At 34.6% G+C, this 72,089-nt stretch overlaps 5 protein-coding genes and 1 long non-coding RNA gene across 6 annotated transcripts in view; all 6 read right to left on the bottom strand.

Moving 5' to 3' along the window:
- The window catches only part of LOC144425765 (uncharacterized), a 5,867-nt gene extending 2,823 nt beyond the window's left edge, over nucleotides 1-3,044 (bottom strand). The window contains exon 1 of the mRNA XM_078115397.1: nucleotides 2,964-3,044. Coding sequence (XP_077971523.1) covers nucleotides 2,964-2,973 — 10 coding nt within the window. The 5' untranslated portion in view covers nucleotides 2,974-3,044. The remainder of the gene's footprint in view (nucleotides 1-2,963) is intronic.
- An 11,063-nt stretch (nucleotides 3,045-14,107) lies between these two features.
- LOC144425584 (uncharacterized) lies at nucleotides 14,108-18,618 on the bottom strand. The gene is made up of 6 exons (XM_078114893.1): nucleotides 17,880-18,618; nucleotides 17,501-17,686; nucleotides 17,011-17,073; nucleotides 16,779-16,841; nucleotides 15,579-15,808; nucleotides 14,108-14,547 (listed from the first exon to the last, which is right to left on the bottom strand). Exons 1-6 carry the CDS (start codon nucleotides 17,947-17,949, stop codon nucleotides 14,512-14,514), a joined length of 648 nt encoding a protein of 215 aa, XP_077971019.1. The 5' UTR covers nucleotides 17,950-18,618; the 3' UTR covers nucleotides 14,108-14,511.
- Nucleotides 18,619-24,745: 6,127 nt separating this feature from the next.
- LOC144425892 (uncharacterized) lies at nucleotides 24,746-27,156 on the bottom strand. Its single transcript, XM_078115662.1, has 3 exons — nucleotides 26,698-27,156; nucleotides 26,149-26,375; nucleotides 24,746-24,934 (listed from the first exon to the last, which is right to left on the bottom strand). The coding sequence occupies exons 1-3, from the start codon at nucleotides 26,717-26,719 to the stop codon at nucleotides 24,746-24,748; spliced, it is 438 nt and encodes a 145-aa protein (XP_077971788.1). The 5' UTR covers nucleotides 26,720-27,156.
- Nucleotides 27,157-27,399: 243 nt separating this feature from the next.
- On the bottom strand, nucleotides 27,400-28,915 carry LOC144425893 (uncharacterized). The gene is made up of 3 exons (XR_013477711.1): nucleotides 28,143-28,915; nucleotides 27,641-27,701; nucleotides 27,400-27,430 (listed from the first exon to the last, which is right to left on the bottom strand). It is a non-coding gene; the product is annotated as an uncharacterized LOC144425893 (long non-coding RNA).
- A 24,317-nt stretch (nucleotides 28,916-53,232) lies between these two features.
- Nucleotides 53,233-57,096, bottom strand: LOC144425607 (uncharacterized). The gene is made up of 3 exons (XM_078114931.1): nucleotides 56,684-57,096; nucleotides 56,183-56,400; nucleotides 53,233-53,679 (listed from the first exon to the last, which is right to left on the bottom strand). Exons 1-3 carry the CDS (start codon nucleotides 56,751-56,753, stop codon nucleotides 53,488-53,490), a joined length of 480 nt encoding a protein of 159 aa, XP_077971057.1. The 5' UTR covers nucleotides 56,754-57,096; the 3' UTR covers nucleotides 53,233-53,487.
- Nucleotides 57,097-57,868: 772 nt separating this feature from the next.
- On the bottom strand, nucleotides 57,869-59,375 carry LOC144425894 (uncharacterized). The gene is made up of 5 exons (XM_078115663.1): nucleotides 59,123-59,375; nucleotides 58,907-58,990; nucleotides 58,311-58,364; nucleotides 58,048-58,110; nucleotides 57,869-57,903 (listed from the first exon to the last, which is right to left on the bottom strand). The coding sequence occupies exons 1-5, from the start codon at nucleotides 59,364-59,366 to the stop codon at nucleotides 57,869-57,871; spliced, it is 480 nt and encodes a 159-aa protein (XP_077971789.1). The 5' UTR covers nucleotides 59,367-59,375.
- Between the last annotated feature and the right edge of the window lie 12,714 nt (nucleotides 59,376-72,089).

The raw sequence follows: 72,089 nt of genomic DNA on the forward strand, positions 1-72,089 counted from the left end.
GCCATATTCTCCCGACATGGTTCATTTTTCGCTCGCAAAGCCTTCGCCGAACGTCGACGGGGCGACGCCGATTTTGCCCCGGTTGCTCATTGTATATCGTATTCTCTCTTTTATCTTCCACTCGCCGCGTTTGTCTCGTTTGTTTTCTGTTTCTTTTACTAAATCATCGGGGCTAGCCCCGAATTTATGACGACACAATGCCGACGTTTCTTACAACAACGTGTTGACATATTCACGCATTCCTTCTCGTTCGTTGGTTGCTTGAAGAGTTGATAGTTTCCTCGCTTTCGTTTTTGTCGCTTGTTTCGCTATTTGAATCAGTTAGAGACCTTTAGTCCATTTGCTTTCGATTTTCACTTCTTTCCGGCTTCGCATTTCTTAGCCTTAGACCTCATAATGAATAAGGTTGATGCACTACTTCGCACTCTGTTTTCGCAGCTGCCGCTGGAACAAAAATTAGAGGTACAACGTCTTGGGCCTTATCAACCAAAAAATTGTTCACTGGAACAATCCCATGACGGAGGAAAGCGTCGGCGTACATTCTGCGCAGAAACTTGGTATAAAAAACACGAATGGTTGTGATACAGCGAGGACAAAAATGCACTTTTTTGTGTGAATTTGGTTTTAGAGATCTTAAACATCTTTCCGAGCGTGCCAGGGATCATCAATCTTCTATGGAGCATCTGGACAATGCAGTAAATACCAAACATTCGGAAATGTTAATATTGCAGCACAGTTGGATAAAGGACGCGCGGTTTCTATTCGTCGGCACAACCAAAACGTCGAGAAAAACCGCCATGTTCTCGGTCGATTGATAGATGTTTTGAAGTTCATTGGTTGTCACGAGCTGTCCCTCCGTGGGCACGATGAACGGGCTGGCTCTCCTAATAGAGAGGTATTTTTGGATATGGTGGAATACACCGCATCCCTAGATACAGTATTGAGAGATCATCTTGATGCCGCAACTGTTTCGAAAGGGACATCTAAGGATATCCAAAATGATTTGCTCGACTCAATGTATAAAATTTATTTACAACATTTGGCTCTGGAAATTGAGAATTGCCAGTTCCTTTCGATTCAGTCTGACGATACAACTGACATCACGTGCGTTTCCCAACTGGCTGTGATTTTTCGGTTTGTGAAAAATGGTAAACCTACCGAAAGATTTCACAGCTTTGTACCAATCGTTGATCGCACGGCTTGCGGGATATCGGCTGTACTGAAAGAAGTGTTACAGCCTTACAACGCGAAGTCAAAATTGATAGCTCAAACTTATGACGGCGCGGCAGTCATGAGTGGGTCGAAACATGGTGTTCAAGTTTATATAAAAGAAGATTTTCCTCATGCGCATTTTTTACATTGTTATGCACACCAATTTAACCTCGTTATTAAAAATATGTGTCTTGATACCCCTCTCGTCCGTATATTTTTTGCAAATGTTTCGGGGTTTTCTTCCTTTTTTTCCGTTTTGCCGAAGCGCTCTGACATCCTTCGCCAGATATGTAGCCGCCGTCTCCCAGCTTGTGCACGAACACGTTGGAACTTCCAATCACGCGTGGTGCAGGGCGTGTCCAAAATTAGGTCTGAGCTCATTGAGTGTTTCAATGGCATTCAGAGCTCTCCGGTTTGGGACGAACGCTCTGTGAGGGAGGCGGCAGGTCTAAAGCGTCTGCTAGAAGATGGTGAGTTTTCATTTTTTCTCGCTTTTTTCTCCGCAATATTCTATCACGTGGATGTATTATACGGCGCATTGCAGTCAAGGCTAATGGATGGAGCGTCTGTGCAATCGTGTACTTCAGACTTTTGCGATGCTGTATCTCGTATCCGGGAAACAATAAAATACGACGACACATGGAGTGCTTCTTTACGCCGCGGGCAAACAACGCAGCGTTTGATTTTGTCTGCAAAGGAATGCTGTGACATTCTGTTGAATCAAATAGGCGATCGTCTGCGCACTGAACACCTTGCCGCGTTCTCTTTGATGAACCCCAAAAATTTTTCAAAATTTGCATATCAATTTCCCATCCATTTGTTGGCTACTGTCTCCAAATTTCACCCCATGATAAACGTGTGTAAATTGGAAAATGAATTGCAATGTATATACACCAATCAAACTTTTTTGAACATCACATCAACTTGCGTGCTGTATGGGTTCCTCATAGGTAACACTCTAGTAACTACCTTTGCGGCGTCTGCAAAATTTCTGGACATCATTTTGACGACGCCTATTTCTTCCTCCGACGCAGAGCGAACATTCAGCACGCTGAAGCGTATTAAAACGTATCTCAGAAACACAATGAAGCAAGATAGATTAAATTCCTTGGCTGTTTTATCCATTCACAGAGACGTTATTTCTGGGATGCATGACTTTAATCAGCGCGTTATTGAGCATTTTGCTTCCAAGAAACCGCGGCGTGTTGCATATATGTTCAAGCAGTAGAAGTCTAGCAGCATATATATCTATGGGTGAGCGACGCATGTCCTTTTCTTTGCATTAACTTTCCTTTCTTCATAGTAACGTTTTAAACCTTATTTTAGGTTTTGTCTGCTTTCCCGAAGTTTCTGTTAATATGTCATTGTATTTATCTGGGTAAATATTGCCTTTCCTTTTGAAAGAGGTTTCAAAATAAACTATGTCTATATATATTAATCCCTTGACTTGGACCGGTTTTAAAGACACTTTCTTATCGTTAAAAATTGTCGCTTTTGCCGATTGGTTGTTACCGATAGAATGGTTTTTATACTCATAAAATGATGGGAGAACTTACAGCGCTCATCTTGTCCCCGTAGATACGGGTGACTTGGTCCCGCAGTAGCTTGCCCCGGTTGTCAAAATGACCACCCGCCACCACTGCAAAACAGTATATTAAAAACGCCATTGTTATTGTATTTACTCGAATGCATAGAATGCATAATAATTTTTTTGGCTATAAAGACTTAGATCAGAATTTAATTTACTTTACCTTTCTTCATCTCATCGTTTATTTTCTTTTGTTCATTCAATTCGTCAACCAAATTGATATTTATTTCTTCAATTTGAACCAAATCTTAAAACAGAAAATATGATATTGGGGGTTATATGGGTCAATATATAATAGTATAAATAAATACAGAGATATTCAAAGAGTCGGAGAAAGTTCCAAACAAGCAGAGTCGAGACAAAACAAAATTTTGACAACTGTAGCGCCCGACTCTGAGTATATTTATCATCCCATTTCCAAATAGTTTAAATTCTGACATTAATGAGTTACTAATTTTGAAGCTGTAAAACCTAAAGCTTCGCTGGGTTAACTTATTAAAAGTGAGAATAAAAACATCCTTACTGGGTATGATACCAGAAAAAATATTAACAACAACTTTATCATTCCAAAAAATGCACTTACCTTCCTTCAACTCTCTTATCTCAGTAGACTGCTGTGCAATTTTCGAGTGCTCCACTACCAACTTGCTATAAATTATGCTATTAAATTCTAATAAAAGCAAAAATGTTGCGTTTGGTACCGCACTCTCTGATTTTAGCAGCAATTAAAATTTTACAATTGCGTTTGCTGAGTTACTCAATGTTAGATGAATCGCAATTCAAATCTAGATTGGTTTTCAGCAAGTAGTACAAAAAGCGTGAGTTTTATATTATTTATACATATTTGTTGAATATTTTCAACATATACGTTTCGGAGAATTTTATTTTTATTTTTTAAGTGTTAATGTAAACTTATCATTCTACTTTTCTCTTTAATTCTGTTTTCAATGGTTCCCAAAGTACACTTTTAGTGAAGTATGAACACGAATATATAACCAACCTTCCTTCAGGTTCTTCAGTTCCTCAAATTGCTGTTTATCTCTTTTTTTAAGATTGTTGATTTCTTTTGATTGTTCTTCAATTTTACTGTCACTTTCTTTTGTAAAATAGGCAAAATTTCAGGTCAAATTTTAGGTTAGAAAATACGAATTTGTTACAAAACATTTTTCATTCCATATATGTCAGCATATTGCTATATATTTATCATTGAGAGAATAATTGAATAGAGCAGAATTACTCAAACGTTTGGTGTTATGGATTGATGAGGTTTACAATTATTTACGAGTCTTGCAATAATTTTATTTAAAGCATTTATTAGAGTTTATGTAATATTTCAATTAACGCCGCGTTTCTACACTACTGTTGTCAAATTTCAATGACGTATTGCTCCTTTGGACAGTCACAAAATTAGCCAAGTCAGTATTTTAAATAGATACGGAATAGGTTTCTGTCAGGGGGCGCTGGGATAGAGAATTAATTTCAGATTCTAACCGTCATTTCCAGACGTGTCCATATTTTTCAATTGATCTTCGAAGTTTTCTTGCAGTTCTCTAACATCTGATTTGATATGTCCGATATCTGAATGAATAGATGTAAAAAAAACGTAATTCAGTGATTAATGTTCTTATGAAATCAAAATAATATAAACGGCATCTTTGGGTAATCGTTAACGTGTGGCTAAATACATCTTGAAGTTCTACGTGTTGGATATACTTAGTCTAGTCACCAGACTCTAAGAAAAGAAGATCATTCTTTTAGAATCAAAATAAGTTTCAAACGGCATCGTTTTCAGAGATTTTATGAGGCTTCTCTCCTCCACATTAAACAACTAGAAGTTGATATGAATCATATCTATTATGACTGTGTGCAACGAAGACCAAATTGGGTTACTTTGTTACCTAATTATTGAATAGAGAAGATACTTGCCTAAAATATTCCTGGATACCAAAGGAAATAAGTTGCCAGTATTCTGAGGTTTTGCTTCATTCTTAAATTTGCATGTTATCGGAAACTCTTTGTCATGCAGGTGTTCATCAATGTTGAAACCTGGTCTGTTCCATCCTACAGTAACCGGATCACATTGTGCGATCTGACAACCCGGCTTTGGTGAGCAGTGAAACACTGTTTCATCTTGGCACCAGGATGAAGTAATGACAAAGAATAAGATAAAAATGATTGAGATTTTCATCTCGGGGTTTTAGTCTGGTTAACTAGTGACAGAATGAAGAAAAGTTTTTAATTTGTTTATAGGGTCATTCTAACGTGAAACAGATTCTCATCATTGTGCATTGAAAATTCTACAAGCTATAAAGTTTATATAGCAGACAGCAGTGTATAATTTTAAAATACGCACGGCCTCAGCCATAAGCTTAGTTGACAATTTTAGCCAGATCCGCTACTACTGCGCTGGCTTGTTAATGCGCTTTAAAATACTGCAGTCGGTTTTTTTGTTTTTGTTTTCGATGACTTCAAAGTTTTATTATATTGTAATATGAATATATATTTCAGTCTGTTGAACTTCTCAGATTGACAAATACCTTTCTCTGAGTCCTTACAAACCCATCGAACCGGTATTTAATCTCAGCGCATAATAAACCATTTTATTCAATAGTAAATTCGTAAACGAGTTATTCTTCAGAAAGCTGTAACTTATCTATCAACCAGTTGCCCCAGAATATCAAACTTTACAAATAGGTCTTCATCGCGTTGCATTTATTGAAATATATACACATTCGAATGTATATATAAGCATTCACGTTGTGGTTTGTCGTGTCGATACCTCGCGACCTTTACTACGTCATAGATAATGGCATCGCAGAATTAATATTAGTTTGTCGCGATATTCTATTTTAAAGAAATTGCAAAGAATTATAAAACATGTATGTATGTATGTATGTTTATTTGCCTCAAAAATGTAACAATATCTGCATAATAGATAAACAGTAAAACATAACTTTGCAAACACAAAATACTTTTAAAGCAACCTAAATACGCTTACCATGTTCTTAAAAAGCAATCTTATTTTGTTTAAGATTACAATATTACTTTGCTATTAAAAGTTGGCCGTAAAATTGCCTAAAATATCCGATAATTTACTAATAACTCAGATGCATTTTGCATAATCAAGGCTTAGATACATCGGTGCTATAGTTTTTGGCGCCATATTGACAAATTAGAATGAACGTAGAAGTTTTAGCCCATTTAAAGAAGCGGTGTATAATTTTGAAATGCGCACGGCCTCAGTCATAAGCTCAGAGAACTATTTAGGAAGGATCCGCTACCACTGCTTTGACGTGGTAATGCGTAGAAATACAGAATATTTGGCCACTGTCAAATTTTTCGATGATGTCAAAGTTCAATGTCGTACTATATTGTAATATAAAAATATATTTCATTGTGTTTCGCTTTTCAGGTTGATAAAATAACTCTACTTTCTCCGAGTCCTTCTTACAAAACTATTTAATTGGTATTTAATCTCGGTGCATAATATATCACTTTATCTAATAGTAAATTCGTAAAAAAGTTATTCTTCATCACGCTGTAACTAATCTATCAACCAGTTGCCCCATACAATCGATATCAAAATTTCCTAACAAGGCTTCATCGCGTTCTTTCGAAAAATATATACATTCGACGGTACTAACGTGTATATACACATTCGAATATATATATAAGCATTCACGTTGTGGTTTGTCTTGACGTTGTTTCAGATCAATCAGATAATCGATATTGCGCGACCTTTACTATGTCATGACTTAGACAATGACATCGCAGACTTATTATTAGGTTGTCGCGATATTCTATTTTGATAAATTCGCAATGAATTGCAAAAGATATCTTTGCAAATACTACATAGTTTAAAAGAAGTAGAAAATTTACGCTTAATCACATGTAATTAAATTATTACAATATTACATTGCTATTGAAAGTCAGCTGTAAAAGTGCCTAAACTATCTGATACTTTATCAACAACTCAATTTCAGTTATTTGAAAATTAGTTGCGTTTTGCATAATCCAGGCTTATGTACATCCGTGCTAATGTTTTTGTCGCGATATTGACAAATTAGAATTAACGTAGAATTTTAGGCTCGTTTAAAAGAGACGTTGCATTTTTAGAAGAGATATAGGCATTTTCTAAAAATCGTTTATTTTAGAAAAGAGCGCGGCCGATTTAGGAAAGACATACTTAATTAAAAAAACGTAGCAATTTTTGAAACTCCCTTCTCAGAAATGGCTTAGCGTTTTTAGGGAAGTGGCATATCCTATTCAGACACTAAGTAGCCTTATCAGAAGTGACATTGCGTTTTCATTACGGCATATCCTTAAGTATTAGTCTATTGCGAACCTATATTTTAGTCTTCTGGTACCCTCAGGTGACGTTGCGTTTGAAAAGTTTTGAAACTGATTATATAGAATTGAACGATATCGAAAGCGCATAATAACTAAGTCAAAATAATGCCAGTATCAATGTACAATACAGTTTTCTTGGTCAGATTCTTGTGAACTGCTCTGAAAACCATTCAGTTGTCTTCATATAGTCGATGTTAAACTTTACTGAGAATATAGTGTCTATGGCGTTGCTTTTATGCTCAAAAGTTTACCGCATTCGGATATATATAGAAGCATACGCTCGTTATGTCGTGACAGTTTCATATCTTGATCGGATTAGCGATGTCGCGCGATGGAATAAACAATGACATCGCAGAACTAATTCAAGTTTATCGCAATATTCTATTTTTAAAAAAATCGCAGTAAATTTTAAAATATAAGTTGACATATGCTATTAAAATCTACAGTAAAGTTAGGTGAATCAAATAGTAATTAAAAAGTGAACAAAATTAGTTTATATCTTTCCAAATTCATTAAAAAGATAAGCGTAAAATTACCCGAAGTCTGCGGTAGTTTTCCCGCATTTTTTTTCAACATTTTTCTAGAGTTCAAAACCGACCAAACGTTCGCGAATTGTTGGGACGACACATATGGACAAAGATAGCTCAGGCACGTTCCTTTCTGATTATTACTGCCCCTATATATAACTTGCTCAATATAAAATGAATGAATTTTTCAAACTTTACGTAAATTATAAAAACAAAATCTTCGATTTGACAATCTAAAAGCATTTGTACAAATTATTAATTTCTAACTGAAACAGTGGCTATAATGTGCAAGGAATTAATTTGTGAATAAATATGCATAGAATAGTGCTGTAGAAATTTAAAACCATTGGATTTATCTTTGTAGGTTATGCTTTGGAATCTGCTTAAAGGTTTCAAACCCTCGACTGAAGAAGACAGAGAAATAATAGAAAAGTTGCAAGTTTGATTAAAGCAAGATCCATAGCCATCAACTAAATTTTAAGATAGCACTGGAAGAATGGATGCACATTTGCTCAAAGCAAGGTCCCGATCCCCCAACTAAAAATGGAAAGAGTACGCTCAAAGCAAACAGGGAAATTTCCTAGTCTATTTTATGATGAGTAATAACCAACGGACGGCTGAAACACAATCCATTGATATTGAATTTAGGCTCATTTAAATAAATTATTTACGTAATATTTTTGAAAATAAAAATAAATGGAAGATAAAATTTTATTTATGTGGAATCATTGCCTAGACTTTAAGGAGTACCCATTTTTGCTTTTGTCAAAGGTGAACCGTTTTCTGAGTCGACTGAATTGTTTGCAGGCTGAAATAAAACATACAGGGTTAAATTCGACTGTATTGGGTCAACGGTTGACGCATTTGGCTTGATGTCGCAGGTTCGAGTACTTTGGGTAAGTAGCATATATGATATTGCAGTGTTCACCAAACTGCGGGCCTGTCCGCGAAGAGTTTTTTCAGTTTTGATACATTTGCGAATTAAATTAGGGTTTATTATCTAATTCACTGTTCCCATATTTAACTTGAATTGGTTATCAGCCAATCAAGGAGTTGAAGTGTTGGACTGGATCAACTATGTTTGAATTGCGAAATACAATTATGGATTCAAATATCAAGCACATCCCTCATTCAGGCAGTAATAAATTGGGTATGGAAAGCAGGACCGGAAAGATTCCTTTTCTTTCAAAGCTTGTAATCCCTTACATATCCTTAGATACCAGATTACAATGTTCTGGGTGAGGTCGTGGGCAATGAAATATAACTTTGGTTTGTAAAGCTCTTTAGTAAAGAGGACATATTATTTGCCATTTCTTTGTCTTACTTAAGTTATGACGCAATTCTGCTACACCGTTTAGGTTTGCGTATTGGTTTAGGAAAGGAAGAAATACCAAGCTTTAATATCTAATGTACAATAAAAACAACTCAAAGGAAGTAAATCTGTAAGGCGTAGTGGTTCTCAAACTTCAAGTGCCTACAGACCCTATATGCTTCTCAGAAGTAACTGCGGACCCCAAAATAGAAGAAGAAAGAGCGTAGCACAGATAAATTTATTTGTTCATTTTTTTAACAGCGGTTTCACCTTATACTAATTTTCACCATAGTCACAGCACATGGGTTCACCAAAGTTTCCCCGCTTGACATATGATTGGTTTGCTTAGCGATTGCAACTGCAGCTTCATATGCATTAACAAATGCTTTGCTCTGCGACCAAATATATTCTTTTGTGTGTGCATCTTCTGCCGTTCTCAATTCTTTGCATTTAACAAAGCTTAAATAATTAGCTTTATGTATCAGATGTTTGCCAGTCAGATGAAGTTTTAGTTTGCTCGCTTTCATTACTTCGACATCTAAAAACAGCATTGCTTGACACACATTGGGCCCTAATCATGCAAATTTCTCCAGTCGAAGTAAAGCCTGACTCAAGATAGGCAGTGTCGTATTTACGCAGTTTAGCCATTTTGTTGCTAATAGAATGAATGTGAAATTTTATAATATTTTCATGAATATGAATAATTTTAGCCTAAATCTAATATACTGTACCTTCTCAGATATATTCCGTGCCGGTTAATTTTGATGACGTCATAACACAGAAGTGAAAAACGAATCCCATAGAGCTCATAGAAACATTTTAAATGAATTAAAGAAATTAACTCATAGCGATGACAACAATATTTAACAACTGAATTTAAAAGCAATTAATCCTGTAGTTAAAGAGAAAGGCGATTTTTCACAACAAGAAGAAAAAATACAAAAACGATCTTTATGTCAACTTCGTGTCCAATAAGTAAAGTTAAATTTTAAGAACAAACTGACGCGATAGCGTCAATAGCAACGTTAGCTAACACAGCATAAACTGGAGGCCGTTGTCGTTCTCCTGATATTTCCACGCGAACCACGCAGCGTAAAAAAAAAATTTAAAAATAAAATAAAAACTGAAAATAAAAGTAAAATAAAAAAATAGTGGTGAAAAAACATAAAAAAAATAGAAACAAAAATGAAAAAAAAATAAAAATGTAAAAACAAAAATTAAAAAAATAATGAAAAAAAAATGAGAGCGAAATAAAAAAAAAAAAAAAAAATTGAAAAAAAAAAATAAATTTGAATAAAAAGAAAAAAAAAAGGTTGACAACGATGGTCCGCCTCGTGGCCCATCGTTGTCACGCGTTTTTATTTTGAGAAAATTTGCTGCTGCTTGGGACCAACGTTGTCAGGAAAAATCTTACGCGCACAAACGGTGTTCCCTGGGGCTCTAACTCACTTCGAATTTCCTTGAGCAATATTCAATATGGAAATGTTATATAAATTCTCCATGCTACAAGTTCAACTACAAGTAATATAATAATGATAAGAGAATATAGAATTGGATACGAAAATTCGGAAAATTTGTTTTTACGTGTAGAAGGTAATTGAATTGGAGAATGCTGCTTAACTGCTAGGTTGGCTGGACACACGTGCGATGCCGGTAACGTCTGACCAAAGGTGTTATAGTCGCTTTGCGCCTGACCGTATCGGTGAAACGAATGGGAGATACGGATAGTCTAGTAGAATATAGACTACTGAAACACTCTCTGCGCCTGCCCCATACCGTACAGCCATAACATACCGATCCAGACCAATGATCCCTCGATTCACTATATTCTAAAAGACTATCCGTATCTCCCATTCGTTTCATGAGTGATTGCATGGGTACCGTTACGGTCAGACGCAAAGCGACTATAACCCCTTTGGTCAGACGGTACCGGCATCGCACGAGTGTCCGGACAACTGAGCAGTTAAGCAGCATTCTCTAATTCAATCACCTTCTACACGTAAAAACAAATTTTCGTATTCAATTCTATATTCTTTTAACATTATTATAAATATATTACTTCTGGTTGAACTTGTAGCATGGAAAATTTATAAAACATTTTCATACTTAATTTATTGGATATTGCTCAAGAAAATCAGTAGTGAGTTAGAAACCCAGGGAACACATTAGTGCGCGTAGGATTATTCCTGACAACGTTGGTCCCAAGCAGCAACAAATTTTCTCAAATTCAAAACGCGTGACAACGATGGGCCACGAGGCGGACCATCGTTGTCAACCTTTTTATTTTCTTTTTATTCGAGTTTTTTTTTTTTCAATATTTTTTTGCATTTTTTTATTTCGTTTTTATTTTATTTTCGTTTTTATTTTTAATTTTTTATTTTTGCATTTTTATTTTTTTTTTCATTTTTGTTTTTCATTTTTTTTTTTCATATTTTTTCACCCCCCCATTTTTCTTATTTTGCTTTTATGTTCAGTTTTTTTTATTTTTTTTTTCATTTTTTTTTTCAATTTTACGCGTGACAACGATGGGCCACCATACACCAGTGTGCTGTGCAGCAAGAGATCCTCAGATGTGTCGCGGAGCTTTTTGAAATATTAGAAAATAAGCTAATCGTATTACACATAGGCATACATACGACAGGCAAGTTAGTGAGACTTGAGTATCCAGTATAAGACTGGTGATATTATTGCATTAACCTCATCGTTGTAGTAAAGCAAGTTTGGACGAGCCTATCTGCTTACAAATTTTATTTAATTATCGTTGCAAAAGCCATCAAAATAATTCATTTGCATCTTCATGGCTGTGTAACAACAGATTATTTGCTATTGCTGAGATTAAAGGTGCCATAACTAATGAATGACTATTTTGGGAACCGTAAAAATATTTCAAAATTTTATATTTTAAATTATTTCGTATGTTTAATTAGAAAAAAAAGCTCCACGATATTATTTATGATTCTTATCAAATTTGTAATAATAGACATAAGTCTTAGCACATCTGTGGTCGTTTGCAACTCTTCTATCAGCTCTCTTTTCCACGTTTAGTTAGGGACTCGGGACCTTGCTTTGAGCAAACTTTTAACACTTTTATCAAGACTCTTTCCACATTCGGTTGAGGTTCCTAATCTCAACCATATTTCCATATAGTCTCAGCTAGCTCATGGTACTCTAGTTGTCGTCTGAAATTCGCCCCGAGAACGAAATTTCTTCAATCTTGAATGAGAACATGTAATGCACAGTCATAATTTCATACTTCTCTAGGAAGGCAGCGGTTGCAATGTTTTTTCTGTGAACAGTTTGTTGCAGTCATTTTACAGATCCTAATATATATATCATATGTCGTTTCTTACTTTGCGGCTATTTTCCACAGTTGCCTTCCATTGTGCGAGCTCTCTGCCACTGACTCAATTAATATATGTTGCCTCAAATCAAACCTGTAGAAGCTGAAACTGCATTCAAATGATTGCTTGTCGACAATCCTATGACGATAAATCATGTAGACCCGCATCATAATATTTTACAAACAAATTCCGGTATCCCTGTCATTATAATTAGATTGAAGTGTTTCATAATTTGTAAGTTGATACAATATAAAATGCTAAACGTCTTTCAAATGATTAAAGAGTCTCGTTGCACACTAATACGAATATATTTCCTTAAACATATATTATTCATGTTGTTTAGGATCTTTAATACAAAGCCCCCGCCAAAAAAAAAAACATGCCAACATTCAAAATAAGGAAAACATTAATTATTCAATAGGATCTCAGACTGCACTGCAACCTATAATTTTCAAATCATTCTTAACCCCAACACTGACCCTAACTAGATAATTACTAATTTTCGTATTTCAAAACGTGCAGTTAAAATTCACAGAGACCAGGGTTAGGGTTAGCAAACTCGCATTACACACAGACATGGCGAACACAATCTGCAGTACCTAACATGGAAATGGTGTTTTTCCTAAATATAACATTTTTTCATTAGTAGCGTGGGGCTTTGTACAAAACATCCGTTTTTGTTTTCATACATTTACATACATTTATCAGACATTTATCAAGTTTTATTAAATACCGAAGACTTAAATAGCTTTCTTTCATAGGTCACCGCGAATATAGAAATGATTCATCGTTCCACATTATTGAAACACTTCTAAATAATTATTATCTGCAAATCTTCACCGGTTGTTATCAAGCGCAATAGCGGAATGTTTCTAAGATGATATATCATCGAATTAATTCAATTCCTCTTTTATATTTTGAAGATATCTGCTTTCCATTGTCTAATTTACCAGTTTCACATTACAAGTAAGTTGAAATTTTCAATATCTATATCTGGCCTATATCCTAACATATTGTCAGATATTGCTGATTTTACCTGTCATGGAAAAACTAATGACTACCGAAAAAAGATACAAATCAGACTAACCATATTTCAATCTATTGAACCATACAAAGATCCTGTTAATTCATGCAAATCTACCGCCCAAACTCCCTTTCGACTGTGATGCTATGCACAGCCGAGATTCCTTTTTTCACTATTTTCACCTATAATGTATAATAGTCACTAGCCCTGTCTAAATAAATAAAACAGCGTTTCATTAGTTAAGGGTTTCATAGTTTTGGGGCCAGTCTAACTTTTAGTAACCATCTGCCAAGCAGTAAAATTGGCGACGCGTTTCAAATTAACTTGTATAGACCCCAAAACGGGAATAATTTACGAATCCAACAAATGGATGCTTTTTAACGTAATTAACGCATCAAGCAACCCACTTAGCAAATTGTAACCTCCTATGTGACTCATTGTTCAAACAATTCGGGAAACGTTTTTGCTTTCTACTCATTCAATTAATTTTAGTCCTTGTGTTCTCACGAGATAAATTATTATAATTTCACAAATCTATTTCGTGAACTACCTGATCCCTCTGTGAGGCAGTAGAAAAAAACACGATATTACACATTAGCTGAATTTATTACGAGTTGAAAATTCTCAAATTCCAAAATTACGCAATAAATCTTCAAACTTCACTCAAATTTTAACATTTTACCACTCGGTATGGTATGATCAACAAAAAGAAACAATTTTTTTGATTACCGCTCTGAAAATCTTAATCAACTATTATTCGATAAAATATAATTAAATTTAAAAATTTTTGGGAACTGAAAAATTTTAAAAAGTAGGAATCATTTTTACGTTTGAGTAATGTGAGATGCATTTTAAAAATTTACCAATTTTAATTTACCTTATTATAGATGTGATAACGACGTAGATTAGCGTAAGGCTAATCATATAATTTTCAATTAGGATTCACTGATTTCTATTTTATTGATAATAAAGGAACGAAATACAGTCAGGCAGGCGTTTCCTTAAATCAGGATCTCACAAATAACTCCATCATGCTCCACGGCAAGATGACCTTTTACCATCCCTTGATTACGAGAATTCGGTTCGGAACGAATAACAGGAAAAACATTTGTGCGATCTTCATATTTAAATCCCATGTTTGGTTTATCTGGATACCATTAAGTGAATGAGTCCGCAGGTGCGACGTCACCAGTCTAAAAAATAATCAGATGGCGTTTATCACAGGATCAAGTATGATTACGGATTTACAGTCATAAATTCCTTATTTCATCAATCAAAATGCGATATATTATTATCGATCCATGCTTGGTCAAATGTAAACGCAAGTATTTCGAGTCTATCATGTGTTATTATGTAAAATCTCTTGTTCCTACCCTGGGCAAGGATTTGTCCAAAACTATTAACTACACAGTTTCTATAAGGATTTGCCCAAAACTATTACACTGCACAGTTCATATATGACAAAACTATAAGTAGTTTAGTGCAAGACGAGTCTTCCGATAGAATTAGATGATTAGGTTGTTGTAAAAAGAATATAAATACCTTCCAATGTACTACGAACCACCAAGTCATACAAAGCGAATACGAAGATCATGCCAACTTTATAGAGTAACAGGGGCAAGCAACGCGAATCAATAGTTTAGGCTAGTGGTAATACACAGGCTTGTCAATAGTAATGCGATGAGACAGCACATTTGTATTTCCCATGGAACTTTAACCATTTAACATGTAACATCAACTTGAATACGTCAGAGCCAACCTTATTCTTTATGCTCTTAATCTTTCATTGTTTTTTACTCTAACCCCCCATATACTTGTAGCTATTATTTAATGTACGGTGGGAATGCGGTATAAATGAATGACATTCCCATGAGAAACTTCCCATGGCATGGAAAGCACATAAAATATGTCTCAGGGATAAGACTGGTGGCAATGCATATCAGTTAAAATATAAGATACCATAATTATCTTGCGTTTCGTGACTGCTCATGCACTATTTTTAAGCTTTATTAAAATGCTGGAATTGCGGCCCCAGTTGTGAACCCGGAGTCAAAAACAGATTAAACACAGAAAAGTATTCGATATACAGTTGTAGATAATAAACTAACCCAATTCGTCTCAAAACATTTTTGACTGTGTTTTACCATCTCACACTCTGCCCATCTCGTAATGTATTTTATATTCCTACATACGATAATAATGAGTATTACTATATGATACTAACCATTGGATCAAAGTGAATTTCTGTCCATATATACGGCCACATCCGTTCTTTTGGAATATTCCTTCTCGAGTAATTCACAATTGCATTGTAAGATTCTTCATCTCGAATCGATCCAACATTTGCCTTACTTTTCTTACAAATATCAACTGCTTTGTTGTAGTCCACGTCATAGTTATTATGTATCACACCGACAAAATAGCAGATATTTCTGACTTTTAATTTGCTGTTTTCTGAAAAGAAATAACTGTATATTAAGAAATATATCGAGTAATGATCCTTAGTTACTTTGGGCAAGCAGCACCCGATACTCTCAAACAATACTTAAATATTTCCAAATCTAAATAGCCGGCTTGGAAGCCAATAACACAATGCGTGTGCTGTCTTATGGTTGTCATTATGCAGAAGCACATCTAATACCATTATTTATTTGCTGACCATATTTATTTGCTGATTCATTATTCATAAACTACAACTTAGATTGAAAAAAGTATTAACCTAAAGCAGTAGTAGGTTTCAATGCTTCTTGAGTCTTTGTTGTTGGTCTGGTGATCTGCCCGGTTCTTTTTGGAAGCTGCTGAGGCTTCTCCATAACAGCAAGTCTTTGTTCAATTCAGAATATCACTGGATGTTAAAGAACATCTGTCATCGACTTGCCCAAACAACAAAACTTTTTAACTTTTCGCAAATTTCTGAGGTTTCTATTTGTTCAGATTTATAATTGACATCTTATTGGCTATATGTAGTGAACTTGGCCAGGCTCACAAAATTTTCTATATTTCTTCAGAAAAATCATGTCATTTTTGCTTGTTTATATAATTTTCTACTCAAATTGCAGTCAAGACAAGCTTATTCGTGCACTATGTTTTTTCGCAATTGTTTAAAAAAATATGACTTCTTCAAATAAAATGATTGGAAGAATGATTTCGCTGCATAAACTGTTCCCTTCAACTTTGTCATGGAATACTTTGTAAATTAATTGTATTTTGTAAGAAATCCCTCCAATTTCAAACTATATAATTTTCATCTACTTTCCCCAAGAAATCCCAAGATCTTACAGATTGTTGACAAATGCTACGAGATCATTGCCATTTTGATATCGCGCTTTCGCGTTCAGTAATTTTCAACTATATTTCTTGAATAAGAAACGCCTCAGGAGTCATATTACGTTGTCAACAAATAATATTAGTAAACAGATTTTACCTTCCTCCATCTTTTCGTTGTCGTTTATCAACTTAATATTCATGTCTTGTATCTTGGCCAAATCTAATAAAGAATAAAATTTAGACGTTCAGAATAAAATATTGAATAATGCAATTTACAATCTTTTTTAAATAGTGTCATAAATAAAGTCCTAGAAGTAAGTACAATGCTTGTTTAAAAATAGTTGTTTAATTAATAAAATAAATATAGAAGACATTTTGATTGCTCTCACCCTTCTTCATCTGTCTCTCGTCTTCTATCAAATTTTTGTTCGTTTCCTGAACCGCATCTAAATCTAATAAAGTCACTATAAGGTAAGAAGCTGCATAAGCAAGTATAGCATCTTTTAAATATACGAAAGCATCAACTGAGTCGCAAAGACATTTGCAATCTGGATGAAATAAATTTCGACAATTTCAAACTTCAAATATCAGGCAACCCTCGACTCTTTGTACCTCAAAAATTTATTTTATGGTGAGTTGAAATTCATAGGTAACAAGTAGATACCAACACATCTTTGCTACTGGATGTATCCTCAATTAATACTGTGATATGCAAGAGAAAAGTGGCGGTAACATCTGTGAAAAGGTAAAACCCAAATGCGCTTTAAAATGTTTCGTGATCTACTTTATTATCAAGTGTTATCTACTTATTCAAATCATTGAGTGATTTTTACTTAGAGTAACATTATAAACCCTCATAGAATCACGCAATTTACCAACCTTTCTTCAAATCAGATATCTCGGAAGATTGATCTCCATTTTTTATTTTAAGTTCATTCAGTTCAATAGATTGCTTTGCATACATTCTTAGTAAATCAATAATTTGTCCAGATTGCTGAAAAGCTTTGTCACGAAGATTGCGAACTTCATCAGATTGTTTCTTGATTTCATTGTTAGCTTTTTGATCTATAAAAAAAAATTAGGTTCAAATTCCCTTTTTTATTAAATAACTTTTGTTCAAAATGAACTTTCATTCAAAGCTATTCCTGTAACATAAATGGCGGCCACATTTAAATACTGCAACCAGATTTCTAATTTAATAATATAAGATCATGTCATCCAATAAACAGAGTGGGAAAGGCGTACCGTCAATTTTTACCTAACATGCTTTTCTCAAATTTATCGAGGTTTTTCCTGTTTTTATCGACGTTATCTTCCAATTGTTTCATTTCAGATTTGATAGTTCCAATATCTGAATAAAATGTAAGAACTATGAAACAATTTCAAGTGTTTCGATGATGCAAATATATGATTGGAAACATTATGAACAGAAAATGATTGTCTAAAAACTGACCCCGTAAGCGGAATGAGTATCAGTATTAGATTATTGAAAAACTGGAGACATATTTACTTACGCACTAAGTTTCTTGCCCTACGCGCAACTATTTCTGACACTGACTAAGCTTTCGCACTAAAGTGCTCTCGGTTGCCTAGCAATCAAGCTGCGTTGCGTTTGATATTATCTAGTTTTAAAACCGATTAACACATATTAGGACTATGGGCATTTTTCAAAATACCTTTATTTTAGAAATAGAGCGCGATCGATTTAAGAAAGGCATACTTCTGAAAAAAACGAAGCAACTCCCTTTTCAGTAATGGCTTAGTGTTTTTAGAGAAGTGACATATTTTATTCAGACACAAAGTAGCCTTATCAGAAGTGGCTTTGCGTTTTCATTACGGTATATCCCTAATGATGAATATAGCCCATTCAAAAAAGACGAACTTTGTTTAGCTGGCATATAAGACATACATTCTTGGAAATATTCGCTACTCTTTGGTATTATATGAATTTCTCCGAGTGTGGCAATCCTGAGATTATAGTCTACTGCGAACCTATATTTTAATCTTCTTGTACCCTCAGATTCTCAGGAACCATTATATCAACCAGTTAGTTGCCTTCATGTGGGCTGTACTGATAAAATAGTTTCTATATCGTTGCTTTTATGCTTGAGAATTGACGGCATTCGGATATTTATGGAAGCATAGGCGAAGTTACGTCGTGACGCGGTTTCGGATCTAAATCGGATTAGCGGTTTTGCGTGACTTTCGTTACATGATAGACAATGACATCGCAGATTTAATTTAGGTTTTTGTAATATTCTATTTTTAAAGAAATTGCAAAGAATTTTAAAATATAAGTTTACATATGCTATTGAAATCTACAGTTAAGTTAGCTGAATTTAACAGCAATTAAAAAGTGAACTCAATTATTTTATTTAAAACTTTGGCAAGGCTAAAAAAAGATAAGCGTAAAATTACCCAAACTTTGTTGTAATTTTTTAGCAAAATTATTTTTCGTAAACATGAAATTCAAAACTACAAAGGGAAGAACATTGTTAAGCAAGCCGATATGAAAATAAATAGCTTGGTATACAATCCCCTTCCGATTATTATTACCCCAATTATAACACGCTCAATATTAAAATGGAATTATTGGACACGTAGTGGACATAACGATCGTTTCAATATTATGTTGTTGTTGTTGTTGTTCTTGTTCTTTGACACGTTTTCAAAAAGTCGCTTTTCTCTTCGAATACTGGACCAATTGCTTTGAAATTTTCAGTGGTTAAAGATAAAAATTTTCTCCAGAAGGCTATTACTTTTTTTTTTGCTATGACGTCATCAAAATTATGTGACTCTACGTGTCCATATATTTGAGCATAGCTCTCTTGTTATCACAAGTTTACACAATTTATAAAAACCATAAATCTTCTGTTATTTATCTATCTTGACGCATTTGTACCAAAAATTGATTTTCAACTAAAACACTGTCTATATCTGCTATAACGGATTTATCTTGGTAGATTTTGCTTAGGAATCTACTGGCTTACCGTTAGAATAATTGCAAATTTTCCAAAACAAGGTCTCGAACCCTCAACTACAAGTGGAATAAGAACTAATGGAAGGTTACAAGTTTTCTGTCCCAATTCCCAAACTAACAGTTGGAAGATTACTGATAGAAGATGTGCAAGTTTGCTCAAAGCAAAGTAATCATGCATACTAAATAAACTTCTTACTGTGAGAACCACTTTATCTATTGATATTTCACAATTCTCAAAGATGAGTCTCATTGATTTACTTCAGATTGCATGTATATGTTTACCATAACACTTTACACTTCAAACTACTCTCAGAGAAATGAGTCATCTTTATTTCTGAATTTTTGTGTCACCATATTTCTGTATAGTCTCAGTAGCTAGCCCATGGCGCTTGAGTTGTCGACAGAAAGATTGTTTTAATACAAAATTCTGAGATTTTCTCAGTCCTGAGTGAGTACATGTAATGTACCGTCTTAACTTTATACTTTTAACAAGACAGTGATTGCAATATCCTTTTCTATCACCAGTTTGTTTCAGCCATTTTTACAGCTCAATTAAACATGTCACTTTATATTTTGTTATTTTCCACGTCGCCCTAGTTATTGTATTAGTCCGGCAGAATCGGGCCTTAACATTGTTTTGGGACATAAAGTTTTTTTTATTGTTTAGATATAAAGTATATGACATATATAATGATACCCAGGTGGGTGTGGAGTATATAATGTTGAGCAATTTTTTTTAAGTGGATTTAAAGTATTCGGTCCAAGATGACGCACATCCTGAACCCCCATCTGGTAAGCATACAATATTCAGGTTGTGCGCCATCTTGGTACGAATACTTCATGAGCGCCCTTTTGTTAAAAACAATTATTTCATAACTACATGGTTTAGTTTTGCATACATAGTAACATTGAATCTCCTTACAATGTCAGAAATTCAATTTTAGTAGAATAAATGGTAGTTTATTTCGCTAATACAAGCCAAGATCCATCGACAGTATCTAGCCACTTTCTATTGCGCTCTTCAAACTACATTTGCGTTGCCGCGCGCATTTCGTTTTCCTAGTTTAAGCTTAGGGACTTGGGAAATATTTTATTAGTTGAATTGGATTGGAATATTTGACCTCGTCTTTCACTCCGAACAAGGAACAATTAAGGCCATGTAAAACCATCCACTGGTATCTAAAGATGTGTAACGTGTTTTCTTTTGGGATAACCGCAACCTTTCAGAGCTACATTGATTTTGGCAAAATTAATATATCCTTGTGGAGATAGAAGGTATGCGTATGCGAAACCGAGATGTGCACCTGTTATGCCAACATAGTTGAGTCAAACGTTTTGAATACTAGTACATCACACACATTTTCCTGCGTGCTTCGGTTGTACGTAGTAACGCGCACATTTTTGTGCACATGCATCAAATTCCACTTGATTATTGAGCTATAGGTTTTTGACGAGTTTTTGTGTATGATTCCATTCCATAGAATTTGTATGCTGTTCTAAAGAATATTAGTTTCAGCTTTTTCATTCATTCAAACCGCGTGTTGAAAGTAAGTTTTGTAATATTGCGTGTTGGTTTCCAACATCCTTAAATCGGTGATGCCAGTAAATCTTTAATACAAAAAGATCAGTAACATCTGCAATAAAAACAGCAGTACCCACTCAAATGACAGCTGGGGGATGGATACTCTTAGTATCTGGTCCATCGCGTGCCTCTTAAAGTCTTACCAGTTTACATAAGTGCCAATTGGTATCTGCGCTCAGCCTGAGAAAAAAAGTTTCGGACTGCAGTTGGCGTGACGAAATGTTTTCAAAGTTATATTCTACAATAAGATTATTTGATTGCATACTACTGAAAGTTCCGCCTCATATGTCTTTTCCCATTGCATTATTCCTTTACTGATATTCGATAATATGACGCTCATCTGACATAGTTCTTAAAGTGTGTAGATGGGTATAATCTTTTCCACGCTGTTCGGATGGGAATGCGCGAATATATATAAGAATTGCTAATATTGGTTTGCAATGCGATGAAATTCCATCTTGGCATTTCTGCTTCTCGCAATTGCTGCGTATACTTATCGGGGAAGTTCTATGGCGTGGTTATCAAATGAGAAAAAAAAACATGGGAGTATTTTTCTACTTCTCTACTACTATCAAACCTTGACATTTTGTGAAACCTTTTTTCCATGCAACCTTTTTTCAAAACATCCCCAACAACCACAATTAATTCTGTTATTAAACTTCCGAAACAAACACATAAAATCATCAACAGATGCAATATCACCAAGTAGATATTGCTGAATTGATCTTTAATTTACCATTTTTCATTTTCATTTTTCAATTCTTTTTGGTAAACCTGTTATCTATCGTAAATACAGCACATTTGACAATGTTGTAGTGTGACTTTTTTGGCCTCACATTTTTGATATTTGTAGTTGGGGCTCTTGGGGCTCTGTCAAACAAAGTTACATACAAAATATTGGTTGTAAATTGCAAAAACATGATCATGTTGTTGGAATAACTTGGCATTTTACCACCCGTATATCATTCATTGTTGAGAATATTGATAAAGTCATAAAATTTAAAAATCCGTTTTCATGAAATTTTTGTTGCAGCTGAATTCCAGGGACAGCATGACAACAGGCAAGAGAAGCATGGTCGCCTTTTTTTTAGCTTATGACAGGGTTTCTTAATAGGGGACCCCGTCCTCCTTGGAGGCCGCTGATCGGTTATCTGGGAGCACGAACAAACAGATGGAAATGCGAATATATAATAACATATACATAATAATATAATGTTTTTTTTATAGAAGAGAAGAAGTAAAAGTGTTGAGAGTCTTTGGTAGTATGAAAAGCATTGGCATGGAACATAAGAATGAACTACATTCTTTCCCAGGGATATACTATAAAATGTAGCAATTTTCTCATTCTTGTTTTGTGATATCATTATCTTTCACTGCGTCGTCGTGATCATCCCGCTGCATAACAATTCTCGCTAACAAATAATTGACTGTTCTCCACCGGGTGTATATCCACTTGAACCACTGGCGACTGCATTACCAGGCTTGTATTGTTAATCACAACAAAAACGAGTATTTTGAATAGTACTCTTTATTTTACGCGTATGTTTCGACAGTATTTTCATATACTGTATATGGGTCGCGACCCAAAGCTGGGCTCAACAAATACCTAAAAGTTATTGATTTTATTTCCTAGTAAATTTGGTGCTTGCGTAGTTTGTGCACCAAGATTGTGCACAACCTGAACATAGTATTGCAACAGGTTATGGTTCAGGTTGTGCGTCATTATGATGCACAGGTTTGACGAGAAACACTGTTACAAATATCGAGCCGTAAAAAAAATTGCTCAAGGCTGCAAACTCCACACACATGTAGAAATGATGGGCAATGACCCCAAGATGAATAATCACAGATAAAAAAAACTTTATGTCTGAAATCAAACTTGGGCCAAAAAGGTCCCCTTATCTGCAGGACTATATGTCAATTTTGAATAATTATATTGCTTTGACTTTTAACTACATGAATAAATCAAACTGCAAAAGTATGTGATACGTTTGCTACCTACTGAGTTTTAGGTGCGCCCGAAGTATGCGCACCAAGATGTCGCACAGACTGAATCCTAACCTGGTACACAACATGAGTTCAGGTTGTGCGCCATCTTGGTGCGCATACCTCAGAAGGTTCGAGTTTTGCAACCATTTTCCACTTTGCCAAGGTAGTTATTATATGTCGTATTTGATAGAAAAAGTTGCCTTAGATTTTGCGGGCTCTCTTTCACTGATCTAATTATTATATGCCGCCTAAAATCAAATGGTTGCTTGTCGAGAATCTCATTCAGATTGATTGGACCCGCAATATAAAATTTTACGATCCACGTTAACTATCGCTGTGATTAGATATTGAACTGTTCCATACTTCCATATTAGGTGTTACAATATAAAACTCTTAAGTCTTTTAAATGATTCAAGAGTCTTTCTACACACAAGAACCAACATATTTTTGTGGCAAGTTAAGTCGCTATCATAACAGTCGCTGTTTTAATGCGGTCGCCATTATGACAGTCGCTTACTTGATTACGTCGCTATTATGAAGTCGCGATTATGACAGTCGCTGTTTTGACAGTCGCTATTTGGAACCCGAGCTGCCCAAGGTAGTAGCTCGAGCTTCATTTAGTTTTTTCTATTATTACCGAAATCCTAGCCATGTCTGTGATGTCTTTGAACTTCCGATATCTCATTTATCACCATTCTTATGTGTATTACGTTGCAGGTAATATTAACTAGTCTTGTCTTATTAGAAAAAATGACTTTAGAATAAAGCAGAGTTACGGTTTCCATCGTATCGATGTCCGTATAACTTATGGTAAACATTTGCCAAGCTGTAGAATTGGCGACGCGTTTCAAATTAACTAGGATAGACGATCTGAAACTTTGGCCGAATTAATTTCCGGATTCAACGAACAGATACATTTTAAAACTTTAGCCAGTTGTACAAAGAGGGGTAATACCCTAAACTCAAGTGCCCCACGTCACCAAAAGCCGTTTCCTAATAACCAGATTAAAAAAAAGTAATTAACGCATCAAGTAACCCCATCAGCAAATTTCAACTTTATAAAAATGTTTTCAGCTATCTGCTTATTCACCTAATTCTAGTCTAAATCTAGTCCTTGTTTTTTCACGATATAAATTATCCTCGTTCCCGAACCTATTTCGTGATCAACCTGATCCGTCCGAGAATAAGTATCAAAAAAAAATATTACGCGCCAGCTGAAATTATTACAAGTTAAAATTTCTCAAATTTTCAAAATTACGCAAATAAATCTACAAACTTTACTCAATTTGAAACATTTCACCACTCGGTATAGTAAGATCAGCAAAAACGTACAATTTTTTAAATTACACTATGAAAATCTCAATCAAATATTATTTAATAAAATATACCTTAAAATAAAATGTTTGCAGAACTGAAAAATTTCAAAAAGTAAACCATTTTTTATTCAACCTTATTTTAGCTGTGATGCCGGCATTGATCACGGTGAGGCTGATCGTATAAATTTCAATCATGATCCAATGATTCATATTTTATTGCTAATAAAGGAACAAAATACAACCAGATAAACATTTCATTATATCAGGATCTCACAAATAACTCCATGACGCTCCCAGGTAGGAGGACCATTCCCCATCCCTTGATTATAATTCGGGTCTACTTTAACATAGAGATAAACATTTGTGCGATCTTTATATTTGATCCCCGTGTTCGGATTATTTGGATACCATTCAATGAATGGGTCTTCAGATGTGACGTCACCGATCTGAAATGGAAAGCATTAGATAGCGTTTATCACGAGATCATGCTTGATCACACATTTAATTTATTGTCTTGAGTTACCTATGTCGTCAATCAAAATGCGATATTATATTACCGATATATGCTTGGTCAAATGTGAACGCAAGTTTTCCTAGTCTCTCATTTGTTATCATGTAAAGCAGGGGTCGGCAACCTTTTGTCGCTCGCGGGACAAATAGGGGTTGCAAGTCATTGGCGGGCCGCACATATTTTTAGAAAGTTGAAAACCGAACGGATGATACTTTTTATAATAAAAATGAAGCAGTGATACATCTCTCGAATAGAATATATATTTATTTCCTAATTGCATTGCATTTTCGGCGCCAATGAACCTCTTGCACTTAGCATCAACTTTTCTGCGTTTTGTTGCTATTTGTCTAATTATGTTCTAATTATAAGCTCATTAAACGAGTATGAGTGAATTTTATACTTGTTGGAATATAATATAGTTTAGTCTGCACGCGTTTCACAATGAATTGCGTAACGTGAAAAATATAATCGTCAAAACAACTTTTTTGTTACTACAATTCAGTGAAGCGTCGCGGGCCGGATTATGTTACTCCGCGGGCCGGATCACTAGTTTAGGCATCAGTGCAAAAGTATGAGAGTTACGCATGTTAAATAATCAATTAGGTCATATTCTTGCACTGATTGTTTGAATATGCATGTAACTGCTTTTTTGGTATTGTTTTACTATATATGTTTGAAGAAGTCTGACCTTGGTCAGACGAAACGTTTTATAAAAATATATTTGTGTTAGAGTGCAGCAAGGCTCTTGAATCCCTTAGACCAGGGGTGCACAACTCAAATGAGGATACGTGCCAATTTTTTTAAAATAATCTTGTCGGTGGCCACGCATTAATGTATATCATAAATATTTTTTTTTACAAAAAGGTTCGCGTGCCACGTTTGAGCGTAAGGCGGGCCAAATTTGGCACGCGTGCCTCGTGTTGTGCACCCCTGCCTTAGAATAATAAATAAATTTACAAAAATATTCCGAGTAAATTTCCCGGAATCAGAAAAAGGTGAAACGCCAACAGTTTTCGAAATACCGTTTGCACAGTTGTAGATAATGAACTGTTGCTTCAAAATCTTTGGCCGTGTTTCTGTCCACACTCTATTTATCTTGTATTATATTTTTACATGAAAGAATTTTTAGCATAATCATATGGTACTAACCATAGGATCAAACTTAATTCCTGTCCATATGTTAATCCACGTCTTTCCCGTTGGTACATTGCTACTCAAATATTTCATAATCGCATTGTAAGATTCTTTATCCCAGGTCAAACCAACATCTGCGTTACGTTTTTTACAAATATCAACTGCATTGTCGTAGTTGACATCCCTTTTATCATGTATCACAGCAAAATAACAGATATTTCCAATCTTTAATTTGCAGTTTTCTGAAATGGAATAAATGTATATTTAGAAATATGGTCAATCGTTGGTTTGGGCAAGAAGCACCAGGTACATACAACCAATACTTCAATATTTTTAAATCAAACTTGCAGGCTTGAAAAAAGGCAATAAAGCCAATAACACAATGCGTATGTTGTTTTGTGGTTGTTATTATGCAAAAACAATAACATTCAACACTTGCTGACATTACTCGACTTGGGCTCCATCGAATTTAGAAATATCGTTTTATTTTATAATAACTTTAAAGTGTATTGATTATTCATAAAATATTCCTAAACTACAACTTGGATTGAATAAAGTATTCACCTGGATCAGGCGATGGTTTCATTGTTGTTGAAGTAGGTCTAGTTATCTGCTCGAATATTTTTGGAAGTATTTGAGGCTTATCCGTAACATCTAGTTTTTGTTCAAGCCGGGATATTGCTAAATGATATTATAAATATCACACATAATCTATTTACTTTTTGCTGATACAATAAAAACTCAGCCACGCATTTCTTTACACATTTCTGGCGTTTTTAATAGTTGGAGTATAGAGTTGAAAATAATCGAACACGTGTACTAATCTTAAACAGGCTCACTATAGTTCTTGCAGTCATTTGGGAAAATATTGTCATTGTTTTTGTAAGTTCATATTACAGTCAGAATAAGCTTATTCGCTCTCTGTGTTTTGTATTTCTCGAAATATCCCATCTTCAAATAAAGTGATTGGAATAATGCTTTCGCGTCATAAACTGTTCAGCAACTTTGCCATGAAATATTTCCAATTTCATACTTTATATTACTTATTTACTGACAGACACGTAATCCCAAGATTTTAGAGATTGTTAACAAATGCTACGAATAGCATTGTCATTTTTTGATAAAGCGGTTCCTCGGTTTTCAATATATTGCTCGAATACGTACAACCTTTAATAAAAGTTCCATGAAAAACTTATTATGCTGTCAACAAAAAATATTAGGGAACATATTCTACCTTCTTCCATCTTTTCGTTGTCGTTTATCAACTTAATATTCATGTATCGCATCGCGACCAAATCTAATAAAGAATAACATTTAGACGTTCAGAATGAGGTATACGCACTTTTAACTTTCCTCTTTAAATATTGTCTCTGACAACAGCAGTTTGAAAATTTCTTTGTCATAGTACTTACTCGAATGCAGGATATGCATAAAATTCATAGAAGTGCAATGCACGTGTAAAAATAGTTGGATGAAATAGAATAGAATATATTCTAATTGCTCTCACCTTTCTTCATCTGTGTTGTCATCAATCAATTTTTCATTCATTCCTTGAACTCCAGCTAAATCTGACAAAAACATTATAATGTAAGAAGCTAGATAAGCAAGTGTAGCGTCTTTTGAATATACGGAAGCATTAATTGAGTCGCAATGGCATTTGAAGTCTGGATTATTAAATAAATCGAGATAACTTCAGTGTTCAACTCTCGACCGACTCCGAATCTTCTGACCTCGAAACTTTTCTATTATGGTGAGTTGGAATTTATAGGCAACAAGTAAATACTAACACAATATTTGTACTGGATGTGGATGTATCTTCAATTAATATTGTGATATTAAAGAGAAAAGTGGCGGTAACATCCCTGAAATGGTAAAACCTGAAAAGAATTCAAAATGTTTCGTGATCAATTTTATTTTCAAGTGTTGGCTACTTATTCAAATTATTGAGTAGTTCTCACTAATAGAGATATTTTATTTTAAACCCTCATCACATCATGCAATTCACCAACCTTTCTTCAGAACAGATATTTCGGTAAATTGTTCCACATTTTCCATTTTAAGTTCATTCAGTTCAATAGATTGCTTTGCAAATCTTCTTACTAAATCATAAATTTGTTCAGATTGCAGAAGTACTTTGTCACGAAGATTGCGAATTTCATTAGATTGTGTCTGAATTTCATTGTTTGTTTTTTGATCTGCGGAAAACATTAGGTTCAAATTACTTTTTTATGAAGAAACTATTTTGTTCAAAATAAACTTTCAATATTTAAAGCAATTTCTGTAAGACCTTAAAGGCGTCACATTTCAATGCTGAAACCAGATTTAAACTCAATATGAGATCATGTCTTCCAATAAACAGAGTGAGAATGGCGTACAGTCAACTCTTACCTAACATGCTCTTCTCCAATTGATCGAGGTTTTTCCTGTTTCCGTCGACGTTATCTTCCAATTGTTTCAGTTCTGACTTGATAGTTCCAATATCTGAACAAAATGTAAGAAATATGAAACGATTTCAAGTGTTCCAATGATACAAATATTTGATTCATACATTATTAACATTATGCAAAATTGATCCCGCAATAAAAAATATAATTAATTAGCTACAATTTCAGCAAACAGCAAATGAACGCACAATCTCCGGCGGGAAAAGTATCGGTTAACAATATTTCATGCTCCTTTTTGAATTTGACTTTGATGTTGAGTCGCAATACCTGTTGTTATGATGGTTTCAGTGGGAATTGGAGATATATATAGTATAGTATGATAGAGTAGTCAAATTCATGGGCTTTCGAGGGCCGCAACCTTATTTTAGAAATTGTGCAAAGGGCCGCAAATAGTTTTTGCTATATTTTGATAATGTATACTTTAAGCATATTTTTAGATAGGTGTAGTTTGTGACATATATTGTGGTGCAATTAAACAGCCGAATAAAGTTTTGCTGTTTTCTTAAATTTGCATTTACATATTAATTTCTGCATTTCAGTATTATTGCAATTTACCGCATTTATTACAATAAATTATAAATTTTTATGTACAACTATCCAAAACATTTTTGATAAGGTGAGAATAGTACATAAACTAAAAAGGACCTACCTACAATATACAAAAATACTACAGAATACTTTGAAAGGTTCAAAAATGTATTTCATTTAGATAAAAAAGAAACTTACTAAATATCACAATATTACCATTGTAAGTTCTCTGGGCCCGCATGTGACCCGCGGTCCGCGAGTTTGCCACCCCTGGCTAACAGACACTCATGACTTCTCATGAATAGGCGTGATGTATCCAATCAATGAGGAACAACATCTGTGATATGGTGAGATAGCTTTGCCTTCAAGCATATTAAACAGTGAATAAACCACTTGCCTAAAATGTTCCTTGATACCAAGGGAAGCCAATCGGCAGTATTTCCAGATTGCGCCGCATTCTTAGATTTGCACGTAATCGGAAACTCTTTGTTATGCAGATGTACATCAATGTTGAAACTTGGTCTGTTCCATCCTACAGCAACCGGATCACATTGTGCAATCTGGCAACCCGGCTTGGGAGAGCAGTGAAACACTGTTTCATCTTGACACCAGGATGAATCGATGACGCAGATTAAGATATTAATAATTAAGATTTTCATCTCTGGGTTTCAGTGTAGTTAAGTAGGTACTGAATGAAGAAAAGTTTTTAATTTGTTCATTGGAAAATTCTAATGTGAAATAAACTTTCCTCATTGTGCAGTGTAAATTCTAGAACAATATTGTGGAAACTAGAAAACTTATGTAGGAATGACATTGTTTAGAAATGATATAACTCTTTTGAAAAGACACAACCTTTTAAGAAAAAAAAGACATTTTCAAAAGAATCACATTTCCTATGGATAGGATATAGACTTTAAAGAAGCGGTGTATCATTTTAAAATGTGCACGACCTCAGTCATAAGCTCAGAGAACAATTTAGGAAGGATCCGCTACCACTGCTCTGACGTGGTAATGCGTAGAAATACAGATTATTTGGCCACTGTCAAATTTTTCGATTATGAGAAATTTCAATGTCGTACTATATTGTAATATGAAAGTATATTTCAGTGTGTTTCGCTTTTCAGATTGATAGAATAACTCTACTTTCTTTGAGTCCTTCTTACAAAACTATATAACTGGTATTTAATGTCGGTGCATAATATATCTCTTTACATAATAGTAAATTCGTAAAAAAGTTATTCTTCAGCACGCTGTAACTAATTTCTCAACCAGTTGCCCCATACAATCGATATCAAAATTTCCTAATTAGGCTTCATCGCGTTCTTTCGAAAAATATACACATTCGACGGTACTACCGTATATATACACATTCGAATATATAAGCATTCACATTGTGGTTTGTCTTGACGTTGTTTCAGATCAATCAGATAATCGATATTGCGCGACCTTTACTATGTCATGACTTAGACAATGACATCGCAGACATAATATTAGTTTGTCGCGATATTCTATTTTGATAAAATCGCAATGAATTGCAAATAGATATCTTTGCAAATACTACATAGTTTAAAAGAAGTAGAAAATTTACGCTTAATCACATGTAATTAAAAAGCAATCGTATTTTGTTTAGGATTACAATATTACATTGCCATTAAAAGTCAGCTATAAAATTGCCTAAACTACCCGATACTTTATCAACAACTCAAGTTCAATCATTTGAAGAATTGAACGATATCAAAAGCGCAAAACAACTAATGCAAAATAATGCTAGTATCGCATACAGTTTTCTTTCAAACTCAGATTCTTGCGAACTATTCCAAAAACCAGTCAGTTGTCTTCATATAGTCAATATTAAACTATACTGATAATATAGTGTCTATGGCGTTGCTTTTATGCTTAAAAGTTTACCGCATTCGGCTATATATAAAAGCATACGCTCGTTACGTCGTGACAGTTTCAGATCTTAATCGAATTAGCGCTGTGGCGCGATTGGATAAACAATGACATCGCAGAATTAATTTGAGTTTATCTCAATATTATATTTTTAAAAAATCGCAATAAATTTTAAAATATAAGTTGACAAATGCTATTAAAATCGACAGTAAAGTTGGGTGAATTTAATAGTAATAACGTAATTAAAAAATGAACACAAATAGTTTATGACTTTGCAAATTCTTTTAAAAGATAAGCCCAAATTTACACAAAGTTTGCTCAATATACTCAATATACAAACAGATAAATTATTGCAACTTTACGCGAATTATAAAAAGATAAATCTTCTGTTCGACAATCTTAAAGCATTTGTACAAAATAATATTTTTAAACTAAAAGACTGGCTATAACGTGCAAGGAAGTGCAATGAATTAATTTAAAAACTAATATGCATGAAAAAAGGGCTTGAAATCCAAAACCATTGGATGTATCTTAGTAGATTTTGCTTGAGATTCAACTGAAAGAACCCATAACCACAATTAAAAGTGGAAAGAGTACTAATAAATGGGTTGCAAGTTTGTTCAAAGCAAGGTCCCAAGTTTAAAAATTTGGTGAGGTCGGCAATTTCGAAGTTGTGTGTCGGTCCATGAACATTTTTTTACTGGGTCAAATACATTGTTACTTGGGGTTCATTAAACTGACCCACTCATTTACCAACTCTTTGTTTTTATACTTAACTTTGAGGTGTATTAAATTGATTCGTTATGAAAAATTTCCGATCTTCCCAAAAACATAGTGAATTACACATACTTGCACAAAGCTTTAATCATATCTTTGTCAAATTGTGAAACTGAACTCCGGCGGGACGGACAAAATAAGAGGTTAAAAATCTGGTCAGAAACGATGCCAATTGCATCTGATCACAACGGTTTTAATTTATTCAAATTTTTCTGCTATTTGTCTTTCCATTCTTGTATATTTCAATGTAGAGCGATCAGAGAGCTAGACTTGACTATGTTGGTATCTAACTATGTTGGTAATGTATCCAAATATCACACACCACATCACTCAGGCTGTTATAGATTCTGGCCTTTTCATAACCAGTAGTCATTGGTTACCAGATTTCTATGTTTTGGGTGAGGTTGTAGGCAATGAGATTGAACTTTGACCTGTGAACCTCTTTAACAATAAGACTTACATTCATGTCATTTATCTGCCTTTTGCAAGTTGTGACGCGAGTCTGCTACGTCTTTTAGATTTGTGCATTGATTTCTAGGAAAAGGGAAATATGAACGTTAATATTTACTGTACACTACAAACAAAGCAAATAAATTAAATATCCTAGCTAGAGATGGGCAAATCCAAATAAATGAATATTTTGAAAATTGGGAAAATAATTTGGAATCACATATTCCCTATTACTTTGTGTGTTCAATATGTTATGGAGAATAATTTCAAATATTTTGAATGATTCGAATTTTCAAATTTTTATTTAGCACATAAGTGGTTGTTTGCAACACTTCTATCGTACTCTATTTAGTTTCAGTTGTAGGCTTTTGCTCTGAGCAAACTTAAAACAGTTCTATCAGTACCCGCTCCAGTTTTAGTTCTGTAATCGGGACCTTGCTCAGCAAACATGCAACCTTTCTATCAGTACTCTTTCCACTTAGTTGTGGGCTCAGAACCTTGCTTTGAGCAAACTTGCAACTCTTCTATCAGTAATGTCTCGACTAGTTGATAGCTTGGGTCCTTGCTTTGAGCACACTTGCAAGACTTCCATAAGTCCTCTCTCCATCTTGAATTACGGCTCCGCGCCTGCTTTGAGCCAACTTGTAACCTTCTATTAGTACTCTTTCCACTTTTAGTTAAGGGTACGTGCACAAATACGAACAAAAAACGTACTTGTCTTCTGAATTCAGTTATTTTTGTTTGAAGTCTAATTCTTCCTTTGTTAGAGTTTGATGTCCTCCATGCTCCAATTTTTCGAGTCGGGGTCGTAGGAGTGACGGACGGGATAACGGTTCTAATATAACGGCAGATCTACTTCTTGCTTTAAAATACTACGCCACTTGTTTGAACTTTTTCTACTAGAAGCGAAAAATAAAAATCGGACTGTAATTTTGATTCAATGTTCACAGAGCTCAATATATCATATGTCGCTTTATATTTCGAAGTTATTTTCACACTGCCCCATTTATCTTATATCACCCATAATTTTAATTAATGAGATTGCTTTGTCTATCAACTACACGAATAATCGAACTGCAAACGTATGTGTTGCGTATACTGCCTACTCAATTTTGCAAACATTTCCTCTTTGCCCAGGTAGGTATTATATATCGTATTTGAAACAACAAGTTGCCATATATTTTGTAAGCTCTTTCTACGGACTCAATTTTTATACGTCGCATCCAATCAAACATCTAGAAGCTGAATCTGCATTCAAATCGTTGCTTGTCGAGAATTTAAGTTGAATTTTTAGACCCGCATACTTCACTACCCATGTCATTAGATATTGAACTGTTACATAATTTTTAAGCTGATACAATACAAAAGTCTTACGTTTTTAAAGTGGTTCAAGAGTCTTACTGCACACTAGGATAAATATATTTCTGTGATTCTTCGTCTGAGCAAGGTCAGACTTCCCCAGACATTATTTATTCAAATAAAAAAAAAGAGAACTTGGTATATTTTTTGGAACTTTTGTACAAAGCACAAAGCCCCACTAAAAAGACTGCAAATAAGAAAATTAGTAATTATTCAGTTAGGATTAGGGCCAAGGTTAGGAATGCAGACTGCACTTGAAATTCAAATTTTCAATTCATTCCTAACCAGAATAATTACTACTTTTCGTAATTTAAGTCATATCGGTGGTGTTTTTCTCTAATCTCACATTTCTGCTTTGGCGACGAGGGCTTTGTGCAAAACATCCGTGTTTTGTTTTCATATGTAAGACATTTATCAATTTTTATTCAATAGCGACAACCCCTCACCACAACTAGATTTCTTTCACAGTAGCATAGCCGATATTCATTTTTTCGGTATTTTCACCAATATTAAATAATAGAATCTAGCCCTGTCTAAGTAAACAAAACGGCGTTTAGAATGAGTCTGAGCTCCTTTTTTTGTTTTATCGTTTTGGGGCCAGTAGAACTTTTGGTAACCATTTGTCAAGTAGCAAAACTGGCGACGGGTTTCAAATTAACTTGTATAGACGATCTGACACCACGAAATAATTTATGATTCAGCGAAGGGATGCTTTTTAACTTAATTAACGCATCAATCAACCCACTAATAAAGTTTTAACCTCTTAAGTGAGTACTCATTGTTCAAACAATTCGGTAAACATTTTCATCTTTCTGCTCATTCAAGTAATTCCAGTCCTTGTGTTCTCACAAGATAAATTATCCTAATTTCACAAACCTATTTCGTGATCAACATGATCCCTCTGAAAAACAGAAGCAGAAAAGACAAAGATATTGCACATAAGCTGAATTTATTATGAGTTGAAATTTCTCAAATTCCAAAATTACGCAAATAAATCTTCAAACTTTACTCAAACTAGAGTTTTGTCCACTCAGTATAATAAGATCAACGAAAGAAACAATTTTTTTGAATTAAACCTATGAAAATCCCCCGATAAAATAAGATATTGAATAAATTGTTAGAAAATTTCAAAAAGTAGGAATAATTTTTACGTTTAGATAATTTTAATATTAACAGTTTTAAAAATTACCAAATTTTAATTTACCTTAATATAGCTGTGATAACGACAGCAATCAGTGTGGATAAATTCAACTAGGATTCAATGATTTCTATTTTAGTGATAATAAAGAAACAAAATACAGCCATACAGACATTATATCAGGATCTCACAAAGAACTCCATGACGCTCATAGGTAGGATCCCTATTCGCCATACCTTGATCACAATCGTTCGAGGCTGCATTAACTTCGAGATAAACATTTGTGCGATCTTTATTTATAATTCCCGTTTTTGGGTTACCTGGATACCATTTAAGGAGTGAATCTGCAGGTGTGACGTCACCAGTCTGAAATGAAAAGCATTAGAGTTTATCACAAGATCATGCTCGATCAAACATTTAATTTATTGCCTTGGATTACCTATTTCGTCAATCAAAATACGATATATTATTATCGATCCATGCTTGGTCAAATGTGAACGCAAGTTTTTCTAGTCTTTCATTTGTTATCATGTAAAGCTTCATGCTCATGCGCTTGGTGAAGATTTGTCCAAAACTGTTACACTGCATAGTTCCTAAATGACTAAACTCTGGGCAGTTCAGTGCAAAACGAATCTTCTGACTTCTAATGTACGACGAAGCAGCAAGTCAGACAAAGCTAATGCAAAAATCATGTCAAGTTTTTGGAGAAACAAGGTCGAGCAACGCGAATCCATAGTTTAGGCTAGTGGTAATATAAAGCTTGTTTATAGGAATGGGATGAGACAGCACATTCGTATTTTACATGGGACATTAACCATGTCATAACTTGATTACGTCATAACTTGATTACGTGAGTTAATCTTGGGGTTTATGCTTTCTAACCTTTCAATGTTTTTATTTTTCCTTTTCGTCATATACTTTATGCATATTTAAACAATAAATAATCAATAAAACCATACTCTTTCACCTATTGTTGAAATATGAACGTAGCTGCTTTTCTTGTTATTGTTTTACTATGTATGTCTGAAGAAGTCTGTCTCTGGTCAGACGAAATGGTATAGAAATATATTTGTGTTAGTGTGCAGCAATACTCTTGAACCACTTAGAATAATAAATAAATTTGCAAAAAATTTCCAAGTAAATTTCCCGGAATCAGAAAAAAAGGTGAAATGTAAACAGTAGTCGAGATACCGTCTGCACAGTTGTAGATAATGAACTAAACCAAGTTTCCCTAAAATCTTTGGCCGTGTTTCTGTCCACACTCTTTTTATCTTGTATTAAATTTTTACACGAAAGAATTTTTAGCATAATCATATGGTACTAACCATAGGATCAAACTTAATTCCTGTCCATATTCTAAACCACGTCCTTCCTTTTGGAATATTCCTTCTTAAGTCATTCATAATCACGTTGTAAGATTCTTTATCTCGAATCAAACCAACATCTGCGTTACGTTTCTTACAAATATTAACTGCTTTGTTGTAGACGACATCATGTATCACAGCGAAATAACAGATATTTCCAACTTTCAATTTGCAGTTTCCTGAAATGTATCAACAATTTATTTTAAATTCAAAATCAAACGAGTAATATTTGTTAATAAATCGTTGCTACAAATATGAATCAAAAGGACTTCTAACAATATTTCAATATATTCAAATCTAATAAAATAAGTCGATTCAACTGGTCGTATTTGGTAATGCAATTAAGTCTATCATATATTGCTCATGTTCTTCCTGAATTAAATAATTGAAAATAATGTCATATTTGATAAACGATATAATGCCAATGATTCATCAAATATTCATAAACTACAACTTAGATTGGATAAAGTACTCGACTGGAAAAAGAGTCGAATCCAATGTTGTGTTCATCTTTGTTGTTTTCAAAATTTACTGTTCTTGGACAGGCTCAAAGAGTAGTTTGTCGGGGAAATAATGTCATTTAGACCTGTCTCCTACAATTTTTCCATTCAGAAGCCAGAAAACCTTTCCGCTCAATTAATTGAAAATCTACCTTGGTATAAAGTAGTTCGTGGAAAAATATTAATAAAAAAAACATACTACAAAAACTGCTATTCTGAGCAAGAGGTTTTCTACTTTGTAACTTTTCAACTATTACACTCAAATGTATTCCGGTGATCTAAAATAACATATAAATACCTTTCATTATCTCATCGTTCGTTTTCCTCTGTTCATCCAGTTGTTTTATCAAATTTATATTTGTTTGTTGAACTTGAATCAAATCTAATGAAGAAATAGCTTTCAAAAGTTCGGAAAACAATATTTAATATCTTTATTCGTATATTGTCCCTAAAAACATCAGCTTAAAAACGTTTTTGTGATATTAGTTAAGTATCATAAATGTCTGCTATGAGGAAATATACATTATTTTTTAAATAATTCACTGCACCTTCCTTCATCTGCTCGTTTGTTTTCTTTTGTTCATTCAATTCTTCCACCAAAATGTTATTCGTTTGTTGAACGTCAGTCCAATCTGAAAACAGAAACATAATGTAGAGTCCGTCAGTGTAGCTTTTTGGGTCTCAGGGATATTCAATGAGTCGGAGAGAGTTCCAAGCACTTCCGAGTCGAATGGGTGAAATATTTTTCCACGACTGCAGCACCCAACTCTCAGAAAACTGCATTCATGACCCAACTTCTAAACAAAAAAGATCTCACCTAACTTTGCTAAGCTAATTTTGAAGCTATAAAACCTTTGGCTTTATCAAGATTAATTACTAGAAAGGAGACTAAAAACAACTTCACCAGTCAGAAATGTGCAACAACCTTTTTTTAAATCTTTGATCTCAATAGTATGTTGCGCAGTTTTTGTCTGCTCCTCTACTAAATTGCTATTCAATGTTTGAAGCTCTTCAAATCCTATGAAAAATAAGAAGATAAAAGGTTGCGTTTTGTACCGCACTCTCCGATTTCAGCTCCCAATTGAGTCTCACAATCACGATTGTCAATGTTAGATGGGTCGCCAGTCGCCACTGATGCATTGCGTTTAATAGGTTCAACGAAAGCGCGAACTGTATCCATTAAACATTTCTAATAGACACGATTTGAATAATTTCCCTCGTGTTTCATAAAAGTTTGAATTCGATTTGTTTTCAGTGATTCAGCTAATACACTCTTATCGCAATCGTAGAGTAGACGAATATATAACCAACTTTTCTTCAACTTCTTTATTTCGCCAGACTGCTGTTCAACTTCTCTTTCAAGTTTGTTAATTTTTGCTGAATGTTCCTCTAACTTGCTGTCACTTTCTGTTGAAAAATAAACTCTGTTTTAAACATCTTGAATTTCAGTTCAATTTTCGGTTTGACCACAAACATTTTTAAAGAAACTTTACATACATTTGAGTATTTGTGAACATATTCCTAGCTATTTGTCAATGAAAATTAATTGGATAAAGAATTCAAACCGTCATTCCCAGAACCATCAGTTTTTTCCATTTTATTTTTGAAGTTTTCTTCCAGTTCCCTTAAATCCGATCTTATATTTCCAATATCTGGATGAAGATAGAAATTATTAATATAAATTCAAATAATTTTATCAGAATACAAAAAAATCGTTGGTAAATGATAACACTTTGATGCCATGTCCGAATGCAAAAATTTGATTCTGCACTCAATGTTCTGCGCTCCTATATGTTTATGGATTCAGATCTACCGGATAAAAAAATATTATTTTCAATATATAACATAAAATAAAAATTGTAAACGGTATTCTTTCCAATGTTTTCATAATTTTTTATATCTAATTGAACGACGCTCTTCAACAACTATCATACTTGCCTAAAATATTCCTGGATACTAAAGGAAACAAGTCAGCAGTATTTCGAGACTGTGGCGCATGCTTGGATTTGCATGTAATCGGAAATTCATTTTCATGCAGATGTTCATCAATGTTGAAACCTGGTCCGTTCCATTCAACAGCTACTGGATCACATTGTGCGATCTTGCAACCCGGCTTGGGAGAGCAGTGAAACACTGTTTCATCTTGACTCCAGGATAAAGCGAAGACGTAAATTAGGATAAAAGCGATTGAGATTTTCATCTCTCGGTTTCAGTGTAGTCAGGTATTAACTGAATGAAGAAAAGTTCTAGTTAGAAATAAAGAGTTATGTCAAACGTGCGCAGAGCAAGTTTGATTTATTTCGAAAATTACATACATCAGACAACGCTATTTGTAGCCGAGTTAGTAAAAATGAGCGTAGCATACTAGCATTTATAGAATAAGAAAAGGTCTTTTAAAAGCGACATTGGAAATTCATGATAGACATGGGCGTTTTGTAAAGGCGTTTAATACTAATAAACGTGGTCGATTTAAGCAAAGGCATATTTTTCTAAAAGATGCGTAGAAAATCCTAAAAATGATCTTTCTCAGAATCGGCTTAGACTTTTTAAAGATGGCATAGCTTATCCACACGCAATATGGCAATATTAAAAAGGACATAAAATTTTATAACATCATATCCTTATAGTAGCGATGAGCATCTATAGATAAGGTGTAGCTTTGTTTAACTGGCATAAAAAGCACATTGTTAAGTGTTTACCTCCTTCTTTGCTTATCTCCTCTTATATACAAACTTTTTTTGAAAATTGTTCAAAATTTCCAGAGTATGTTCATATTGGACGTTGGCATAATCTATCAGACTATATTTCTGTCTCCTAAAACCATCGAGGGGAGGTCGCTCCTTTGTTGCTACCTGCGAGGGGAATCGTAAAACAAAGTTCTGGACAAGGTAAAAAGCGGACGTTCCTTCGGTGTGCCGTGCCCGTGTCTTTAGATTTTTGATATGACCTCTCAAAATCCTGCAATAAGCCAAAGTCACTGGACCGTGACTAGAGAATATGAGAAAAACAAAATTTTAATAAGGGCATTTAACTAATTTTTCAAACTATTCTTATCTACTCTGTTTCTTGATAGCTTCAATCTGATATGCACAACATTCCGAAGTCACTGGAGCGTTACGGGGAAGCGGAATTACCAAGTTCCTGGTGGTGAAATATTCGATTAATTTTTCTCTTCGACAATCGAGAATCGCTTTGCCTGAAATCCCACTCCAAGTGCTCGGAATCGTCCAAAATCAATAATACCTTTGTGGGCGTGGCTTGTCACACGTTTTATCACTACTGAGGGGACGTAGGCCCTGCCCCCACCACCAATACTATTGGAAAATACCTTTTCAATATTCGGGCAAACTCTTTTCCGCCACGGAAACCGAAGTAAACAACCTCTAAACGCCGACATCACTCGAGCGTGTCTTGATTGACAGGTAACCACACCCGAATTACTGAAAGCCCGTGTTGGCCCACTTCCTCTGGCTCGATTATGTGGGCACTATCCCCGACCTACATGACAAGTTTTTTGCCCTACGCGAAACGATTTCTGACACTGACTGTGCTTTCGCACTAAAATGCTCTCGGTTGCCTAACAACCAAGAGGCATTGTGTTTGATAATATCCGGTTTTAAAACTGATTGATTCATATTAGTACTTCTGAAATTTAACGATATCAAGAATTCTCAGCACATAAGGAACGAGTCCGAATATATTACCAGTATCATAGGCGTTTCGTTTTGTTCGAACTCTAAAAATCTTGCGAACTATTCTATCAACCAGTTGCCTCCATATAGTCGATATAAAACTATACTGATGTATTTCCATTGCGTTGCTTATATGCCTAAAAATTTACCGCATTCGGATATTTATGAAAGCAGACGCTTGTCATGTCGTGACGTAGCGTCAGATCTTAATCGAATCAGCGATATCGCGTGATGGAATAAACATTACATCGCAGAATTAATTTTAGTATTTTGCAATATACTATTTTTAAAGAAATCACGATGAATTTGAAATATAAGTTTACATATGCCGTTAAAATCTAAAGTGAAGTAACAATGAATTTATAAGTAATTAAAAGTAAACGCCACCTGTTATAACTTACAACGTCGCATATGCTGTAAAATTACCAAAAAATTTTGTAATTTATCGATAAAAGAAGATAGTTGAAAATCAGATACGGTTTGCCTAATGCTGTCTTGGTTACATCAATGCCAATCAGCAATATTGAAATAGCTGTTTCAATCGTTTTCACCCGAACTATTTTGAGTCTTGCACCAATCCGTATTCACGGGAAAAAATCTCATATTGTAATTCCTAATAGCCTCAGTAGATCTAGGCATTTTGTTGGTCGCAAACCTCAGCTCAAAGATCAATCTCCTATTTTAGGGCGCGTGATCTTGCTTTGAGAAAATTTTATTAAGAAAATTTAAATGGTCCGATATTCGTTTGCCGTTTCCCAGAGATATCCCTGAATATATTAGTGATTAATTTTCTGTATAATATATTAGCTATACTCTAGATCAGTGTTTCCCAACCCGAGTTCGCGGTCTCAAATGAGTCCGCGAAGCGTTTGAATGAGTCCGCAACGAGCCAGAAATTCACTGCGGGCCTCAAACGTTATTGCGTAAGTTAACTATCAGCCAAGTTACAATTTACGTTAAAATTCACATAAAACATAAAAAGCGATTTTTCTTCACATAACATTAATCAAGTCATTTATTACTAGATACTGAGTATGGCTGGGCATAAATTCGAATATTCAACTATAAGAATAGCAATTCACTATTCAAAAATCTGGTAACAGGTGACACGACAGGTCAAAACGATTGGATTTCACAACTCACTTGCGAATTTCCGAAGAAAACACGCGCACGCGTGGTGTTTCTTGCGAGTTCGAACAATAAGGAATAATTTTTTTTTTTCTAGTTAGTGTCAATGATGGCAACCCAAATTTTCTAAATTGAAAAGCGGCAATACAAAATACTAAACGGAGAACACCATAAAATTTGTTTTATGAATGTACGCGACCGATTAAAAACGCTTCTTTAGACATTGCAAATCGCAAAATTTCGGGTGATACTGTAGTATATAATATACCAGGGCATTTTCCCTTCGGCCTCCACATTGTTACGTACAGTACTGGAGCGTCGTAAGTGTTGTACGAACAGCTCAGATTTGTTGAATTCACAAAAATACGAAACAAAACAAAATATAATCGGTCACTTTACAGCGCATTTTTGTGTCCACGGATTGTCATAATATTTTCTGATTAGTATTGCTTTTATTTGGTCAACACAACCGCAGATTAAAATGATCACCATTAAATTAATATTACAACAAGGTGTATATGTATTCTTGATTTACTAATATACTTTAACTATATTTTAACTAATATAATATACTTTAACTAAGTACTGAATCAAATTGTACTTTCAGGAAATTTATAGCAGATAGTAGTATTTTTCTAACGATGATAACAAATTGGCAAGATCTCTAAAATTATGTATCAAAACTAAATATAATCGGGCACTATGTTAGCATATTGCTGTGGCATTTTAAACAAGTAATGCTATCATCTTGTCGTAAATCGACGCAACCGCGAGTTACCATGAACACAATCAACATAGAAAAACATTTTGAATTCTCGTCGTTGTCATGGATTGAATATAGTGAGACAGAAAAGGCCATTATACACTAAAAAAGTCGGCCCTTTTAACGGTGGCGTAATTGCAGCGAATTTCTGATTATCAAATTCGTTCAAATTCCGTTGTGTTTGGTTTTATTGCTTCTTCACACAGAGTACGGTTGCAATATGCGCACATTGAATCCGCAAAGGTTTTCGCCAGTGAGAAATTAGTCAGCGAACAAAAAAGGTTGGGAAACGCAGCTCTAGATAAAAACAGTAGTTCCGCAACCAAACTTCCTGATCTTTTTAATTAGATCATTGGGCGTCGCTGCTTGATAACCAGATTTGATTCCTCGCCGCTTCCCTCCCCAGTTGAAAAGTATGAATATTTTTTTTCTTCGTATGTTGTGGAAAACTGTTGTGTAATGTATATAAATATATACAGTAGATAACGGGTGAAATCGGACTTGAGAACATACAACACTTTCAGGGAAATTGTCTAGTCTATCTTAAGATTAGTTAGAACCAACTATTGGCCAAACATAATCCAATGATATTAAATTTCTGCTCAATAAAATAAATTATCGTCGAAAAGTTTTTAAAAATAAATAAATCGAAGATAAAATATTATTCATGTGGGATCTCGTGACGAGTCTTAAACGGGTCGTCTATTTCGCTCTCATTAATGGTCAAGGGTGATCCGTCCTCCGGGTCGACTGAATTGTCTTCAGGCTAAAAAAAAAACAGGGTTTAAAATCAACTATCAAATCAACGGTTAATGCATTTTGCTTCGTATCGCAGTTTCAAAAGCTTGGCAGTAAGTATATGATAAGGCTGCGGTCGGCAATTATGAAATTTCGTGCCGGTTTGTGAAGTTTTTTTTACTGGGCGTATACATTGTCGAGTTAACTTGGGGATTGTTGAACTGATTCACTGATTTACTAACTCTTTGTCGCCATACATGTCAAGCGGTCAGAGAGAGCGTTAGCAATACGCTCGCCACCGCACCTCTGATTACCCTGCGTGGGTTTGCAGGTCCGAATCCCATGCGAGGATACATGGTCCCATACAGGACAGGTCAGTTACGGCTTCTTTCATCAACGAGTCCATGTTTCCGAAAACACAAATAATTGGCTAACTAATCCAATACCCGACTTGGACTGGTAAGCGAATGAGAGGCCGTGCTTCGCAATATGATTAGAGCCGTCTTATCGGCTTTCCTCTCCCTCGGAATAAATATCTAACTCCTATATCAGACACTACATTACTCAGGCTGTAATAGATTTTCCTAGACTAGAGTCTATTTCATAACCAGTAGTTCTTGGATACAAGATTTCTATGTCCGTGGTAAAGTTGTGGCCTGTGGGCAATGAGTTTCAACTTTGACTTGTGAAACTCTCCAGCAACAAGACTTACATTATTAATGTCATTTGCTATTTCTCTGTCTTTTGTGAGTTGTGACGCGAGTCTGCTACGCCTTTTAGGTTTGTGCATTGATTTCTAAGAAAAAGAAAAATATTGAACGTCAATATTTACTGTGCACTACATACAAAGCCGTGAGAAAGCAAATCTTCTAGCCATAGATGGGCAAATCTAAATAAATTAATATTCTAAACATTAGAAAAATATTTCTAAATCTCATATTACTAATTGTTTTGTGTGTTCGACTGAAAAAGGAAAAATCTGTTCAATATATTATGAAAATTCATTTCAAATATTTTGACTGGTTCAACCTTGTTAAGTTTGTTTTGGAACATTAGCCGTCGTTTGCAACTCTGCTATTAGTACTCTTCCCACTTCAAGTTGTGGGCTCGAGACCTTGCATTGAGCAAAGTTGCAACCCCTTTATCAGTAGTTAATCCCCTTTTAGTTTAGGGTCAGGGACCTTGGTTTGAGTAAACTTGCAACTCTTTTTCCACTTTTAGTTGAGGGCTCGGGATCTCGCTTGGAACAAACTGGCAACTTTTCTATCAGCACTCTTTCCACTTTTAGTTGAGGGCTCGGTAACTTGGTTTGAGCAAACTTGCAACTCTTCTATCTGTACACTTTACTCTTTTAGTTGAAGGCTCGGGATCTTGCTTTGAGCAAACTTGCAACTTCTATATCAGTTCTCTTTCTGCTTTTAGTTGAGGGCCAAGATAGTTATGGCTCTCATTCTCCGCAAGTTGTTTTGCTAGGTGGCCTCATAGAGACAATTACCATTTTTTTCTGTATAATACAGCCCATTATTTTAAAGTGTTCCCACATGAAAAAAATCGAGTTTCGAAAAAATAACTACTGGTCAGTGTACGGTTGCTCCAAACCTCAATAAAATGCTAAACTCTCCCGCTTTTCTTACATTCTGTTTCTTTTTTTTCAAACTTTATTTCATATCAAAGTACTCGAACACACATGCGACTGTTTAACAGAAACTTATCCTTCAAAACAAAAAAATGGAAAAAAGTGGACTGAAGACCCAAACGTTAAGAGTTTTCTTTAGGTTTATATTGTTAGATTCGTTTGTCTTGCATAAGAGCAGATATTTAATTTGCTATTTCTGAAAATTTGAAAACAATTATCCCAAATTGATTGCTCAGGAACTTTATGAGTGTTATGAATGAATATTCATTCAAATATCGGAAATATCAAAACGGGATGGAGACAACTTGAAAAGAACCTCAATGACATAAAAAGAAAAGTTGACAGTTTCGGGAAGCGGGATGAGAATAAGTAATAATAATTATTCAACTGCTACTTTGGAATCCTATATAAGCTAAAGTTGTAAACAATATAATATTCAATTTTGATCTACCGAATATAATTTATAAATGTTATTCTCTTGTTAGATTTGAATGTACAAGACATGTATGATAAGTTGACAGAAGACAACGAACAGATGAAGAAAGGTAAATATGTCAAATAATATTGTTGAATAACGAAATATGTATCTGCAAACAATTTTTCCACTTCAGTACCCACTATGACAAGCGCGTTTTGTGAACTGCTGTTTTGAAATGCATTTCATAAAATAAACTAAAAAATATTATTATGTTCGTTTTATTCTGAGCGCCTTAATGTTATTTCCTATTAGATTTGGTCAAAGTACGAGACATTAATAATAAGCTGACAGAAGACAACGAAAACATGGAAAGAGGTAAAATCTATGGAATAATTTTAATAATATTAATAAAATATGTCAAATAGTTTTCATTGTTGACATTTTAGCATACTGGGGTATAATTTAGTGCTCAGAGTGAGTATATCTGCGAAGTCATATAAGTATATTAGCAACATCGTTGAAAAGTTACCAAACCGCTTCATCTAAATGACAATGATATTCTTAGAATTTGTCAACAAGACCCTCGGTTTATGAGTATAGAAATATTATAAAGTTGAAATGGAAGGCATTTTTACAAATCACAATTCATTTACAAAATATTTAATGGCAATATTTCAAGTTGTTGAACAGTTTATGCAGCGAAAGCATTCTCCCAATAACTTTATTTGAAGAAGTGATATTTTGTGAAATAACTCATATAATTACATAATGTTACATATAACTAACTACATGTTGAAAATGAAGTAAAAATTACACGATTTTTCTGAAGAAATATTTGACCTTTTGTGAGTTTGTTTAAGAATAGTACATTTTGCCAATTATTGTCAATTATTATTACAACTCCATATTTAACACTAAAAATGCCAGAAATTAGGGAATTGCGGTACTGAATAAAGCGTTGTTATTTTGGCAAGTGGTAGATAGATTGCGTCTAACGGATATATTAACATTCAGCGATATTCCGAATTGAAGAAAGACTTGCTGTTATGGAGAAGCCTCAGCGGGTTCCAAATGGATCCAGGCAGATTACCAGACCAACAACAAAGATTCCAACAATATTGAAACCAACAACTACGACTCGAACAACAACATTAAAACCAATTTTTTTCCCTAGGCTAGGTGAATACTTCGCATTACAGCTGTTTTATAATGTGACAATTCTTTACAATAATTGAAACCAGGAAGAACATAAGCATTATCTGATAGACTTCATTGTATGCCCAAACACGACCGGTTGAGGCGGCTGAATTAAATAAACTGAAGTATTGTACGATGTATTGAAAATTATCATTTGATCTGATTTCAGTTGAATGAACAGTCATTACATTTCAGAAGACTGCAAATTGAAGATGGAAAAACATCTGCTATTTTGCTGCGATACGAGGTAAATATGATGTCGTGTACAACAAAGCAGTTGATATTTGTAAGAAACGTAACTCACATGTTGGCTTGATCCGAGATGAAGGATCTTATAATGCAATTACAAATTCCTTAAGAAAGAATATTCTGGAGGATATGCGTGACATTTGGTTATGAACAGGAATTAAGATTGATCCAATGGTCAGTATCTTATGGTTATGTCAATTATTCTCTTGTGTAGGAATATAAAATACATTACGATATGGGTTGAGTGTGAGGTGACCACGGCCAAAGATGTTTGAGATAACTTGGGCTGGTTTATCAGCTACAACTGCGCAGATGATGTATTGAATATTTGTTTGCGTTTCGACTGTTTGTGAATCTGGGTGAGTTCACATGAAAGTTGTTATTATGAACATGATTCAGTGATAAAGGCCCTTGAATTTTTTTTACAGACTCGTGACGTTACACCTGCAGATTTATTCAGTAAATGGTATCCAGGTAAACTGGACACGGGAATTGATTTCAAAGATCGCACAAACGTTAAATTTAAATCCGTTTATTCAAGGGATGGGGGAAGGCTACTCCTACCTGTGAGCTTCGTGGAGTTATTTGTGAGATCTTGATATAGTGGAACGTCTGCCTGTTTGTATTTTGTTCCTCTGTATCTATCATCAATAAAATATACATCATTGAATCCTGATTTAAAATTTATACCTTTGGTATTTGTAATAATTACAGCATATAACAGTAAATATCAAAAAAATAATTGAAATAGGGTTTAATTAGTTAAACTAATTTGCGTTTGATAAAAATGAAATAAGGAACAATTAGTTAAACTAATTTGCGTTTGATAACAATAATTTTTATCTTGCATCTCATAACATTCCAATTCAAGAATGATTCTTAATTATGGAATTTTTCAGTTATGCAAACATTTTTGTTGAAATTGTGTTTCAGACTTGATGAAGACTAGGTGTTTCTGTTAAATTGATTCGTTTAGCTGATCTAACTATATAAAATTGTAAAATCACGTTACGAAATTTGTATATATATATAAGTTTGATTTACTAGATATTGGAAATTGGAAGAACTCGTTAACTATTTATAAATTTAGCTTCTGTTTGATATATATTTGGCAAAGTTTAGAGTTCGGCAAAATTTGATTTACCCAAGTTCAGAAGTATAAATATCCTGATGTTACAAATTTGCCTAGTTATTAACTAGCAATAAATCCCGTTTCTGTGTAAAATCTTCCGATTTTATTAATACCGTTTTTCAGGGGGATCAGGTTAAGCACGGCGTAGGTATATTAAATAAATTTTATCTCACGAGAACGCGCAAGGCTTGAAATGAACTGAATAAGCAGAGAAATTGAAATAAATGATTACCGACAAGACTCACTGTACGAAATTGCATGTCGTTTATTGACTTTGAGCATTGCTAAGTTGGTTTAATGGTTTCTTGTCACCGCACCCTTACACTAAGCAGATTCGATAATACGACAGGAATATATTACCCAATTAAAAGAGAAGTACTTTGTGTAATAAGTGGAATTATATCTGTGTATTTCGTGTACTCAATCAGAATTGAAGGCACCATGATTTACTGAGACTATATAGAAATATCATGACGCACTCATTCAGAGGTATAGGGGACTAGTCGGAATTCAAAAGACAAGTACGTTTCTATAATGAACATATAAGTCAATATAAATGTATATATATAAAAGCATTCACTAGATGTGGAACCGGTGCTTGATATAATTGTTGCAAATTTGCTCATAGCAAGGTCTCGAGACATCATGTAAAGTAGAAAGAGTGCTAGTAGAAGAGTTGAAAGTGTGCCCAAAGCAATATCCATGCATTCAAACCAAGTACTGATGGTACATCCTGTTTGACTATCATTATATTAATATGTTTTGTGAAGCCTTTTTGTTCACAAGGTACACATATTTTACATTTAGGTTTGATTTTTCTGCCATCAAACATTTTCAATATTATGCTTGTAGTATGTATTTTCAAATTTTTGACTTTCAACTCATCAAAAATTTTCTCAGATAAAACATTGCAATCAGCACCAGTGTCAATTTTGAAATTGACTGATTTGTCAAGAATTTTGACATCAACATGCCAACTATGTTTATTATTATTTCATGAATTTACATCATTCAGGCAGTACAATGTTGGTGTTCTGTCTTCACTATTATCAGCATTGTTAGTCTTTGCATGTCTTTGTAAGGTACAAACATCTTTATTTCGTCCAGGCCTCCTTGACTTGAGTCTGCATACGGATTCAAAATGTTCTATTTTCTTGCAATAGTTGCATCTTTTGCCAAATGCTGGACATGATCTTGGAGCATGAAATCTTCCACAGTACTGACATGTTCTTTTTCCATAAGATCTTGACTTCTGTGTCTGCTTTTTTATATTTCTTGATTTCTGCAGATTGTTATTCTCTGAATTTTCTTCTTTCTTGAACATATTTGTATCGCATGCATTCGAAGTATTTTTCATTGCATCGATTTGCTTTTTTGAAGTTTCTATTGTGCGTGCTATTTTAAGGGCTTTCAGGAAGCTAAGGTCGAAAATACCTGTTTCAAAGAAATTTTTAAATCCAAAAGTTGCAAAGAATGTTCACTCTCATTTGCATCAAACACAGATGAAACAGAAGAAATTTCATGATAGATCTGCTAGGCAGATGAAAAAATTACAAAATCAAGATGTTGTAAGAATCAGACGTGATGGTGAATGGATTCCTGCAATTGTGGTTGGTAAACATTATACACCCAGATCATATTATGTTGAGACTCCTGATGATACAAGATACAGAAGGAATCGATTAACAAGGGGGATGTCATGATAAGTGATCATGTTAGGTCATAGGTCACTGAAGATGACCTTCACACTAGTGATGTTCTCTGTAGACATGCCGTGTACTGGTATTCTGTGTTTGTGTTAGGCTGTGTTGGTTGTATGTTAATCTGACTGTTTCTGTTGACTGAGGAGTCATCCGTAATAAATGCTTGCTGAATAATACATTAAGCCTCTTGTATATGCCTTATGTGTTTGGCTAGACAACACATGACATAAATCATATTGATAAGTATTCGCTATTCTCCCTTCTAACATCGCACTAACATGCGAAATATTTGTTCTATTATCGGAAAATTTTTGAGTACGACTATATTCGGATCTATTGTCTGTCTATATTGCAATCTCCCGGTACCATCATGACGTTGCGGTTGATGATTCTAGTTTTAAAATTGATTAACTCATATTAAGACTTATATACCTAACGATGTCAAGACTTCTAATCACATAAGTAAGTTCAAATATTACCAAGTATCATAGGCGGTTTCTTATTTTTTCGAAGTCTAAAAATCTTGCGAGCTATTCTATCAGCGAGTTGCCTTCATATAGTCGATATCAAGCTGTACTGATATAGTTCCACCGGTGACCGTACATTTGAACCCATGCACATTTGAATCCATGCGTATATCCACGGGTTCAATCTATATGCGGGTGCTAAAACCCATGGGTTAGGGTTAGTATGGGTTTACCTATCCGTGAAACAAAAAAAATTCCATAGGTGCAATAGCATACAGGTGCAATTGTCATGTGTTCAAATGTACGTGGGTTCAAATGTAATGGAACCAGTTCCACCGCCTCGCTTTTATGCTTAAAAATTTAACGATTTTGTATTTTTACAGAAGCTCAGTATGTCGTGACGTAGTTTCAGAAGTTAATCGGATTAGCGATGTCGCGTGAAGTTCATTATGAGATGACATCGAAGAATTAATTTTAGTATTTTAAAATATTCTATTTATAGAGAAATCGCATTGAATTTTAAAATATAATTTACATATTCTATTTAAATCTATAGGAAAGTTATCTGAATACAACAGTAATTAAAGAGTAAACACAATAAGTTTATAGGTTTGCGAATACTAATACAAGCCAAGCGTAAAATTACCCAAACTTTGCGGAAGTTTGTCAGCCAATTTTTTCATAATTCTCCTGGAATTCAAACCTACAAAGCGTTCGCGTATGTTTGGCGAATCTGTATGAACAAAGATAGCTTGGTGCACGATTCACTTCGGATTATTACTGCCCCTAAGTTTGTTCTAACCAAGGTCCAAAGCTCATAACTGAAAGTGGAAAGAGTAATGATAGAATTGGTAAAAATTGGTCCAATGCAAGGTCTTCTAATAACAGTAAAAACAATACCTATGAGAAAAAAAATTGCATGCAATAACCTACTCCAAAATAAATATATCGGTTGTTTTCGTATTGGAAATGTCAGTAGAGAGTGGTTGACTTCGGACTTAAAAACATTTAATACTGTCCGGGAAATTCCTAGTCTATGTTACGAGTAGTAGGATCCAACGGATAGTCCAACCTAATCCAATGATATTAAATTTCTGCTCAATCAAATAAATTATCTACGCAAATTGTCTTAATTGTCTTCGGGCTGAAATAAAACGTATAGTGTTAAAAATCAAAAAACAAGAAAGCTGAACAAAATTTACTAACTGAAACTGGCCTTTTAAGTACGTTTAAGCGACCTGATGTTTCCAGTATCGCTCGTAATGATGGGAGAGTCCAGGCACGAATGGCGGGGTAACCATTGCATCTAAGCATAACTGTTCTGATTAAATTCTATTTTTCTGCCGTTTTCATCTCCATTCTCCAGTTTTTTTTTATGTCAAGTGGTCCGAGAACTGGTTTTTCAGATCAAAATATTGGATTCAAATATCATAAACCACCTCACTCAGTCTGTAATAGAATCTGGCCCTTTCATAAGCAGTAGTCTTTAGATACCAGATATATCGTGAGTGTATGTGGGTATTGGGTAATGACATTCAACTTCGATCTGGGACTCCATTCAAGCCACAAGACTTCATGTTATTTGGCCATTTCTCTGTCTTTTGCGAGTTGTGAAACCAGAAAGGGCAATCAGTAAAAAGCTTATAGAAGTCCATTTTGATCCATACAGTAGTAGGTGGGGACTAGGCTTGCACGTAATTTAGGGATTTATGTAATTATTTCGAGTTACGGAAGGGAAGTTACAAATTACGTAAAGTCGCCACCCCGTATGAGCGTTTGGTTTTACGATCAAAACGATATTATTATGAGCGTTATCACCGTAACGCAATTAACACCGACAGACTTTTTTGTCTTCACGATTTGGTATCTTTTTTATTCGGCGCTGATAACCATAAATAAGAATGTGTGATAGTTGATTGTTATTCCGGAAGGCGTATTTTTCTTTCTCTCCGTGAAACAGACATGAGACGAATTTTACCGCCGTTATGGAGTAAAGGGAGAGAAGGCTACTTTCTTTTCCCACTCAATCACTTTTCTTAATACAAATTACAGCACATTAAAAAACAAAATAGAATTTATTAGCATTAATTCACAACGAGTTACGGGTAAGAATTTACCGCCGGCTAAATAATTAATATGTGATCTAAATTTATCGCAAATAATGTTATAACATTTAGGCCGCGAAATGATTTGATATAAAATGAAGCTTGGTAATCGGAATATCGTCAATAATTCAGCATCAATAATTATTGCAAAATGCTAACTAGGTAGCAAAGTCGGATAATGTAAAAAACGGAGCAATAACAAGTCTTCGTCGCGAGGCAAGCGCAGGTATAATCAAACGAAAGAATACGCTCGTCGTTGATTAATAACTTGGAAACCCGACATTTTTATTCAATACAAAAGTCGATTTTAAAAAAAGGCAATTATTGTGTCATAAATATCCGTATACCAGTGTTGGTAATGATAAAATTGATCGCATAAAATTGGGACGGTTAATTTGCGAAGGTGATAAAGGAAAATCAAATCAACACAAAAGATAAAAATCAGAATAAATACAATTTGAATTCACTCCTTGGTATTTGTCTTTAACATCTCTCGCCGGCGTGTAGTACTGTCGGTGATATGAAAACCAAACTTCGATGTCCCATTCGGAAAAGAAGTGGATTCAAATGGTTTTTATGATAGGTTTAAATGCGTGAAAAAATATCGCAATTACGGGGTCATTACGTAATCGATTTTGTCGTAATTACGAAATTGATTTTTGTCGATTACGTGCAAGTCTAATGGGGACGCAAGATATTCGAAGGCCAGGATTTTGCGCCACACGAAGAGATAAAGGAGAGAAATATAGAAGAGAACTCTCTGTTCATTGAGAGGCAAAATGAGAGAAGCGAAAAAAAGAAAACGCTCGGCCGCAGATATTTCCCGGGGAAAAAGACTCATTTTTTATAACGTGGAAAAGCGACTAAAGCTGATATATATCGGCCAGATATATCGGCCAGTTGGGCCGATATGATATATCGGCAAACACGCAATATCGGCCCGATATATCGGTTGGCCGATATATCGGTCGAGCTCTAATTTTGAACTCATTAACGCATCGAGCAATAAGCAAGTTTTTCTTTAATGTATTTATTCAATGTTGTGAACAATTTGCGAAACCTTTTCAGCTTTCAGCTCATTCAAACTGATCCCTCTGAAAAACTTAAGAAAAACGAATATATTACACGGAAACTACATTTATTTCGAATTAAAGTGTTTGTATTAATTTATCCATCAAATTACTCAAATCAAAAATATAAATCTCTGAACTTTGCTCAAATTTGAACATTTTCAATCAACGAAACGATAAAATGTGGTAAATTAAATCTGAAAATATTAATCGACTTTGTTTGATAAATTATAATTTTAAATGGTATGCTTACATAACTAAAAAATCAGGAATCATTTTTAATCGGATAACGTGAAATTCAGTTTAAAAAGTTACCTATTTTTATTAAACTTTAATATAGCTTTGATTATCTACATTGATAATTGGAGAGACTAATCGTACAAACTTCAGATTGGGATTCAATGATTTATATTTTTTTGATGATAGATCAAGAAGAACAAAATACAACCAGGCAGATGTTTCATTAGATCAGGATCTCACATATAACTCCGTTGACAATTGATATTCAGTCTTATATATTGTATTCATCAAAATACGAATGGTATGATTTTTAGTTGAGATTCTATAAATAATATTTTTTTGATGATAAATCCAAACGTTTCATTAGATCAGGATCTCACAAATGACTCCATTCTGCTTCCAGGTAGGATCACCATTCACCATCCCTTGACTACGTTCATCTGGGTCGGAATTGACAACAAGGTAAACATTTGTGCGATCTTTATATTCAATTCCCGTAAATGGATCGCCCGGATACCATTTAGTGAATAAATCTGCAGGTGTGACGTCACGAGTCTGTAAAGAATTATTTGATAGCATTCATCACTGAATCATGCTCGATCACACATTAAATCGAAAATCATAAATTGTGTTTTTCATCAACAAAAATGTCATTTGTAGACGCAAGTATTGCCAGTCTTTCATGCGATATGAAAAACAAAATCTTCGTGTCCACACGCTGGGCAGACATTTGTACAGAACTCCTATGTTAAGCCATTACTATGTTACTAGGATTATATACAGAATATACTATAGATATAACTTTGAATAGATCAAGACAAAGGTTCAAATTCAGCTGGTGCTGGGATGTGGATGAATTATCACCCAATTCCACAAGCAGGGATGGCCAATTCGAATAAAGTATTCGAATGTATTCGAATATCTCGTCATTCGAATATCGGAATTAGCGTTCATAAGAATATCGGATATTTGTGTGACGTCACACATTTTCGACGCCGCTTTCAAGACGTTTCCGTTGAATGAAAACATTCTCGATAGAAACTTGCGCATGATTGTATTCATCACTCATCGGCGTAACATGTTATTTAGGCCCGTAAACGCCTTTACGTTTGTGTTATTTTCTCTAAAACGAAAATTTACCGCAAATTTGTTCCACGATGACGATGACAATTATTTTATTTTTGTACGCGCACGGAATTGTGAATCTGGTAAATACGCCCATCAGCGGCGAGTTTCTAAAGACAACGCAACTTTTTGATTGGAAAGCGGCAATTTAAAATACTGAAAATAATACTGTAAACAATATAAGTTTTATTGAGGCCCGCGAAAATTTAAAAAACGCTTTTCTAGGCAGTGAAAGTCGCAAAATTTCGTGTGCCTGGCACACATTATGTTTAGAAACATATCGTCACGAATTGAGGGCGGGATTTGCCTGATTATCCAGTACTTTAAATTGCCGTCGAATATTTTCGTGTTAACACGATACAAGGTTTGAAACGTGACTTTTCCCGGGTTGTGAGGATGTATATAATATAATTAATCTAAAGTATATTCAATCAATTTTATTATGATGAAATAAATTTTACTCTGAGATGTTACAGCATATTTATTGATTTTTCGAACGGTTTTATCTAAAAATAATCAGAGTGGCAGCATTTCAATTGAGCGGAGTCACTGTTAACAAGTACATCTGAATACTTGCCGAGACAATTAAATTAATAAAGCAAGACATTTTAAATATGCCCGTATCGGTCACGAATATATCACTTTGCACAACAGAAAAATATATATTCGTTGTTATATTATTTGTTGTAAAAGTCGTCTCTTTTAACAGGTGGCATAATCGCGGCGATGAATATGTATTTTTAATTTACTGTTAAACTTTATATGTATATTCATTGTATGAAATGAATTATACTCTACACTTAACAGGATTTTATATCATTATTTGAGATTTTTTTAACGGCGATAACGAATTGGCAAGATTGCAAAAATATGTATTAAAATTAAATACATCAGGCAGTTTATCTCGTAATTTTAGGTCACAGATCGCCGTGGACCGAATCGTAATGTTTTTTTTTGACGTAAGAAGAAGCAACCGCGAGTTACAATGGACACATTAAATTAATATATAAAGATATTTTAGAATCTCGTAGTTGTCATGGATTGAATATTTTACGTAACAATTACGTAACAGAATGATCATTATACGCTGAAAAGACGGCTCTTTTAACGAGCGCGGAATCGCGGCGAGTGTTACAGGCGGCAATGGTAATTTCCTATTTCGAAAATCCTGGCTGCGCGGCCGGCAGTGGTGGTCATCTATCCTCTGCTAATTATTTCTAATTTCAAACACAACAATATGTTACACATGAATTAATATACAAATATACTGGTTAAATATTAGAATTTTTAAAGGCATAATGGATTTTCGATTGCTGTTGCCTGTATTGCCAATAAATTTTATTACCCTTAGAAAATATACACAATTATCTGAATACAAGTAGTATTTTTGTCAATAGACTTGGCTATTATCGTAATATCATGGTACTAATGATAGAAAGCTTCAGACCACTCCTTGGCTATCTTTTCATATGGTCATTTGTACAAAGTGAATAATTTTAATAAACTGACTGTGTCACAAGTTGCTATTATTTTTTATTGATAGCTATAAACTATCAATTACTTTGTGTACATATACTGTTGGTTTGTGGCTCTATTCTGATATTTCTATTGAAACTCATTTCCTAATTTACTGGGTTTTAATGAACTAAAACAAAAATGTGTTATTTTCGATTTTAGAATGTATTCGGAATTCCAGATTCGAAAACATTATTTTAGAATGTATTCGGAATAGTTTAGTATTCGGAAATGGCCATCCCTGTCCACAAGTACGTATTGTGCAACGCGGACGAATACAATCGCAAAATACTGTTCTAACCAAACTTATATTGCCTCTAACCACCTTTGTTCGTATCGGAACTCTTATCCTACTGATCTGGTAAAATTAAATATATTTTATGCAAGAGTATATATAGCAAAACCATAAGATACTAACCATTGGATCAAACTGGATTCCGGTCCATATATCCTCTCCTCTTGGAATATTCTTTCTCAAGTATTTTATAATAGCATTGTAAGATTCTTCATCTCGAATTAAACCAACATCTGCGTTACGTTCATTACAAATATCAAATGCTTTTTTGTATACGACATCCCATTCGCCAAATATCACAGCGAAATAACAGATATTTCCAACCTTTAATTTGCAATTTTCTGAAAAGTAACGACAGTTTATTTCAATGTAAAACCACACGAGTGATATTTTTCTCAATAAATCGTTGCTACAAATAAAAAGCAAACAGACTTCTAACTATATTTCAATATATTCAAATTAGCCGACTCAATTTATCGTATTTGGGAATGCAACAAAGTCTATCATATATTGCCCATTTTCTTTCTATATTCAATAATTGAAAACAATGTTATGTTCTATAATACCTATAATGTAAATTATTTGTCAGATATTCATAAACTACAAATTGGATGAAATATTTACCTGGATGAGGAGTTGGCTTTGGTTTGCTGATTTGTCCGAATCCCTTTGGAATCAGTTGAGGCTTCTTCATAACAGCAAGTTTTTGTTCAATACGGGATATCGCTAAATGTTAATATAAGTATTGAAAACTAAATTATTGAAAAGTATTGAAAATTAAGTATCTGTTTTGTTTTCACTTGCCAAAACAACGAAGCTTCCGCCACGCATTCCTCTACCTCACAAACTTCTGACGTTTTGTAGTGTTCAGTATAAAGTTGGGAATAATTGGCCACACTTACCAATCTTAAACAAGCTCACAGAAGATTGTATATATATCTTCAGTAAACTCGGCGTCCCGTAGTATGTGAACCAAGATGGCGAACACCGGAACATAATATATGTACCAGGTTAGGGTTAGACCATAACTCTATTACTTTTTTTTTAATTTTAGTTCTATTACGAGTTCGGGGACTAGCCGAGTGACTCCTGTAATATTTGTACCTGAAATTATAGCCTAATTCTAACTTGGTATACATACTTCGTTACGGTGTCCGCCATCTTGGTTCACATCTACGGGCGTACAAAAAAATCATATTATTTTCACTTGTTTTATGTCATTTTTCTACTCAAATTACGGTCGAGACAGGCTTATTTTGTCGCTGTGTCCCATTGCAGTAATTTAAAAAAAAAAACACGGAAAAGTTTGTAGACAGTTTAAGCTGCGAAAGCATTCTCCCAATCACTTTCCTAAATAAAGTGTTTGGGAGAATGCTTTCGATGCATAAATTGATCACCAATTTTGCCATGTAATATTTTGTAAATAATTTGTAAAATATTCCCCCAATTTCAAACTTTATAATACTTCTCTATTGACAAACAAGAAATCTTAATTAAGGTTCTGGAGATTGCTCACAAATGCTAAGAATAACATTGTCATTTTCATAAAGTGGTTTGGTAATATTTCAATGTTTCTGGGATACTTATACGACCTCAAAGAATAATTTGGGAAAAGCTGAGAATTTGTGAACACCAAACCTTTCACAAATGTTACAAGTATTCATTAGATCACTCTACTCACTCTCAGCCCTAAAACATATCGCGACAAACAACAATGTCAACAAAGAAAGTTATTCGTCAGTTTACCTTTTTTCATCATTTCGTTGTCTTCTGTCAACTTAATATTCATGTTTTGTACTTTGGTCAAATCTAATGAGAAATAGCATTTTGACGCTCACAGTAAACTGAACAATAATGTTTTTAATTTTTATATTGCATTTAGAAATAGCAGATCATAGAATGCTTTTGTCATAGTGGTTACTCGATTGCAAAAAATTGTTTGCAGATATATATTTCGTCAACAAACAATATTATTCGACATATTTTACCTTTCTTCATCTTCTCGTTGTCTTCCATCAACCTATTATTCATGTTTTGTACTTTAATCAAATCTAATGAAAGAATAACATTTAAAAATACCATTCAGCTCAGTATGAAATAGTACATTGTTTACCATTGTAACTTATATAGGATTTCGAAGCAGCAGATAAAATAGCTCTGTGTGTCATAGCAGTAACCCAAGTTTAAAGATGTGTAAAAACATTTCAGTAAAATAGAAAAACAGTATTGAGACTTTCTTGATTGCTCTCACCTTTCTTTATCTTATTGTTGTCTCCTACCAATTTTTCATTCATTTCGTCCAAGTCTGAAAATAAAAATATCCAGTAGATCTTTATATACGTTTGTTGCAGTATTGAGAATATGATTGGGACGTAAAAATAAGACGAGAAGAATCGTTGCATTTACTCGTTTTGTTATATTATTGGAAAAATCTTCCGGCACTGAAAATATGAGAAAAGATTAAAGTTAAGTTCAGTTACCACTAGACTTTGAGTATTTGTCAATAATTTATTTTGGCATTAGCGATGGCAGATTAAAAAACCATCACGATGTCGCACGAATCTTTTTCCATTTCTCTGATTTCATCAGAGTGTGGTGTTTTGTGGTTCTTCTCAAAATATTGTTTATTTCAAATCTAACGATGTAAACTACGAGGAAAATCTTATAACGTCTAGGTCTCTCATTTTTATGTATGTTTACTCTTTTGTTTTAAAAGGTAAGTTTTAGTTATACAGATGGCTGCATGTTCGAGTACTTTGAAATGAAAGTTTGAAATAGACAGAACAGGAATTCCAGAAAGCGAAAGGTTTAGCATTTTATTGAGGTTAGGGGTTATCGTACACTAACCAGAAAATTCTTTTCCGAAACTCTCAATTTTTCCATTAAACTTGTCTTCCAACTTTTCCAATCCCATTCTAATACTAGTGATATCTGAATAAAAATTGAAGATTTTATTAGATTCGATTGCATCATTCAAATTGCTGAAATAAATTATTTCTAGGTAAAAACTCAAAACTGAGCTTCAAAATTAATTATTCAATCAAGCAATTAAAACAACCATACCCAAATTTCTGGCTGCGAAATCAAGCCAGCTAAGAACAGTACTATTGGACTTGCATGTTATCGTGTACTCTTTGTCTTGCAGATGTTCATCAATGTTGAAACCTGGTCTGTCCCATCCTACAGCAATCGGATCACATAGTGCAATCTGGCAACCCGGATTGGAAGTGCAGTGAAACACTGTTTCATCTTGACACAAGGATGACGCGATGACGGAGATTAATATGTAAACGATTGGGATTTCCATCTCGGTGTAGTTAAGTATTAACTGAATGAAAAAAGTCATGGTTTATTGCAAACGGGCACAGAGCATGTTTGATCTATTTAGAAAAAACCTCACATTAGACAACGCTATTTGTAGCCGTAATTTTTGTAATTTTTCCAGCCAAGCCCATGTTTTCAGATTTCTGCTGGGATCTCCCAGAGGCCATAAATAAGCCAGAATCGCTGGAGCGTGACTGGGTAGTGAGGGCAAATAAAATTCTTTAAAGAAGCATTCAAATAATTTTTCCAACTATTCTTATCTACTTTGTTTCTTGATATCTTCAATCTGAGGTGAGCAACTTTTCGACGTCACTTGAGCGTTACGGGGAGAGGAAATTACCAAGTTGCCGGTGGTGAAATATTTGAATTGTTATTCTTTTTGACAATCGAGCATCGCTTAGCCTGATATTCCATTCCAAATGCTCAGAATCGTCCAAAATCAATAGTACTGAAGTGGGCGTGGCTTTACACACGTTACTCAACCCTTAGGGGGGCGAAGACTTTACTCCCACCCCCAATACTACTTGGAAAAGTTTCCAATACTCTGGCAAACGTTTTTCCGCCCCGGAAGCCGAGCTAAACATCCTCGAAACGGCGCCGAAATCACTCGAGCGTCTTCTTCGGCCCACTTCCTCTGGCCCGTTCATATGAACACCGTCCCCGGCCTACATGACAAGTTTTGTCCGGATCGGCCCGACAGTTTTCCTGAGAAACCTTCGTTTCACGCTGAAACCATAAATATACTTACGTACCAAGTTTCTTGCCCTACGCGCAACGATTTATGACACTGACTGTGCTTTTGCACTAGAGTGCTCTCGGTTGCCTAACCATCCAGGGACGGTCGCTTCGCTACCAACGAGGGGAATCAAGAGAGAAAAAATTTTGGACTAAGTAAAAAGCTGACGCTCATTTGATGTAGGATGGAAGCAGGAAGGTTGTGGCGCCGGAAGACTGGCGGATATTCGTAATTTTATCAATTTTTTGGTCCGTGATCACTCAACCAAGACAAAAAAAATTTGTTATAAATTTACTTCAATTACCTTATATAAACCAAGTATGGCATCTCTATCTATTACCATTCTGTGATCAAAAATTTGACCAAAAATCACTGAAGCGAGACTGGGGGGTTAGAGGAAAAAATTGTGACATTAAAATGATCAAATAATTTTACTAGTCATGCTCAGGGCTTTAGATTCCTAATAAGACCATTCATAGGCCTGCAATAAGCCAGAATCACTGTGGCATTACTGAGGGGGGGGGATCCATCTAAATCTGATTTAAATATTTTTTCTAGTCATGCACATGCCTTTAGATTCTCAATAGGACCTTAGCAGAAAAAAATATCTTGAAGAAAACATTAAACTCATTTTTCCTAACGTACCTATGTACTTTTTTTCTCAATATCTTCATTCTGAGTAGCGCAAACTCTGGAGGGTTACAGGGACGGGGAATTCCCCAAATTTTCGGTGATGACATATTTGATTAATTATTACCCTTGAGATTTGAGCAACGCTTTTCCCGAAAGCCCGTTCCAAGTGCTCTTTGTCGTCCGATATGAATAACGTTCAAGGGGGCGTGGCTTCCCACACTTTTCTCACCACATTCGGGGGGGGGGGGGGGGGGAGTGAGTTACTGCCTTCACCCCCAATATTGCTTGCAAAATTCCCAATACTCTGGCAAACGCTTTCTAGCCCCGGAGACGGAGCTAAACGGCTTCTAAAACCCAAAATCACTCTAGCTTGACTTGATTGAGAACTGATTGACCAATAACCAGCCTCGGGCCACTAAAAGCTCGTTTAGGCCCACTTCCTCTGGCCCGATCTTTTCTATGTTATCACGACACTATCCCCGGCCCACATGCCAAGTTGCGTCCTGATCGGCCCGGCAGTTTCCTGGGAAACCTAGAATGTACCCCCATGTCTCCGCACAATCGGGTTAGCTATTTGATATTCGTGCAACGATTTTTGATTCTGCCTGTGCTTTCGCACTAAAGTGCTCTATTGTTGCCTAACAATCGTCCAAATATTACCAGTATCATAGGAGGTTCCTTTTTTCGAACTCTAAAAATCTTGCGAACTATCCTATCAAACAGTTGCCTTGATATAGTCGATATAAAACTATACGGATGTATTTCCATTGCGTTGCTTTTATGCTTAAAAATTTACCGCATTCGGATATTTATAGAAGCAGACGCTTGTCATGTCGTGACGCAGTTTCAGAACTTAATCGGATTAGCGATGTCGCGTGATGGAATAAACCATTACATCGCAGAATTAATATTAGCTTTTTGCAATATTCTATTTTTAAAGAAATCACGATGAGTTTAAAATATAGGTTTACATATGCCATTGAAATCTACAGTTAGGTAACAATGAAGTTGCAAGTATTTTGAAAGTAAACGCCATTACAACGTCGCATATGCTTATATGCTGTAAAATTACCAAAGTTTTTTGCAATTTATCAATAAAATAAGATAGTTGAAAATCAGATACTGTTTGCTTAATGCTGTCTTACTTACATCAATGCCAATCAGCGATATAGAAATTGTAAAAATTCTTGTAGATGCGCCTAAACAACGCAGAATTTTTACCACAGTTCAAAAGTAGAGATGTACCTATTCTATTGTTAACGAGTATCGGTAACGGAACATTTTGTAATAGTGTCGATGCCAAAATAGACCGATATATTAGGTTCTCTGATCTTCTCTAGGATGTTTTGAAATATTAGTTTTGCGTGAGGGGCATACGTGACACCTATTGCCTCATTTATCATTTCACAGCGAGTGTAAGGAGTGACAGTTCTGTATGAACTGTATATGTATTTCCCCATGTCTAGTAGACAGGCCGCGATAAGTCAATTCCCGCCATCTCGACGCCGAAATGCGCAATCCTAAGAAAATTTTTTTAGACTTTATCTTTACACGTGTCACCTGCTGAACAAGGGTCGTCATCCGGCCAATGAGATCACAACATATAGCAATACCAGGACTTGAATAGTCAATTTAGGGGTAATACCTGATTAAATTGTAAAATATTGTCGGCAAAGCGTGAAACACAAAACCGCTGGCAAATAATGAAAGATTATTGATTTCACCTGACTACGAAATGAATCCACAGTTCTTGTTGATATATGAATTACATAATATTATATGCCCAATCTTAAAATGTCCGGGCTGTGAAAAATGGTGGAAACACAAAGATACTCCCACCTAGCGAGATACTTTCAATCACCGAAGCGTGACCATTTCTGTTGTTGCTAAAGAGCAAAACAATCGTTCAAAATACGACACGAAACACACTCAATTAGTAGTATTTGCTACGAGCAATTGGAATCACTGTATTCTGGTATCTGAGGCTGAAATTCAATAATGTTAAATAAAAATTAATATAATAATTAATAATAAGCTATGGCCGCTGCAGCGACGAGTGCGATGGGCGTTTCCCTGAAACCCAAATCAATGGTCAGAGCTAAACGATGGGACGATGAAGTCGAAAACGCTTTCAGGTTTTGCTTTATTTTTATTTTTTAATTTTATAGCCTATTTTATATGTTAATAGAGAATGTATTGCTCTACCCTGCTTCACCACTCTGATTCATCTCAGCACAATGAGGGGCTGCGGTTAGCCATGTGTTTTACCTGTCTTTCTAGCTTTCTTTTTCCACAGAATAAATATGCAAATCCTTGGGCTGACTGCTGTTATGTATACTCAATATACGAAATAATGAATTATTTCAAATTTACAAGAATTGTAAAACCATAAATATTCTGTGCAATGAATTAATTTAAAAACAAATATGCATGAAAAAGGGCTTGAAATCCAAAACCATTGGATGTATCTTAGTAGAATTTGCTTGAGTGTCGGCTGACAGGACCCATACCCACAACTAAAAGTGGAGAGAGTACTAATAAAAGGGTTGCAAGTTTGTTCAAAGCAAGGTCCCGAACCCCCCAGTGGAAAAAGTACTGATAGAAGGGTTCCAAGTTTGTTCAAAGCAAGGTCCCATACCCCCCAGCGAAAAAAGTACTGATAGAAGAGTTGCAAGTTTGCATAAAGCAAGGTGCCAGGCCCTCAACTAAAAGTGGGAATGGTACCGATAGAAAAGTTGCGAGCTTGCGCAATGCAAGGTCTCTCAATAAAAGTAAAAACAATACAAATGAAAAAAAAATTTCATGCAATTTCTAGCATGATTAGATAAAGAAACAGCACCCGATTTATGGAAAATATTTGAATTTGATTGAAATAAAAAATAGTTATTTCTAGCAAGTGTCATAACGGAAAGGTGGGAGTTGATAGAACTTGAGAAATGGCAGCTTGTTCACGGTTTTATATTAACACAAGCCAGATTTAATACCAGACCAAGCAAAATATGTGAATGTCGTCATACTTTAGTTACAACGATCGTGTTACATACTGCGTCGACCAATTATCGCTCGTCAATGCCGTGTTTATTATGCACATTAGGACATTCTGAATTACGAAACTAAACGTAGTTTAAAATGATAATGAAGCCCGAGTTTGATAATGACGGTTTTAAACGGGAAATATTGATGTCTCGAATATTTAGGGACATTCTGAATTACGAAATTAAACGTAGTACAAGATGATAAAAAAGCCCTAGTTTGATAATAATGGTTTTAGCCGTAAAATATACGTGTCTTTAATATTTAGAGACATTCTGAAATACAAAATTAAACGTAGTTTAAAATGTTAGTAAAGCCCAAATTTGATAATAACGGTTCCAGCCGGAAAATGTACGGGTTTTTAATATTTAGGGAAATATATTTTTTGCAGTCGTAGTCAGTTTTACGATTATTCTTATCGAAATTTATTTAATCGTGGTTAATATTTTTGTCTTCCTGTAATCATTTCCCAATTTAGATGCAATTAGAATGGGTATTTGTTTTATTACACTATGCTGCTAGCATAAATATATGCCGAGTATCTCCTTGTTCAGAAAGCATTCCCTCCCTTTATGTATTTTCCCATATCACAAATTGTTGTAACACAATATACTAATATTTCGAAGATAAAAAATCTGTGATAAAGCTTGATTCAATATAACAATAGGCAAAATACCACAGTAAAACATACTGATGTGGGATTACTGGGAGCAGTGCTGTTACTACTGTCCATGACATAACGGTACAATAGAGCTGTTCCCCGAGCCTATTTTCACATATGAATTTTATCGAATTGCCCCTGTCCTAATGCAAGTACTGCACGTGTAAAGCGTAAAGCTACGCAAAGATCTACACAGTTTTTCACCAATACCGGTACTGTATCTATCTAACAAACTTGAAACTCTTCTATCAGTACTCTTCACATTTTTGGTTGAGAGAGCAAGACCTTGCTTTGAGCAAACTTGCAATTCTTCTATCGGTACTCTTTTTTTCATTGAGAGCTCGGGATCTTGCTTCAGCGAACTTGCATATCTTCCATCACCAAACTATACAAATTCTAGTAACCTACTTAACTTCTGAATTCATCTTATTTTCGCTCTAGCCTATCTCTTTTTTTGTTAGAGTGTGATGTTCTTCATGCTTCAATTTTTGGGGTTGAGGTAGGAGTCGTGGGAGTGGCTGACGGTATACCGGTTCAAGAACGACAGCCGATCGATCCCCTAACGTTTATCGATGCACCACATGTTTGAATTTTTAACGCTACAAGTGAAAAATAAAAAATTGACTGTGGTTTACGATGCAGTTTAACTAAATATAGGTCCGGTATTTAATGAGGTGGGATTTTTTACAGTCTCAGTTGTCCCTGGCACTTGTGATCCCCAATAATTTTGCTCAAAGATGAGACTAATTACTTCTGAAAATATGTAAGACACCACCATAGTTCTATGTGATTTCAGTAACTTTCGGCCATTCGAAGCTCCCCCCTAACTTCTCTGAGATGTGGGTCTTCTTTACCTCTGAATAAGTTCACCATGATATTTCTGTATAGTTTCAGGAGCTCATGAAACTTGTTGTCGCGTGAAACTTTGCTCAAAGACCATTTATCTTCACCAAAAGTTAGTACGTGAAGAACACCGCCATAATTTTAAATTTCTAAGGCACTTATTGCAATGTACTTCTTTGTTGATCTTTTCAGAATTCTACCTATTCAGTTAATTTCAAGCTTTACGTTCTTGTGAGATAAATTATCTTAAATTTAACGAACTTGAGCCGTGCTCAAACTGATCTCGCTGAGCAACAGCATAGAAAAACGGAAGATTTTACACAAAAACTGAATTCATTGCTTGGTAATTACACTGTTAAAAATTTTCGTAGCTTTAACAAGGAAATGGCAGTTAAAAATACATTTCACTTCCCTGTTTTTGTGACGCCGTAAAATATACTTGTAATACCTGAAAGAACGATGGGATTTCACTGTACGTCATCTCTTTTGCTTTTCTATTGGCTACTGTGTTCTCTCGTTTTTAAACAAACCAATCACCGACGCTTTTTTTCTCGCGCCAAAACTTATGCGGCAAGCGATAAAGCGACTGACTGTCACGAACCGCGATCCGCCATTGACCAAGAAGGCGAGTTCTTCCGTTTTAATGAGGAAGTTGATCAATGTAGGAGGTTTGAGTTATACTGATGGGTAAGCGATACCGGTATATTACCGAACTATGTGATAGCTATATAATGTCAGAAAGTTACCACGCCCCCTGTCTGTGCCTGTGATTTTTATGTTTAATTTTTTGGTGATTTGTTTTTGAGAATAAACTTCTCTAAGTTTGTTTTAGTTGATCTGTCATAAGATTGGGTGTTACTTAGAGCAGGCATGTCCAACCTTTTTAGTGTCGCGGGCCACTTTCACATGGGGAAATTCATTGCGGGCCGCAAACGTTTTTACCAAACTTGAATACCAACCCAATTCCGATGTACGTTAGAACTTGAGCGTCGATGAATCAATTGCCTGGATTGCACAACACTTTTGCGGATTTCTGAACACAAGATGTACACCAAGACCATGAAATTCAACTCAACTTTTATGCAAAATGCACATACATAGGCGTAAAAAATGAAGGGGAAAAAAAGTCACCAATTTTTCTAGTGCAAAACTTACTTTAGATTGTCATTGCTCAACTGTTTAATATCAACGGGTAGTTTTGATACCGCACAATGTAACTAACTGGCTTGTCAAATTTTTGCTCGTCAGCTTACTCCTATGCTTTGACTTCATAATTTTCAAATTATTAGACATCTTTACGGCTTATTAGGCATACATCGTTGTCTTACAACTCTTCCCAATCCTTTTGATATTCCCGATTTTCATCCTCAAGCTTCATCTTTTTTGTTCCAGATATACCGGTGGATTTGTTTTTTGTGGTTCAACAATCATCAATAAAACAAGTACCGGTATGTGATTTCAGAATGGATAGCAAACTCATTGTATCGCCACAGATGTTTCCCTTTGAGTGGCTCTCTGTGGAATCATGTTCTATGGCGCTTAAAAACGCTTTTCTTATGGCGGAGTCGCTTGAAATTTAAATTACAGCCTAAATTCTAGTAAGATTTGATATCATACCAGGTAATTTTTATGGTAAATATGTTTTTATGTCCGTATTTATATAAAAACTTCAAGTTGGCAGCATGCGGCCCGCGGGTTAGACATCCCTGACTTAGAGAATACACGGAATTCCAAGTTTGAATTGCTGCCAATGAATTCCCTGTAACTGCATATACAGGGAAATTCTATCACGCATTCTACACGAACATTCATGTCAAGTATACATGCAAGTCGTGTACTTTCTACAGGGAAAAGCGGGTCGGTTTCACTTGGAATTAAGATGAAACGTGAAATCAACTCGGAAAGTCTGATAAATATTACTGGGAACTCCCTGCAATTTGGGCTGTGAAAACGGGATTGTTCTGTAATTTTTACATGGCAAATTGAGTAACTTTAATTGGAAAATACCGTAAAAATTGCTACCATGGAATTCCATGTAAAAATTTTTAACAGTGCAGCCAAATTTGTGACATCACTATATTTATACGTATAAACTTGGGTAAATCAAATTTAAGACTCCAAACCTTGCCAATATATATCAAACAAAATCTGAATTTATCACTAGTTAATGAGTTCTCAAATTTATATTCTAAAACAAATCAATTTGACAAAAAATTCAATCAATTCCTATTTAACTAAACTACAATTTCAACGGAAGAGTTTGCAGAACTGAAAAATTCAAACATTGAGAATTATCGTTATCAAACGCAATTTAGTTTAACTAGTTATTATTTGTAATAATTATTGATTGATATTTACTGTAATATTCTGTAATTATTACAAATATCGTATAAATTTTAAACCAGAATTCGATGATTTATATTTTAATCGATGATGGATCTAGAAGAACAAAATACAATCAGGCAGACGTTTCATTGGTTCTCACAAATAACTCCATGCTGCTTCCAGGTGAGAGCAGCATTCTCCATCCCTTGATTACGAGCATTCGCGAAGGAATTAACCCCAAGATAAACATTTGTACGATCTTTAAAATAAATTCCCGTGAATGGTTGACCTGGACCCCATTTAGTGAATGAATTAGACGGTATGACGTCAAGAGTCTAAGAAAAAAACATTGGATAGCGTTATTCACTAGAACTAGATCGTGCATAAAAATGCATTTGATTTAATATCAACAATTATCTATTTCATCAGTCAAAATGCGATCCATGCTTGGTCAAATGTAACCACAAATATTTTTAGTCTGTCACGTGTAATCAAGTAAAACTCCATGTTCGTGCTGAGCAAGGATTTTTAACAAAAATGTTCCACTGCACAATAACTATATGACTAAAATCCAAGCAGTTCAGTGCAAGACGTGTTTAATTTAGATAATTAAGTTGTTGTAAAACGACTTCAAATAACTTCATATGCACTTTCAACATACAAGTTCGAATCTCACTAGCGCTCTAATGAACATGGATTACCACTGTATGTAAAATATACTTAAATTTATTACAAACGCTGAGTTTTCGGCCCAAAGTAAGCATGAAATAAATGAATACTGGTTCTATTTTCAAACATCAGTGTACATCAACGCTAATACATTCATCCAAGCCAGGGGTGTGCAATCATTTTTACAGGAAGGCCAAATAAAAGGAGCTGAGCAAAGCCGCGGGCTGCACCTTTATTTAAGATAGCCTTTTTAGTAGTTGCAAGCACAAAAATTGTTTCTTTTTGTCATTGATCTTACGGCATTGATAGAGGGCCTTGCTGAATTGGCGAGTTAAAACGCATAAATTTCTAAAGAAAACTGCTATTTGAATTTATTGTCACATCAGATTTAAACGAATTCAGTTAGAATCACGTTTTATAACATTGTGTATTGGAAATTCTTCGCGGGATTGGCAATTCTCCGCGGGCGGCACAATTTTTCTTTACGGGCCGCAGTTTGCACACCCCAGATCTAAGCTACAAAAACTGTTCATTAAAAAAGATCAGTCACCTCGGCTAATACTAATTTCCAAAAAAAACTCAGAGTAAATTTACCCGGAGTCAGGAACAGGTGAAACGTAAAAAAGTATTTTACATAGCTAATGAATTAACTCAAGTTGTCTCAAATGTATTCGGTAATGTCTCACACCACACTCCCCTTATCTCATGATGTATTACACAAGAAAATAATTGGCTTAAACCTATAATACCAACCATTGGATCAAAGTGGATTCCTGTCCATATAGTTATCCCCACCCATCCCTTTGGAATATTTCTTCTCAAGTAATTCACAATTGCATTGTAAGACTCTTCATCTCTAATCAAGCCAACATCTGCGTTACGTTTCTTACAAATATCAACGGCTTTATTGTAGTTGACATTCATTTCATCGAACATCGCAGCGAAATAACAGATATTTCCGACTTTTAATTTGCAGTTTGCTGAATTAGTATACAACTATTTCATTTAAATATATATTGACTTATAATTATTAATTAATCATTTCGTTGCGGTAGAAACACCCGGTACCTTTAACTTCAATATTTTCAAATCAAACTAGCTGGCTTAAATAAATGCAATGAGGCCAATAACACAATGCATATGTTGTTTCCTGGTTTCAATTATCCTAATAACATTCATAACTTGCTGACATTACCTTCGTCTCCATCGCATGTGAAAATATCGTTTATGTTAAAATCAACTTTAATGGGAATGATTCGTGAATCATAAGCTACAACTTAGATTGAATGAAATATTTACCTGGAGCAGGAGTTGTTCGAGGCTTTATTGTTGGTCTTGGTGATCTGCCCTGGTCTATTTGGAAATAGCTGAGACTTCTCCATAACAGCAAGTTTTTGTTCAATATGGGATATAGCTGAATGGTAATATGAAGTTTAAAAACAACAATTTGTCACTTGCAAAAACAACAAAGCTTAAGCAATGTTTTTCTTTCTTTACAAATTTCTGGCGTTTTTAGTTGTTCAGTATAGAGTTGGAAATAAATGACCACATGCACCAATCTCAAATAAGCTCACAAAAGTTCCTGAAGTCTTTCGAAAAAATAAGGCTTTTTTTTCTCCTATTTAAATTACAGTCACGTCAAGAATTTTCGCTGTGTTTTTAGATCAGTAATTTCACAAAATATCACTTTTTCAAATAAAGTGATTGAGAGAATGCTTTCGCTGCATAAACTGGCTACAAACTTTTCCGTGAAATATTTTATAAAATTTTCCCAGTCACAATCGTTAAAATACTTTTCTATTTACAGAATGTTGAAAAATGCTACAAATAGAATTGTCATTTTATTAAAGCGGTTTCGCCTTTAGATATTTTCACGTATTTTTCTCTAATAATTACGAACTTGTAAGAAATGCCGTATGAAAAAGATTCTGTTGTCAACAAATAATTGAGTAATCCTTACTTATTTTAATATAAATCTTCATCACATCATGCAATTCACCAACCTTTCTTCAAATCAGATATCTCGGTAGATTGTTCCACGTTTTTCATTTTAAGTTCATTCAGTTCAATAGATTGCTTTGCATACTTTCCCAGTACATCAATAATTTGTCCAGATTGCTGAAGAGCTTTGTCACGAAGATTGCGAACTTCGTCAGATTGTTTATTGATTTCATTGTTAGCTTTTTGTTCTGCGAAAAACATTAGGTTCAAATTCCTTTTCTATGAAAAAGCTTTTGTTCAAATCAACTTCAAAATTTTAAATCAGTTTCTGTAAGACACGAATGGCGATCACATTTAAATGCTGAAACCAGATTTTCACTTAATATAAGGTGTCTTTCAAAAACAGAGTGCGTCAACTCTTACCTAACATGTTTTTCTCAAATTGATCGAGGTTTTTTCTGTTTTCATCGACGTTGTCTTCTAATTTTTTCAGACCTAACTTGATAGTTCTAACATCTGAATAAAAGTTAAGAACTATGAAACAATCTTAAGCGTTTCAATAAAACAAGCATTTGATATTTGATTGAAACATTAAAATGATTGTCGCGAGAAAATGATCTCGTAAGGGAATTGAGTATCAGTATTGAAAAATTTAAAGTCCTGTTTGCACAAATAAGTTCTCAAAAGTAAGAAAACTCTTCTCTGAGCAATATAACGACAGACCACTAAAATATATCCAAATATTCTGAAATTAGCGTTAGTGAGATACAATCGACGCGTGGCCTGCAACAGTTCAAGCTATGAGTTAATGAATTTTGCCTAACTAAAGATTTTACTCTAAAAAAAATAAATTGGCTATATTGTCAGCAAACAGGAAATGAACGCACAATCTCCTGTGAAAAAGGTATGCAAAATCAATATCAGACAAGTTGTAAATTTGATGCACTTTTTTGAATCTGACTTTGATGTTGAGTTGCCATGCCTGTCGTCATATTGGATTTAGAGAGCAAGGGAAACGTAACAGTATGATAGAGTAGTCTTACCGACACTCAAGACTTCCCATCAATAGGCGTGATGAATTCAATCTATGACGAACAACGCCTGTTATATAGTGAGATAGCTTTGTCTCCAAGTATTTTAAACAGTAAATAAACCACTTGCCTAAAATATTCCTCGATACCAAAGAAAATAAGTTGGCAGTATTCTGAGGTTGTGCCGTACTCTCAGATTTGCATGTGATGGGAAACTCTTTGTCATGCAGATGTTCATCAATGATGAAACCTGGTTTGTTCCATCCTACAGCAACCGGATCACATTGTGCAATCTGGCAACCTGGCTTGGGAGAGCAGTGAAACACTGTTTCATCTTGGCACCAGGATGAAGCGATGGCGTAGATTAAGATAAAAATGATTGAGGTTTTCATCTCGTGGTTTCAGTGTAGTTAAGTAGTGACTGAATGAAGAAAAGTTTTAAACTTGTTAGGGTTATTCTAATATGGAACAAATTCTCATTATTGTGCAGTGAAAATTCTATAAACTATATACAGCAGACAGCTTTAGCTCTAAAATGTGCACTGCCCCATTCATAAGCCCAGGTAATAAATTAGGAAGGATCCGCTACCATTGCACTGGTTTGCCAATGCGTATAAATACGGAATATTTGGCATGTGTCAATTTTTTTTAGATGGCGTCAAAGTTTAATGTCGTTATATATTGTAATATGAAAATATATTTAAGTCTGTTGAACTTCTCAGATGGACTAACAACTCTGCTTTCTCTGTGTCCTTCTTACAAAACTATTTAACTGGAATTTAATCTCGGTTCATGTTAAACTAATTTATCTGATAGTAAATTCGTAAACGAGTT

This window comes from Styela clava, chromosome 8 (genome assembly GCF_964204865.1).
Source record: "Styela clava chromosome 8, kaStyClav1.hap1.2, whole genome shotgun sequence".
Lineage (NCBI taxonomy): Eukaryota > Metazoa > Chordata > Ascidiacea > Stolidobranchia > Styelidae > Styela > Styela clava.

Coding starts and splice junctions, on each gene's coding strand:
- LOC144425584 (XM_078114893.1), bottom strand. CDS start 17,949: ATGAAACAATTGGAAGATAACGTCGATAAAAACAGGAAAAACCTCGAT. Junction 16,842..17,010: donor CGAGAGACAGATGAAGAAGG/GTGAGAGCAATC, acceptor ATTCTTTATTAG/ATTTGGCCAAGATACAAGAC. Junction 15,809..16,778: donor CAACGAAAAGATGGAGGAAG/GTAAAATCTGTT, acceptor ATTTCTTTTCAG/AAAACAGCAAATTAAAAGTC.
- LOC144425892 (XM_078115662.1), bottom strand. CDS start 26,719: ATGAAACCATCGCCTGATCCAG. Junction 26,376..26,697: donor GAAACCATCGCCTGATCCAG/GTGAATACTTTA, acceptor ATTCCATTTCAG/AAAACTGCAAATTAAAGATT. Junction 24,935..26,148: donor GAATTAAGTTTGATCCTATG/GTTAGTACCATA, acceptor TTTCCATTTCAG/ATCGGTGACGTCACATCTGA.
- LOC144425607 (XM_078114931.1), bottom strand. CDS start 56,753: ATGAAGAAGCCTCAACTGATTCCAAAGGGATTCGGACAAATCAGCAAA. Junction 56,401..56,683: donor AAAGCCAACTCCTCATCCAG/GTAAATATTTCA, acceptor GTTACTTTTCAG/AAAATTGCAAATTAAAGGTT. Junction 53,680..56,182: donor GAATCCAGTTTGATCCAATG/GTTAGTATCTTA, acceptor AATTCTTTACAG/ACTCGTGACGTCACACCTGC.
- LOC144425894 (XM_078115663.1), bottom strand. CDS start 59,366: ATGGAAATCCCAATCGTTTACATATTAATCTCCGTCATCGCGTCATCC. Junction 58,991..59,122: donor TTTCGCAGCCAGAAATTTGG/GTATGGTTGTTT, acceptor ATTTTTATTCAG/ATATCACTAGTATTAGAATG. Junction 58,111..58,310: donor CAACAATAAGATAAAGAAAG/GTGAGAGCAATC, acceptor TTCTTTCATTAG/ATTTGATTAAAGTACAAAAC.